At 31.7% G+C, this 72,089-nt stretch overlaps 3 pseudogenes; all 3 read left to right on the top strand.

Moving 5' to 3' along the window:
- The first annotated feature begins 39,773 nt into the window (after positions 1-39,773).
- LOC149556010 (cellulose synthase-like protein H1) lies at positions 39,774-43,343 on the top strand (annotated as a pseudogene).
- Positions 43,344-46,769: 3,426 nt separating this feature from the next.
- LOC149556009 (putative cellulose synthase-like protein H3) lies at positions 46,770-59,678 on the top strand (annotated as a pseudogene).
- A 4,775-nt stretch (positions 59,679-64,453) lies between these two features.
- Positions 64,454-66,911, top strand: LOC149556008 (UDP-glycosyltransferase 86A1-like; annotated as a pseudogene).
- Positions 66,912-72,089: the final 5,178 nt, after the last annotated feature.

Here is a 72,089-nt window from a genome sequence, read left to right as displayed (position 1 = left end):
GGGATTTACTAATTATAGCAAGTCAGGGGTAGATAGAGATGGACCCCCATTATTTTTTGTAAGGTAGTTAGATGCATAGTGGATAAAAATGTTAACTCTCAAGCTTAGTAAAAAATGTAAAATAATGATTAATGATTGAGTTTTAACATTATCAAAATTATAAAATGAAGAAGGATACTCATCTGGTAGAGATATCACATGAGATACAATAGAATTGTGGAGGAAAGAATGAGTCATGACTAATTGCAAATAATCAACTATGTAGGTGGCATCCATAGATGGGATTAAGAAAATGTTATTGACTTGAAAATCATTTGAACAAACCTTGAAAGCTTGCTTTGGGAAAGTGGAGTAGAAGACAAGAGCACATCTAGTATAGTCCAAGTGTATTCTCTCCTTGAATCCTTATGTAGAAGTACTAGTTTAAATTCACAAGTTCAAGTTCCATTTTGTAAGTTGGAAGTTAATGCACATATGAAGCCATGTTAATCAAAGTTAAGTAAAAATATACCAATAAATCTTACCTATTTCCTTTTCAATGTCCCTTATATGTCCCATCAATCATGGAAGGTGATCTCGATTTAATCTAATAGGTAACTGCAACAATGACCATAATACCAATAAAGAGAACCATAGTATAATTAAAGAAAAAATCTCTAATATTTCTTGATGTCATTATTTTCATATACAAAGGATCTAATCTCAATGTCAAACTACAAACTTGATCTCTGTAAGAGGAAGTGTGCAGTTTTGACACATTGAAGAAGAGAATACTTACACAAAATGAAGCCAAATCATTCTAGACAAGTTAAGTATTTACCCTTCTAGTTTTTTATTTGATATTTTCCTAAAAATGATACATTCAAAATGCACTTATGAGAAAAGACCTAGAATGAATGAAATTGATTAACTAATGAAGGTATGTTAGTTTGAGCTTCACTTGGTTTTGAGAATATTTTAATATTCCCTACTTAACAAGGCCAACCACATGAAGGTGGAATCTCATATTTCCTCACCCCCGCCCCCTAGAATCAATCTAAATTCCTCATTAATATCTAATTACATACTTCATTCATTCATTCATCCATTTATGAACTACAACATTCAATCAATACAATCACATAACATTCATTAATTTATGATATAAAATTAATTAATATGCAACACTAATCAAGAATTCATTAACACATTAAAATATTCATTAAATTCACATAAAATTTAATATAAATGCACATCATTCATATATAATTACTTTAAAAAATGCTCTTTCATTATCCAACAAAGTTTATCGAACAAGGTTTATCAAAGAACATTTTTTTAAAATCATATTTTTTTGGTTTTCTTAGATTTCTTAAGGGAAAGGTTGAGAGGAGTTCATCGATATCTTCCTCATTCTCCTCCTCTTATGGCTGTAATGTCAAATTATGATGCTTCCTCCTATTTTGAGGAGCACAAGGTTGCTGCACTAAAGGGGGTTCTACTACAATAGCAAGTAAATGGGTTAAATTCACATACTCTTTTTTTCTTATTGTTACAAGTATTTCATTAACTAGTAGAACATAAGATGCATTTTTTTTTTACCTATAAATGCCACATCATGTACAATAAAATTTTGATTGGCTACCACCTCAACATGTTGAACACCTTGAACATGTTCCACTTGTTCACCATGATGTTTAACATGCTCTAAGATATTCAAGAAAGAATTGCACAACCAATTGGAATTATAGATGTTAAATTATATTAATAATTACATAATTTATTTCCAATAGAAAACTAATAACTCCAACACTATGATGCATATCATGGTCTTTGCCATGCGCAAGTTCTCTGATAGGATTTGAAGGCTAGAGTGAAATGTCATGTGCATTGTTATAATTGTTTGATATATAAAACATAAATAGTCAATTTATGTTCAAAATTAATGACAAACATGAAATTTCTCAACTATACAATTTGATTTACTTTTCATTTGACCAATTTACCTGTGTCTCATCTTGTGCACTAGATTATTTGGTATGGCTTTCAGATTTTTGGCATAGGCGTGCAACCACAACTTTACAGTCTTTCTTCAAGGAATTTTTTTTGTCTTCATCTATGGGCTCTACATTGAATTCCATGCCTTATAGTTTTTTTTTAATATCATAAATTTTACATGTATGATTTGATTAATCAAATTTTTTTACAACCTTATATAAAAAAAAAATGATATAAAATTCCATTGTGGCTACTAAGAAGTCAAGAGTGAAGTTTCATATAGCCACCAGAGTCAAGTTTGTGTTGGCCAAAATTTTATACTCTTGCTTCTGTAGCTTTTGATGTCTCCTATAGTCTATGAAATTTTTTGAACAATTTAGATTATATAAATACAAAGATCACTAACTAGTGCGTGATTACATTCTACTTAATACTATCATGACATACCTTCTTTTGTTGTCTTCTAGTTGAATTCCTCTACCCTTAAGCCTTTTCTCTTTTACATCTTCCATTATTTCATTCCACTCCATTGGTGGAATCATAGAAGGATGCTCATACTTTGTGTTATCCTTTAGAGCCATTCTATATTGGTCCCTCACTATCTTTATATGTTTGGATTCTCTTTTAAGAATTAGGACACTATCAAAAATGTTATTTCCAAAGAGGTCCTCTAAAGATTTAATGGAGTAAGTGCACCAAGTTGTGGTGCCAAAAGGGGGATATAAGTGGACACCTTTTTTCTGAAATCAACAATTTTTGAACTTCAAAAAGAATTTGAAGACAGTTATGCTAAAAATTTTAAAAGATGACAAAAAAAAAGTAGTAGTCATTTGAATCTAGTTTCTGAACTACTATTTAAAAAAAAAATGGTTTAGTTTTACGTCCTCAAAAATGGGGGCCACAGAAAGTGGTACTGTTTATTCCAAAAAAAGCGTAACACAGTACAAAGTGTGGCCCCCCTAAAATTAAATTTTTTTTTTTGAAATTCTTTAATTGCTCTAGTCAAAGGTTACTTAACACTATGTAGTTTATCCCAAATTTTTTGGGTAATTTTATAATTTGTATTTTTTAATGAATTTTTTAATAAGACACATCCCAAAAATGTGAAATATCTATGTGCTCCCCCTAGAAATGATTGAAAACTAATCTAAAATCAATTTTTTTTTTTAAAAAGTGTGTAGAATGGAGTCTAGTTTCTAAAAAACTAAGTTGTTACAAAATTTGATGAACGAACTAAAATCTATAGCCCACTTAGTACATGTTGGTTTTTGACAAAAAATTGACATACATTCAAAAGAAATTATAGATGAAAGGCTTGAAATAGTTCAAATAAAAAATAAATTATATGGTTATATAGCTAAAACAGAGACCTACAATGTCATGTAACCTGATTTTATTGATGCTCAACCATGAGGAAACTTGAAGGAGAGCACAAAAGAAAAATCAATCATTTTTGGTATGTTTTTAGCAAAACACATCTCAGACCAGTTTATAGACTCCAAACCTTTGGGTTGGATCCCCAAGGCAAAACCAAGGCTTAGGCTTGGTAGATTGTAAAGCTTTGAATAGTGCGGACACGCTATAGCACACACGTGCTATTTAAAGCCTTTTAAATTTGAGCCTTAATAGTGTGTGTGCACTTTAGTGTGCACGCACTATTGAGACCTAAATAGTGCATATAGAGGGGAGGAGAGAGGCAAAGTGTGTGTGTGTGTGTGTGTGTGAGAGAGAGAGAGAGAGAGAGAGAGAGAGAGAGAGAGAGAGAGAGAGGAGAGGGGGGATGGATGTGAGAGAGAGAGAGAGAAAGTAGGGGATGGGAGAGGGGGGAGAGAGAGAGTAGGGGATGGGAGAGAGAGAAAGTGAGACAGAGTAGGGGTGGCAAAGAGAGTATGGGATGGGAGAGAGAGAGAGAGAGAGAGGAAGTGTGAGAGAGAGTAGGGGTGGTTGAGAGAGTACGGGATGGGAGAAAGTGTCAACGTGTGAGAGAGTAGAGGTGGTAGATAGAGAAAGTAGGGGATGGGAGAGGGGAGAGAGAGAGAGAGTAAGGGATGGGAGAGAGAGGAAGTGTGTGAGAGAGAGTAGGGGTGGTAGAGAGAGAGTATGAGATGGGAGAGAGAGATTGAGAGGAGGGGATAGAGGAGAGAGAGAGTAGGCGGTGGGAGACAGAGTGGGAGAGGGATAGCGAGAGAGAGAGAGAGAGAGAGAGAGAGAGAGAGAGAGAGAGAGTAGGGGATGGGAGAGGGGAGAGAGAGGGGATGTGAAAGTGTGTGTGTGTGTGTGTGAAAGAGAGAGTATAGGGGATGGGAGATGGGAGAGAGAGAGTAGCTTGAGAGAGAGTGGCCTAAGGGGGTGAGAGAGAGAGAGAGAGAGATAGAGAGTAGGTAGAGGGAGAGGAAGTTAGAGAGGGAGAGTATGAGAGAGAATAGGGGTGTTAGAGAGAGAGTAGGGGATGGGGGAGAGAGAGTAGAGGGGGGGAGAGTAGGTGGTGGGAGAGGGAGTGGGAGAGGGGGAGAGAGGGGGGATGGGAGTGTGTGTGAGAGATCTAGAGAGTAGGGGATGGGAGAGAGAGAGAGGAGGGGGGATGGGAGTGTGTGTCTGTGAAAGAGAGAGTAGGGGATGGGAGAGGGGAGAGAGAGAGAGAGAAGGGGATGGGAGAGAGAGAGGGGGGATGGGAGTGTGTGTGAGAGATCTAGAGAGTAGGGGATGGGAGAGGGGGGGGGATGGAATTGTGTGTAAGAGAGATTAGGGGATGAGAGAGAGTAGTGGGTGGCAGTGAGAGAGTATAGTATGGGAGAGAGGGAGAGTGAGAGTAGGGGATGTGAGAGAGTGTAAGAGTGACAGAGAGAGTAGGGGGTGGTAGAGAGAGAGTAGGGGATGGGAGAGAGAGAGTGAGAGTAGGGGATGGGGGAGAGAGAGAGAGAGAGAGAGAGAGAGAGAGAGAGAGAGAGAGAGAGTAGGAAATGGGTGAGGGAGTGGGAGAGGGAGAGGGAGAGTGAGAGAGAGAGGAGGATGAGAGTGTGTGAGTGAGAGAGAGATAGTAGGGGATGGGAGAGGGGAGAGAGAGTAGGGTATGGGAGAGGAGAGAGGGGGGATGGGAGTGTGTGTGTGTGTGTGTGTGTGTGTGTGAAAGAGAGAGTAGGGGATGGAAGAGGGGAGAGATAGAGTAGCCCAAGAGAGAGAGTAGGGGATGGGAGAGAGAGAGTAGGCAATGGGAGAGAGAGTGGGAGAGGGAGAGAGAAGGGGGATGGGAATGTGTAAGAGAGAGAGTAGGGGATGGGAGAGAGTGTGAGAATGTGAGAGAGAGTAGGGGGTGGTAGAGAGAGAGAGAGAGAGAGAGAGAGAGAGAGAGAGAGAGAGAGATATGGGTGTGTGTGTGTGAAAGAGAGGGAATAGGGAATGAGAAAGGGTATAGAGAGATAGAGAGAGAGTAGGGGATGGGAGAGAGGGTAGGCAGTGGGAGAGGGAGTGGGAGAGGGAGAGAGAAAGGGGGCATGGGAGTGTGTGTAAGAGAGAGTAGGGGATGGGAGAGAGTGTGAGAGTGTGAGAGAGTAGGGATGGCAAAGAGAGAGTAGGGGATGGGAGAGAGAGAGTGAGAGTAGGGGATGGGAGAGAGAGAGAGAGTAGAGAGGGAGAGAGTGAGAGAGAGAGTAGGTGGTGGGAGAGGGAGTGGGAGAGGGAGAGAGAGGGGGGATGGGAGTGTGTGTGTGAGAGATATAGAGAGTAGGGGGTGAGAGAGGAGAGAGAGGGGAGATGGGAGTGTGTGGGTGTGTGAAAGAGAGAGAGTAGCCCAAGAGAGAGAGAGAATAGGGTATGGGAGAGAGAGAGTAGGCCATGGGAGAGGGAGTGGGAGAGGGAGAGAGAGAGGGGGGATGGGAATGTGTGTAAGAAAGAGAGTAGGGGATGGGAAAGAGTGTGAGAGAGAGTAGGGGATGGGAGAGAGAGTGAGAGTAGGGGAAGGGAAAGAGAGAGAGTAGAGAGGGGGAGAGAGAGAGTGAGAGAGAGAGAGATAGTAGGCGATGGGAGAGGGAGTGGGAGAGGGAGAGAGGGGGGGGATGAGAGAGGAGATAGAGGGGGATGGGAGTGTGTCTGTGTGTGTGTGAAAGAGAGAAAGTAGGGGATGGGAGAGGGGAGAGAGAGAGAGTAACCTGAGAGAGAGAGAGTAACCTGAGAGAGAGAGAGTACCGGATGGGAGAGAGAGAGAGTAGGTGGTGGAAGAGGGAGTGGGAGAGGGAGGAGAGAGGAAGAGGATTTATAATATATTTTTCTTTTACAAATCACGTACATGCTATAGCGCATATGTACTATGGCTTGGGCAGGATGATCCATAGTGTGTGCACGCTATAGCATGTACGTGCTTTGTAAAACTAGAAAAAAAAAGTGTCATCTTTTTGGCACCACAACTTGGTGCACTTACCCAATGAGCTGATTTTTTAAGTCAAGAAAGGTAAGGTAAGGTAAGGTAAGGTAAGGTAAGGTAAGAGTCCACTATTCTATGGGCCCCAACTATTATAAGGGTAGGCTCCTACCCTCATGCCTGTCTAATGAATATATGGGCTCAGGTTGGGCAATTGGCCCCATTATTATATGGTGGGGGTTCCCTACCATGCCTAAGTTGGGTGGAGCTCGATAGTTAGCAATAGTGGGACATCTTGTCCATTCCACCTTTTTTGAAAAAAATGAAATTGTTAGATACATGTAATTTTAATATAGTACAATAAATGGAAGAAAATAAAAATATTGTACCAATGATACGAAACTACGTACATTTTATGTATGGTGGGCCCAAAAAACTTCAATGCCATTTCAAAAAGAGTATCATAAAAAACATCATTTCGTACAAAAATATCATGGTATTATCAGTCTAAAATGAGTTATGTATAAGTAAACTACAATTACACTGTAAACAATAACAATTTTAAAGAACCTGGAAGCTTGGTACTTTTAATACAAACATATTTTTCTTGTTCAACAACAATGACCCTGTAAATGAACAAGTACTAGTAACACAAGCTAATCCAGGAAATGCTTGATCTTCACTAGTACTAGTCTATGTTCTTGTATCAGATGTATGTCTATCTATTAGAGCACAAAATAGGTCCATGAGTGAAAATTCCACCCAAGAAAAATAAATCAATGCATGATTATCATATAACAAAATATAGAAAAGCAAGGTTTTACTAGTTGTAGTTGGTACATGCGAAGATGCCTGCAAGCTCCTTCTTGCCGACAATACATTTGACAATATCAAAGTGGTGATCAAAGGAGGCACCCGCACTTCATCATGAGCTTAAGAGTACATTGTTAGCAAACAAATTTGCAATAAATAAAGATCAAATGGGGTACTAGAAGCATCCAAACATAAGTTGAGTCAATATATAAAACTTTCCCTTAGTTTACTTTTCATATTATATTGCCAAATTCTTTTGGGCCAGCTTTATGGTTATGTTTTATGATTAGCGGTACTTGGCTATCGGATTTTAGTGATGTTATTTCGTACTTAGTTTATATATTTGATGAGCTACTTAATACTCAATTATTTCATGTGTACATGTTTATTCTATCATTGATGATGATACATGTATGTTCATATAGTGATTTCAGCTATCTCATGATGATAGATAGATGGGTGATTTAAATGCAGTTTCTATGGATACTTACCCTATACTTGCATGTGTATGTTTTACTTTATGTTTGACATTTCTGATATGGTTGAGGGAGAGAGTCATAGTTACCTGCTAGTCGAGATCTACACAATGCACCACTCTCTACCATTGCATATTTAGTTTAGATTTATATGTATATATACATGCTCAAATTTTATGTAGATTGTAGGCATCAGATATCGACTTCTCTAAATTGCCAGGATGAGTGTGTGCTATCAAAATATCTAGATGGTAAAGAGGGAAGATAGTTCTTCAGTCCAAATCCTAACCCTAAGCCAATTATCCTAGTAAATAAGACATGTATCAGAGTTTTTCACCCTTTCAAATTTGTGAAAGTGATGCGAATTCAAGATTTTGACCCTTGAGTTTGAATCTATACATTGTCTTTAAAATGAGTTTTCTTATTTAGATTTGAGGGCCTGTTGTGATTATAAATTAGAATTAAATCAAATTTAAAAATATTAAATGATATAATTTAACAAAAAAATTTATAAAGAAAAATCAATTTTAAATTTTATTTAATTAATTGAGAAATTAATTAAATAGAAGAATTTAATTTAAAAGATTTATTTTAAGTTCTAATTTGGCGTAATAAGATTTACTTAATTTAAAAATAATTAATTTAGGAGTTTCATTTTAATTAATGAACTCTAAATATTATTATTTAAATTAATAAATGTAATATTAAATTCGTCTTTTGATTTATTAAAAGAGAGATAAACTAAATTAAATAACATTTTTTTAAATTAAAACACAAAAAGTTTGCACATGAAATTAAAATAAAATAAAATAATAAAGAAAAAGGTTTGTGTGTTTCTAAAACCAAAACCCTAAAGGAGAAAGCTCTTTGTTAAGAAATTAGAGTTTATTTCTCCACACATACTTTTGTAGGAGCAAATTTTTAAAAAGAGGGTTTTCGAGAAGATGAGAATTTTGCCAACTTCTAAGCATTAGTCTAATTAGCATCAAACCAAGGTAGGATCATATTGAGCTTTTTATAGTAATTTCTCTTCGAATTTCCATTATCTTCTTTGCGGTTGTTATGGATCTATTTTTGGAAATAATTCTAGTTGAAACCCTTGTTTGAGAAACTCTTATTGGAAAACTGTATTGTTTTAGAAAATTATGAATCGAGATATGGTTTGGAAAGGAAAACCAAAATTTAATTTAACAAATTTGATAGTTTGCAATGGTTTCCCTATTATATCTAAACTAGGATTTGTTTTAAAATATATATATATATATATATCTTTATATAAAATAACCAAAGCAAATAAATTATAGTAATAATATTTATATTGAATAGGTAATTGCAATTTTAAATTATATCAATTTTGATTTTTTTTTTTGGGGGAGGGGGGTGTGCTTTGATTTCCATAATTAGGAAGCAAGGGTCATTACCTCCCCCATCCCCTTGCTTCTCTCACAACCTTGCTTTGAAGGCAGCCAAGGCTATTGATAGTAGTTGTAGCTGCTATGATAGCTGAGGCTATGGGACTACTTACGTAGTTGGCCTATAGACCTAAATAAATATTTTATTTTATTTTTTATTATTAAATTAATATGTTATTATAATTTTAAATTAGTTTAATTAATATATAATATTTTATTATTAATATTAATAATGATTATTATAATATTAGATTTAGTAATTATTATTATTAATAAATAAATAAATATTATTTTATTAATCTAATAGTTATTATTAATAATAATTTAATTTTAACAATACTTTATTAAAATTTTTGGATAGACAGTTATCATTTAATTTTTATATATTAAAAAAATGGTAATGGTAATTCAATCTAAATTGGGGAAACTTTTATGATATTCTAATTTTGTTTTAATGTGATTTCATTTTTTATGAAAATGTGTTTTTTAAACTAAGATGAATTTTGATGATTTGTTAAATATTTGGAATACTCGTAAACCCAAAAATTGTATCAAATGTGACTTTATGAGAATAGAAAACTTGAACCCATTATAATAAAATCTTGATGTTTTCAAACAAATAAATTATGAAACTACAATTACTGTGATGTATGTTCTATTTTACTGGGATTTGGTTTGACTTGGTATGTTTACCTTTTTTGGATCTTTATTAGAGGCTTGGGAGTTATTGTTTTATGATGTTGTATGAGATATTGTTCTTATGTGTTTTGATCTTTGAGTTATGGATAAGTGGTTATATTGTGTTTTCCAATTGCTTGTATCTAAAGGACTAATGTGATCATTGTGACTTTATGAGATTTTCTACTCTGAGCTTAGGGTAGGTTATCTTTATGCATGTTGGAAAGTGACTTCTAATGGAGTCTAGAGCACTAAAGATTGGGTAAACCATTGTAGGTTGTTTTAATAAGTGATAATATTTCATTAAATGGGTTTAAAATGAATTAATGAGAGTTAGTTTTTTACCTCACTCATGCCTCAAGTACTAGTACAAGCTAGGATGGGAGTAAAGAGAATGCTTGGTTGCAACCTTGCCTCATTAGTATGCCTTTTCTATACAAAAGGATACTAATGCCACATAGAATCACTAGGGGGCTGAAGTCTAGAGACATTGCCAAGGTAACCTTAGAGTTATCTCATGTGATGACACTTTCCCACTTACATATTAGATTTCCTATGTTTATTTATTGCCTCTGGGATTAGATGTTACTTGTGTCTCGGTACCTTTGGGATAGATTGCTATCAAATTTTCCTTGACCTAGATGTTGGTTATGATTTTTGGATTGATATCTATATTGGACTTGATATTATCTCCTCAGCATAGTGAGAGTGGGCCATTTAGGTTCCATGAGGTAGGGTGTTAGTGTTTTTTATACCATTAAGATCTAATAGCTAGATGTCATTGTTGGATGTACTAGTGTAGTTGTTCCTTTCATCCCAATCTTGTATTTTTATTGGATGGTTATATTATATTGTGTTGTACTTGATTATCTAGAGATTTTATGAGATAATGTATTTATTCACGATGTATATTCTTTGATATTTTCATACCATGCGACTTGTACAATAGATGATTATGCATTCTAATTATCACATGTGGCATCTTATGTAATTTGATATTATATCATTGGACTCATAGTTGTGGTTGTTCTATGATGTGGATTTTATTATGTATCAAATTTAGTATTAATAAAACTTATGTATGTGATTCAATGTCATGGAACCCTTAAGAGATGTAATGTGTTTATGGTTTGTTTGTATGTACATGTGAGTTATTGTTTCTACTATATTAAATCTCTTGTTTTTTTAATCTTTTAACAAAAAAATTATTTGGAAAAATTACTGACATATTTGGTTAATTTCTTTTAGGTTCCCTAGTGGGGTGTTACACAACAATACATGCAAAGGTTAAATGAATGGTTAAAGGTTTAAGGATTATTTACATGAAGGTTGTGTGCTACAACCCTCACCATGTTGACCATGTTTCACAGGTGTCAAAAAATCTTGTAAGAAGAACACATCATATTTAAGATCATGAACCATAAGATAGTATAAAATATAAACATCTATTGAACTTTTATTATTGGTTAAGATTAACTATTTCTTACCTTCATACAACTGACTCTACATATCAATTTATATTTCAGTGCCTCGGTCTCCTTAGTTTTGTTTTATTCTAGGACAAGGGTAAGAATTTATTTACTATATTTATTTATCATTTGAGTATCCATGAAGTAGGGGTTAGAACTACATGTGATGCCATCTAAAAATTCCACCTCAATTTTAGATCGCATTTGATCTACTGTCATTTTTGTTTTCCCCAATCAATAAGTACCTTAACGGAACCTTCCTATCACCTTCTATTTCATTATAATAAGAACATGACCCCCCTTATAAAGAAAAAATTGCACTCACTTATTGAATTTTTTTCTAATCTTTTGACCTCTAGTTGATCTCCCTATTTTAAACATACTAGAAGTCTCACTTTTGTCTTCTATTCCCATGTTTTCGTCACTTGAGGAAGATAGATCACACAAATACATATTTGGTGATACCTGCAATCCATCAAATGAGAGACATAGTAGGACTTAAAATTGATGTGTATAGTAAAGAGAAGACATACAAATAATAAATTTTATCTATAGGGTCTATTGACTTATACCTATTGATCCATGTCACTATGTATGATCCTAGTCAAAGGTGTCAAATTTCCTGCATACGTAAATCATTTATCTTAATTTAGCCAAAAATTACATGATATTTATCTTGCAAATTACATAGAAGAAAAAAATTATATGACACAATCATTGAAATCATTGTATATTTTTTAATTCCTCGCATCTACTTTATGTATGGTACCCATGCAAAATCATTATATATATTGCATGACATTAGATTTCAATACATAATAACATAATTATTAAAACATACAAGTCAAATAATTTTATATGAATAAATCAATACCTCTTACATGAAATTAATCATACCTTGACATAAATTTCATTTATTATGTCATTGATCATCCTCTTCATCCATGTCATCATCGTGACTATCATCGTATTTGTCTAGTTGATCATCGCCATCATCTTTTCCATCATCATAACCAACACCACCACCATCTTCATCATCATAATAATCATCTTCATCTCCATGATCATGATCATCATGATCATCACAATCATCATCACCATCACCAAAATCCTCTTCTTCTTAATCTTATAAATCATCATTGTGTAATAGTTGTTTGTGATCATTTACTTTGTCTTTTGATTCTTTAATATCTTCTTCTTCCATCACATTATACTTTATCGAACTTCCTCTTGGATTATGTCTAACAAAAATTGACCAACACAATTTATATCGAATGCCAAAGTAAAATACTTACTCACATTGGCTTGGAAGAAGCTCATCTCCAATTGGCTCAAATGACCTTATATTAACCATTATAAATCGACTATCATGTTCAATAAAAATTCTATCAAGATCATTTTGATTCACCCATGGCTATATCATTTGGTGATAAATAGAACTAATTTGAATGAATTAAAGTCACACTCAAGTATATCATCCAAAATTCCATAGTATCTATTTTCATATTGGTGAGGATCTATGTCATTTCTAGATGAAATATTAGTGACCTTGAAGACTACACTTATCCTAAAATCAAAAGTTTTCTTCATTTTGTCTAACTTTTTAAAGAAAAATTTATGGCCATGGTAGTACATAGCTTTGTGGTGTTTGCTCTGCAATAATTCAAATATGTAAATATTATTTGCATCGGTCTATGAGTTGATATTAAACTTATGGGTCATGATTGGTAATCTTATATTTAGCATTCTACCTCTTAAACCATATGCCTAATCAAGTACCATTGCTGTAATATTGAGGTCTCCATTACTATGAGCTTCCTTAACCAATGATGCAACACCATCCCATGTTAATGAGTGACCATTTTCTTGACATTGTTGAATCCATACCGTCATCCAATCAAGATTTTTACAATATATAAATGTAGTGCATACCACTCAGAATCAACTATAAAGAAAACAACTAGACCACCTCGAAGAAACTTATATTGATGATTTATAAAAATTAATAAACTACGATAACATCTTATAATTACCTCTCACTTTTCTCAATCTACCTTTTCCCATCAAGTATGCTCCTTTGAATTTGTTAATAGAGTTGGGATCCCAAATGTGATCTACATGGATATTTGTTGCAAACTTGGAAATATATTCACTAATTTACACCATGGTTTTGTATACCATATATCCCTCCACTGTAGAATCCTCAAAACATGTTCTTTGTTGAACCAATCTCTTCATAAATTTCAAGTCCTTCTCAACCATCCACATTGACCTAGTTTGTATAAGCCTACACAATTCAATCCCCTTAGCTTGACGTATGAGGTAGTGTTCTTGAGCATTGAAAAAAGTTGAAAGTAGAAAGTTTTATATTTCACACATAAGCTAGGGAATTTTTTTCTTTCAATATTTTATATATTTTTATCATTTTCTTTAGATGATAATCACCTAAAAGAGATTCAACATGCAAGAACATATAATCGAGATCATAAATATAATTAAAAGTAAAGCATTGTAAATATAATATATATACAAAAAATCTAAGAAATAACACTTCTAACCTCATGCATTTTCCAAGATCATATATAACTTTTTTAAAACTCTTGTCAAATTGGTGTGGGAGGGATAGAGGTAGGTCATATTGTAATAATTAAAAAAAATATTTTTAGTATATTATAAAATAATACAATAAAAAATACATGCAATTTTATAAATATATTATAAATAGAGAGCATGACTCACCTTGACGAAGGTATACCAATCATGTGTTCTTAACCCTGGTCCAAAATCACCCTTCTTTGATACAAGACTACTTATTTTTGCAGCAAATCCTATAAGAAATTTTTCTTTTTTATGACTTCTTTTAATGCACCACTTTGTTGCTCTAGTAATAACCAAGGAAGGGCACTCATATTTATGTGGTCTCTGTTGCTATTTGATTCAATAAAAAATTTTAGTGCATGATTGGATTCATGAATGTCATTACAAATTTTGGCAATTTTTTCTTTGTCAGGTCTTCCATCCAATATTTTCCATAGTGTCTTTGTTACATTCTTCCCAATATGCATAACATCAAACAAATACATGATTAGGAGATCATTGTATTACAACAACTTACTAAATTGACTAGGATAACTTTTTATTCCTTTAGAAAGTTGGTCATTGATGCCTTGACAACTTTCATGAGCATCAATTACATCATTACTAAATTAAAAAAAATATCAAAATATAAATTTCAAACAAAAATCATCAAATGGAATGAAATTACCTCAACAATTTAATCTATTGTATTTCAACTTCTATAGATGAAGTGTCATTCTTTGTGGCCTTGATGATGTCTCTTATTTCCCATTAAAAACGTGTTTTTCAATATTTTGATTCTTATGACTATTGTGGAGAAAGTTTCTAAACTCATCGAACACATGCTTTCCTAAACTTCTTGAATGCCAAAATTTCATCTTCAGACCACAAACTAGATATGTGGATTTACCCTTTATTTGAAGACCTAAGAGATCATGTAAATTTAGCATGCATAACCTAAACATACAATAAGAATGTGTAAGTACTATAACATACTGCAAAAATGAGTTAGCCTAGGGGCATCATATATTTTCTTTACAAGAATTGGGTGGAATTAAAATTGTCTTTGTCCTATTGATCTAGAGATGACATGCATAGTGACCCCATTCCATAACTTCAACAACTCGTCAATAAGAGGCTCAATATACATGTTCATATCTTTAACTTGGTACTTACCTACTTGAACGAACATAATTATTACATAATTATTATGAGCATTTTGATGCATTATTTATAAATTAATTTATGTAAGATATAAAAATATAGATGAATAGGGTTTAGAATAATAAACATGAAAGAGATGCTAAATCCATATTTTACACATACATATGAATTGTAAGAGGATAGAATGTAAATCTAGATGACTAATATTGAAATGAAGAAATAAAAGGTACTTGCCTTTGAAAAAGAATCGATTGAAAACCCTATCAAACAGTCTCAAAAACTATTGATTTCCATGAACTTCAACTAAAACTATGAGATCAAAAATACCTAGAAATGTTTTTTATCTCTAAGGGTAGGATGGCATTGTCCTAGATAGCAGGACACAATCTTACCTTGGGGTACAATCCTACCCCAAAAAGTTGAGCTTGACATGCACTGCTTCAACAAAAATTCTATTCATGGACCTTAGAAGTTCAGCAAAAAGGGTACTCAAAAAATGCACTGGTATTTGTTGTCAAGTACCTGTACCTACAATAAAAATGGTTTTTTTTTATGAGGGGCCTGCCTTGGTGAAACCTTGGTTTGGAATCAACCTTAATAGTGAGATTGAAATAAAGAATACTAGCAAGTAGTAGAAATAGATCTAACAATGAAGCTATTATAGTCAATAGATAAGCAATTGTATTTCAAATGTAAACAAGTATGTTGATATGAAAGATTGAACTCAATAAAGTAAATCAAAACCATAAATGTAAATCAAAGCCTCCATGATTGTATGTTTGAAATTCACCTTAAGGGAAGAATGAATGAATCTTGAAGACGAACAAATGATTTTAAGGAAGATCACACCATCATGATGGATAGATCTAGGGTTTTGAATGATGAATCTTGAATGCTTGAATCCTTGATCTTTAATTGAGAGCTTGAATGGAGACAATGGATTGGGTTCTTCCTTGAAAATGCTTGTAGAATGCTTGCTTGATTGTGGAAATAATGGATCATCTAACATATCATGTTAGAGAAAATGAGAGGAGGAAACTTCCTTATATAGAGATATAGGGTAGTTGACTTCTAGGGAAGGCCAACATTGGAGAAATTTATCCCAATTAACCTTAACCCCTAGAAATGGACCTAGATTAAATCCAATTTAAGAGTTTACCATTTCAAAACCTAAAACAATTGACCCAGAAGCGGGAAAATGAAACTTTCCAAAGCTTGATATCCCAAAACTCCTAGAACTTGAAAATTGGACCTAGGGTTAGGGATGAGGTCAACCATACCCTAGGTTAGGGTTGAGGTTGTCCTTGACCTAGGTGAAGGTTGAGGTTGACCTTGAACCTTTAGGTCATCCTTGACCCAAAAAGTCAATGTCTTCAATTTCATAGAGAAATTTGTTAGAAAGAGGCTGGAGATAGGGAGAGAGAAGAAAAATAGGGGGAAATAGTTAGATCTATGCAAAAACCCATTCAAGGTGCTTTACATGACCCCATAAAACTTACTTTGAGGGCTAAATGCTCTTAAGATTTAAATGCTTCCATTTTAAGATGATACAATTTATATATCTATTAAATGGAAAAACAACTACTACAATCATTGACAACAATATGGAAATCCAAGGAGGAATGTTTTTGTTAATAACAAAAATAGGCCACATTGAGTAAACATATCTCATATCTCCAAGTGAATTGACAATGTCTATGCCAATGAAAGCTTAAGATTACAAGCTTCTTGTTTAAAGTGTGACCAATTTTCTTTATCTTTAAATGCATAACCATCCATAGGCATTCACATAATGTCATATTGATTTCTACTACATGCATGGTAATCCATAAATTGTGCCAAGCTAGTGCACCTAAATAATCGTTCAAGACATGGAATAATGGGAATGTATTGAATAACCTTATGAGGCACTTTTTTTTTTTGATCTGACCGATATCTACTAATATGAAAATTAGGGAATTTTGTTGCAAATTCATGTTGTTTATGATATAGAATGTGATCATTGGGACATGCATGTATTGTCTAATACTTCAGTTCAATTTGATTCATAATAGTAGATAATTCTCATATGAACGGGGCAGAATGTTTGATGGTGGTAAGAAATCAACTCACCTATCAACCTACAACAAGAAGTATTATTTGTTAATATAATGAATAGTAATGGTATGCTAACATTGAAGATGACAAAAATGGCATACCTTAGCATATGTGACATCGCTACATTGGATAAACCATTCATAACCTTCAAGTTCACCAACAAAACTATAGCAGAGAGAAGAGTTGTTTGGGAGACTTGGTATAGGGGCTTGTATACCTTCTCAAGTATAGGTATATCAGGACCATCTTCATCCTCATTATCAAATGTGCTAGTACCATCATCATGATCATCTTTATCAGCTACACCAATAACATCTTCTTCAATCATGTCCTCTAGCACATTATCAACTATGCTAATACTATTGTCTTCAATTGTGTTCTCTATCATAGGATCATCATCTTCCATGGGAGCATTATCCTCATCTTGGATATTCACACCTCTAGTTTCCTCCGATTGGAAATCCACATTCACCAATTGACAAAAATCGTGCCCCCTTTAACATGACCATGTTGCCTACAATGAATCTAGGCTATTGTGATTAGAATTATTCAATTCTTTAATCCCTTACACTTTTTGCAAGGACAATTACATTTATCAACTTTTATTTAGAACTATTCTGGGTTCATATTGCTAGGCGTGGTCTTTCTTCATAGGCATATAGTTGGGCTATAAATATACAAAATGTAGATATGCAAGCATTAGTAGTATCTCAAATATATAATAAAAAACAATAAAATATTATAAGAAATAAGAATTTCATGAAAGAAAAGTGGCTTCAAGTGTATGATTACAAGTAGGAGAAAGATTTTTGTTCACTTACTAAGTAGGATACATGATACAAGAAAATTGAAAAGATGGATGCTTGTAAAAACTTGTGTTGTAGGTTAAGCAAAATATCATCTTTAATAGTGAAACTAACTTGAATTCATAGTTTTAGGCTTTTTTTTTTTGAAAAATGAAACTTTATACAATAGAATGAGTCTTTAAATAGGACAGTTAAAATAGGGGACCCATATGTATATAATAGAATGGGTCTTTGAATATGACTAGAAGACTGGGTGATTTCACATGGTCACTCCAAATACCAGTCTTCAACTAAAAAGCTATCGAGCCACCTTTGCTACTATTCAATCGTAAGTGCCATCCACTTTTAATCTTTCAAAATAACCCTCAAAGCCATAAACATCAGATAAACATTAACAAGTATTGCTTGGTCAAGCTAACTATACTTTTTGAACTGTTCCTTTTCTGATTCCTTTAGGATGCTATTTTTTTAAAGGTTTCAATCTATTAGAAAATTTGTTCATATGATTCTATAGAGTAGGATATATGAACCACACTTTGTCCAAACTGGGACTTTTTGATTTAGGAGTTAGTGTATAAAGTCTCCCTAAGTGGTTACATGTTTGATACAAGGTAATATAAATGTTTGAGCACTTGGATTACATCCTGTTTACTCCTATGAATAGGGTTGCATTTGTGAATAGATTGTTAAAGTTAAAGTTGATGAATTGGATGAAGCCATCACTTTGGAAATTGGTATGCTAAACAATCAATGTCTTGTATTCATTTCACATATAAGAGGCAAATCATGGGTGAAAATAAAGGTAATTGGCTCAAGTGAAGCCAATGTATTTTAGACAAAAGAGCCACCAGGTGTTGGCAAGATTCCATTTGTTATAAGAGTCCAAGACAAGATTAAAAAAGAGTACCATTTAACCTCCAAGAAGAATAGAAAAGATCAGTCATTTGCAACACTGTGAAGATGAAGAAGAAAAAGGAAAATGGATGGACAAAGTGTCTAAAGGTGAAATAGAAGGTGACATAAACATCAAACAAAGTCCCTACAACAAACTCAAGGTGTTGGAAATATAAGAGGAGTAACTAAGATGGGAGAGGTGAATCAACTACCACAAAAATAAATCCTAGATCCCTTAGATGTTAGTACAAAATAAACTCTAAGAACTGAATACTATTGATGCTCAGTAAACAAGAAATGTTGTAATTTGGTAAATACTGAATATGCTCGGTAAGTACTTAAGATGAAAATCTTAGATGTTATTTGTGATTACCATTACTTTAACTTAGTTGCAAACAATGTACATTAAATAAAAAAGCACGAACACATATGACACCAGGATTTAACATGGAAACCCAATTTTTGGGAAAAATCACCAATTGCAACTAGTTACTATTTTCACTCTTCTAAAGTGAGCCCTGTTAGGAGCCAACCCTATTAAAGGTTACAAGACATACTATTAGATGTGATTCTATTAGAGGATTTAATCACCCTATTAGGAGTGGACTTGTTAGAGGTCTTTAGAAAATTCAATAGAACATCCACCTTCCTAGAGGATTTATAAATAGCTATTAAGACAACTCTGTTAAGAGATTTAGATCACTGCTACAATGTTTAGAGAGTAATAATGAGATGATCTAATTTCTGATGCAACTAAATTGCTAATTATAGATCTCTATTTTGGATTGTACTTGATCCTTCCTAATCAAATATATATTTTTAGCTCCACAAGAATATCCTACTTATCATTCTAATTCACTTCCTTATTGCATCATTAGATCTTCAAAATCTTCCATGCATTCACACTCTTACACTCTTCCAAATTCTCAAATTGACCTTATATCTTTCATTTTGTCAAGTTGGCTTATATACAATTTAGAATAGCTAATATTCATCTTCTTTGTTGGCTAGAACCAATAAATAAATCAATTAAACTCAATATGTCAAAACAAGAAAATCCTTTGTTAGACAACTTTACTCAGTAGACACTAACTCAGAAATGATTTTCTTATGTTAACCAGGTGAACTTGGCTAACACTACATATTTGCAAAATTCCTTTGGTAACTGAGTGACCTTGGTTAACACTGGTTGCATCCAACATTTCCTTCATTAACTAAGTGATCTTGGTTAACACTCATCTTCTATAAACTTTCATTTGGTGCCCTAGTGAACTCAGTAGACACTGCCTTCTAAACTAGGCAAACATAGGAACACTTGGTAGACACAAAAAATTGTCTTCACTACCCAAGTGAGCTTGGCATGCACTAAGTGATAGTGATATGAAATTTGTGTAAGATCAAAGACAATACACAATTAATCAATTGTATCCAACAATCTCCCTCTTTGGAATTGATGGCAACACAACATGTCATAAAAAAATGGAAGTTTTGGATCAAGAATAAAATAAGTAACATATCATTAGTTTCTTTTTTATTCATGTCTATGAGAACTTTCTCTATCAATATGAACTCTTTTTGCCTTTAGTTTCTCCCTCTGTCAGAAAACTTCTTTCTGCAACAACTTCTGCCAAGTTCATTTTCTCTTTTTGATATCTCTATGATAGCATACTTATCCCTCTTATAGAAAAATTCTCCTTATTTATAATTAAAATTTCTTATAAAATATGATAGTAAACTTCTCCCTCTTTGACAACAAATGCCAAAGACAACAACTCTGTTAATATGAATGTACCTCAAGTACTAATTCATTTGCAATATGCCCTTGTTAATACTAAACCAACTGATCAATCTTCAACATGTGATTGATGCATCACTAAACTTCATTTAGTGAGTTTCAAATAAGGGAATGATCCATAGATTTCCTCTTGGATACAGAAATACATCCTTAGGTATGGCTTGGTGAATATGTCTGCAATCTATTCTTTTGTGTTTACATATTACAATTTGACTTTTTTTTAATCTTGCACCAATTCTCTTAAGAAGTGATATTTATATTTTATAGTGATGTGCTTTGTTTTGGTATGCATCACTAGATTCTTTGATATATTGATTGCACTAGTGTTATCACAGCATATGACTCTTGGATCTTTGATCTCTATCTTCATTCTTTCCAACAGTTGTTTGAACCAAAAAATGCTAGAAAAATTAACTATTGTCGCCACATATAATGCCTTTGATATGGATTGAGAGATATAATTTTGTTTCTTGCTTGTTCAATACACTATTCTTTTACCAAGAAAGAATGTTCCTCCACTAGTACTCTTCTTGCGATCAGTACTTCTTGCCCAATCAACATCAGTGAATACGTTTAAGTCCAAATTGCCTCCAATTTTGTACCACAAGCCATAGTCTTAAATACCTTTCAGATATCTAATGATTCTCTTGATTTCCATCATGTGATTTTCTTTGAGATTTGCTAAGATCTTGCCACCATACCAACTGCTAATGCAATATTGGGCCTTGTATGCACTACATACTACAATTTTCCAATCATTTATTTGTATGTGGTGTGATCTACTTTTTGGAATCATCATTCTTGGAAAGATTATGTCCAAGAGACATAGGTGTTACAACTGTTCTTGAATCTTTCATTCCAAATTTCTTTAGTATCTCCTTGATGTACTTAGATTGAGTAATGTATATATCATTTTTGTTCTATTGAATCTACAGTCCAACAAAGAATTTTATCTCACCAAACATAGACATCTCAAATTCTCTACTCATTTCTTTTGAAAATACTTTGCACAAGTCATCATTTCATGTGAATAAGGTATCATCAACAAATATTTCTACCACTACAATCTTCTTGTCTAGTCGTTCTTTGATATATAGACTACTGTTATCATTTGTTCTTTGAAAACCAATCAATATCAAGTAATTATGAAGTCTTTCATACCAAGCTCTAAGAGCTTTCTTGAGACCATGTAATTCTTTTTGTAATTTGTAGACCATGTCTCTTTTGGTAGGATCTACATAACCTTTTGGTTGTTCAATGAAGACTTCCTCATCAAGAATTCCATTGAAGAATGCAGATTTAACATACATTTGATACACTTTAAATTCTTTGTGTGCTACATATGCTAGTAGAGTTCTAACACCTTCTAATCTTGCAATAGGAGCAAAAGTTTTACCATAATCAATACCTTCTTCTTGAGAATAGCCTTACGTACCAATCTAGCTATGTTTCTTGAAACTTCTCCATCTTCATTCAGCTTGTTTATGAACACCCACTTTGTGCCAATTACATTTTTATCCTTGGGTCTAGGAACAAGCATCCAAGTTTTTTTCTTCTTTATCTATTCTATTTCTAAATTCATTTTCATCTGATTCAAATGACCTTTAAGACTTTTAGCCTCAGCTCTTCTTACATTGTGATCTCCTCCATAAATGTCTTTTAGTTTAGTCCATAACTCATGAGAAGTTTTACAATCTTTTATTTCATCAAATTCAACATAACTAAGAGCAAATGTAATATCAATCATCATGATGTTATGATTTCAACAATATCTTCAACTAATAATGTTCTATTGGGACTCTTGTATTTAGCACCAAGATATTTACAACCTAAATTACAGATGGTAGCCAAATGTAACCTCATAATAAGTCCTTGCCATGCTATAAAATTGTCTTTTTTTGACTTGGGAATCTCTCTTTTGTAAGACAACTTGATCTTTAGCCTAGGTCCTTGAAACCTTCTCTACAAGCACCAAAAGCTCTGATACCAATTGTTGGAAATATAAGAGGAGTAACTAAGAGGGTAGGGGTGAATCAATTCCTGAAAGACTAAATCCTAGATTCCTTAGATGTCAATATAAAATAAACTCTATGAACATAATATTTCTAATGCTCAGTAAACAAGAAATGTTGTAACTTGGGAATATTGCTAGTGCTCGGTAAATAATAAATGTTGTAACTTGGTAAATACTAAATATACACAATAAGTACTTAACATGCAAATCTTAGATGTTATCTGTGATTAACATTACTTCAACTTAGTTACAAACACATGAAAGAAAATAACATGAACACATATGACACTAGGATTTAACATGGAAACTCAATTTACGAAAAACCACCAGTTGTAACTAGTTACTATTTTCACTCTTTTAAAGTGGGTCCTATTAGGAGCCAACCCTATTAAAGGTTATAGAACACACTATTAGGTGTATCCCTATTAGATGATTTAATCACCCTATTAGGAGTGGCCTTATTAGAGGTCTTTAGAAAATTCAATAGAAATGCCACCGTGCTAGAGGATTTACAAATAGCTATTAAGACAACTTTGTTAAGAGATTTAGATCACTACTACAATGGTTAGAGAGTAAAAATTAGATCATCTAATTTTTGATGCAATTAAGTCGCTAATTACAAATATTTGTTCTAGATTTTACTTGATCCTTCTTGATCAAGTATATCTTTTCAGCTCCACAAGGATATTCTGCTTATCCTTTTGATTCGATTCCTTACTGCATTATTGAATCTTCAAAATCTTCCATCCATTCACACTCTTACACTCTTTCGAATTCCTAACTTGACCTTATACTTATATATTTCATTTTTTCAAGTTGACTCATATACAATTTTGAATAACTAATGTTAATTTGCTTAATCGGCTAGAACCAATAGATAAATAAATTAAACTCAATATGCCAAAACAAGAAAATCCTTCATTAGCAAACCCTACTTAGTAGACACTAACTTAGAAATGATTTTCCTATGTTAGCCAAGTGAACTCAATTAACATTGCATATTTACAAAATTCCTTTGGCAACCAAGTGAGCTCAGCTAACATTGGTTCCATCCAACATTTCCTTCATTAATTGAGTGAGCTCAGTTAACACTCATCTTCTATAAACATTCTTTAGGTGTCTGAGTGAACTTGATAGACATTGCCTTATGAGCAAGGCAAACACAAGAATACTTGGTAGACATAGAAAAATTTCTTTGCTACTTGAGTGAGCTTGACATGCACTGACTGATAGTGATATGAAATTTGTGTAACATCAAAGATAATACATAATTAATCAATTATATCCAACACAAGGGATTTGAGTTTTTCAACAAAGTGAGTATGGTGCAAGAGCACCCTGGCCATCTACATTGAATTTTGGATCATATTTAGTATGTTTTTAAGTCTTGATGGATTAGAGAAATGGGTATTTTCAATTCATGTAATTATGTGTTCAATCAAGGTCATGTAGACCAAGGTTATGTTCCAGTCAATATTGGTCAAAGTAGTCAAAGACCCTAAGGGCACAAATACCATGCAAGGCTACAAATGTTTTAAATTTGTATTGGGTATTGGGTATATTTATTGGTAAGATTTAGGACCTATTTTAGGTTTTAAGTAGGTATTTGAAAGCATAAAGGGTCAAAATGCATAAATTTGCAAAATATTGCAAAGTTGTCAAAATATGTGCTAAGAACATTGTCTTGCAAAATGACAATTTTGGAATATGACAGGTCATCATGCTTGTAGGCATGAATGCGAGTCATTTGGGAGTTGAAAAGTTATTTTTTCCATTGCATATATTATGCAATCCATTGTAAAAAACTAGGAAGAAGAGGAGAAGACTTGTAATTGTGAATGAATGGGATTTGAAAGCAAGTTGACAGTTTTGGGTATGAAGTAAATTAGTGTTTTCCTTACTATAGAAGTGTACTTTCCTCTTGATATGGTGAATGTGATTGGTTTAAATATTTTATCATAGTGTGTACATACCTTTTGGTCTTATGTTGATGTTAATCTAGGTATTTAAGCATTGTTATAGCTACTAGCCTATGATTAGAGAGTAAACTAGTCAATGCATATTTTCATTTTCTATCTACCTTGACTATACATCTTGTTAGTATGAGTTTAGAGTAGGATTATATAGATTCTTTATTTAGTTTTTTAAGAAGAAGAAATATGGAATAGTGATGCTAAAGCATGACAAGGCCTATGAAAGGTCTCAATGGGTATTTGGGACCTTGCTTATGGTATTGTAAAGTTAAGGAAGCCAATTTGTGAAGTGGGTTTGTGAGAGGTTAAGAATTTTGAGACATTTACTGTTAATGGCTATGAAACCCTCATGGAAACAAGGGTTTGTTAGTTCAAAGATCTCCACAGTAGCAAAGAGGCCAAGATCAATAAGTTTCAAGGAATTTGATAATGTAAATATATTTTCAGGTCATTTTTTCAAGTTCTTTGAATTTTTTGTGAGTTTGAAGTTTGAGTGTGCCAAGTCTAAGTTTGAAGAGAGTGCAAGAGATTTGAATTTGAAGGGGAGTTAGTGATTGATATTTTTATAAGATTGGAGGCAACCTTCTCAAAATACACATAATAAATCAAGATCAAATGGGTGTATGGGATCATGCTCATGACAAAAAATAAAGGAAATGATTGAACATCTCGAACAAATTTCAAGGCTCACATATATTGAGATCTACTTTAGTAATAGTGCTTCCATTGAAATAGTTATCTAAAATCATTCTCATAGGTAATGTGTTGTAAACTCTTCATTAATTAGATGGAATCCAAAGTCAAAGGGATAGTTTTACATTTATTTTCTTTATAATTATAACCAAATGTTAAAGGCCTATATTATTGAAATATTTTCCCAACTTTCCTTAATCTTCTCATGCACACAAGAAAAAAAATTCATTCTCCCAACTCTGTGAACACCAACATACCACTCACCAAATGGGATGCCAATCATTTAGAAAGCCTGGGTATGACTTGGACACATAGTAGAACTTTATTTTGGGGTCTTGTAATTTTGGGGGAATCTATCTCAATGAGATTGATACCCTTTCAACCATTTGTAATTTCTAATATGCAAGTTATGGTTTTGAGCGTGCAAGCAATAGCTTGAGGCAACACAAAAGATAGATGCATATTGATGCATGATTGTAATTATATATTTCACACACATCTTCTTAGACTAAGTAGAAGAAATTACCAAAGTTCTATTTTTATCTCATGCAATGACCAATAAGTTGCGGTTTAGGCTAAATTGCTTGTATGCAAGGAAACTACAATGCCAAGACATAATTCACTTGCTATTGAAATTGATTTATGAATTTTCCATTTTCAATAATATATTTCTCTATTTTTATTTTTATCTATATATTTTCCCATTTAACATTCAATGTGAGGAATACACGAAAGTCTCCTCCTTTTTTCTAGGTTATTTGGTACACCACATGTGAATTTCATTTGTATTAAGAGTCATTGATACATGCCATAAATTTTGAGCACCATATTAGCACAAAATCATCTCCATATATAAATTTCTTATTATTGTTGCTTACCAATATGTAGCATGATTAAAAAAACCTGAGAATCACTCTAAAGTTTGGGAAATTAAGTGGTTATAGTAAATACTACCTCAATACAAGTTCAACTCAAAAATGTGGGTCATTAAGCTTAAGAAAAAACAATTACATTTTCTATACAATGTGATATATTCACAAGAAAAGTGAGATAATTAATAATAGAAATAAAACCAGGCCTTGGGCGGAGATAACCTAACTCTCCAAAGGCAGACAAACAATAAATTTCAAATGTGATAATTCATTCATCCACGAAATTTGTTTGACAAGGAAAACACACAAAATCTTTAAATCACAACAATATTAGTGGAGAAATATAAATATATGTCTATCAAATTTATTGTGGTGAAACAAAAATATGATAATTGTTTGAATGTTCATAACAGTTGATAGTGGAAGCCATATAACGAGCCCATAGCATCAACCTTTTTTTCATTTCTTCACCATTTTCACTATTTGGTGATGGTAACCTCAAGAAACCTATAAAAAAATACCACAAGATTCTCCCACGTGTGTAGACCTCCAAATATCCTGCACCTCTTTCTTTTGTTGTTTTTTTTATAAGTCTACATTGGTCAAAATTTTGACCAAATCAAACACATCAAATTTGGTTTGACCAAATCGGGCTCATAAAAAAAATAAAAAATTAAATCTAACAAATCAAAAAGCCATGGTCAAAATTAATGGTTGAAAATTGACCACAAATGTATTAGTGCATGAAATGTAAAAATCTAATAGGTTTAAACATTACCTTCAATTATGTAATTCCACTCCTAAACTAACACTAGTAGATTTGGTGTTAATTTTTGACCTTAATTTTCAACCTTATGCCATTTTCCAATTTTTTTTAGCTTTTTTTTTCATTAAGATCCCTAGTTGGTCAAAAATTTGACTAGCATGAGTTTGTTTGGTCAAAATTTCAACCAACATGGATTAACAACCAAAAAAAAGAGAGAAAAGTGCGCAGAATGAGGGATAATGCAAAAGATAATGAGGTGAAATAAAAGATCCTTGATTTTACCAATAACTACAAGAATGATTTCATTGAGAACTAGCATAGTGATAATCTAAAAGCTGAGTTCAATTATTTACTTAGTCTTTGTACTACTGTACTTCCCTTTTTCAAAGTGATACAATTTATGACTATCCATGGTATCATTGATGCTGTGAAGAATGGGAAGTGCATTCATGTGATTGATCTGGGAATTTGAACTAGGTGTCAATAGACAATTTTTATTCAATCCCTATATGTGAGATCTTCTTCTTCTATAGTTAAGCATCTCAAGACAATAGTTATTGGTGTGAAATTTGATAATCTAGAAGACAACGAAAGAAAATATATAAAGTTTTCTAAATCTCTGGAAGTCCCATTTTGGTATAATGCAATAAAGATCTCAAAGATAGAGGATATTAATGAAGGTTTATTCAATTTGAATGCATGTGAGTTCATGGTTGTGATTTTTCTAACTTTTTTTAAAACTCTTTTATATGAACTTGACAAACAAAGCTCATTCCTCTACTAATTCATTCATTTGGTAGGAGCATTCCCAAAAAAATCTCAGAGACATTATTTGAAATGAATGAAAAATCATCAATTTCTAAGTCATTTAATCGGCTATTTGGATGCCAAAAACTCATTCTATTGACATACCAGTAAATTTTGTTATTAGTGACATACACTTATTCAAATTGTAAATACCTACTGAGCTTATTGTATAGATAAAAGTGGTTGCCAAGCATTTTAGTTGATGCCAAGTTCTACAGTTGCTACTAAGTCCTTTGGAAAAATTCTAGTGTTTACTGATCAATTACAATTACTGTGAACATCATCAGTGTAAACCATGCATCTTAATGTATGTCGGGTTTACCAGTGCAAATTGAGTTGTGCAGTGCTTACCGAGTTTACAATTTATGTGATACAAGTCCAGTGTTAACCGAGCTACTCAGTGTTAATCAAGTGACTCATTTTATACTGAGCTCGAGGTGATAGTGTTTATCAAGTCATACGATGTAAACCAAGAGACTTAGTTTATATGAAAAGTTTTGTAGTATTCACCGAGTCACTAATGTAGATTGAGTTCAAGACTACTTGGAAGTGATTAGTATGGACTAAGCTTCTATGTCTACTAAGTGCATGACAATGTTGAGAATTGATAGTGGATGCTAAGCATTAGAAGCTCATTGAGTTAATCTTCAAAACCTAAGTGTGTATATTTGAGCCGACTTTGTAATATTTGTGTAAAATTGTATAGTGGCAAACTTTTTAATTTGTATAATTGGATTGGTATATATATAGTGTATTGTATCACATCCAATGTGTGTAGTGATGCATATGTAATCTTTAGAAAAGAGACAAAAGTGTGAATTACAAAGGCTACAATAGTATAAGGAGAAGCAAAGATTCATCTATCATAGCAAGGTGATTTGTACACCTAAAGGAATCTCATTAAGAAAACCAAGTTGTAGATCAAAGATCAACTACTATTTCATCTTAACAAGTGGATTAGTCAAATCCTTTAACAAGGTAGACCTAACTGTCTTTTGTAAATCTCTTTTTTGAGTGGATACTTCATTGTATGTTTGTAAATCCTTTCACAAGGTGGATCTAGTAGTCCTTATTGCTCCTAATAGGGCAGATCATCAAAAGTGATCAATGTAAGCCTTAATAGGCCAACTTTATACCATAGTACTAAAGCTTATGGATATCATCTCTACCCTAGTTTTACTTTCTATTTGAAAGGTTTATTGGTCACCATAACTTTTTGTCAAAGTGTTATGAATGCTTTCATATTTTTAGTTTCTTACGCATACAATTAGATGAGATTATATGTGAAGGATTAAATGCTAATTGGACTATTGGATTAAGAGTTAAAATTGTAGAATTTCTAGAAGTTATTGATTCACCCCTTCCCTTTCAATAACTTAGCCTAGTTAAGAATATTTACAACAATCTGTATCAGAGCATTGTGGTTCTCAGGAGAAAGTTTAACAATTGGAGCAAATATCAAAGCCATGGAGATATTCAGACTTGACAAAGCTATTGACAATGAAAAGATAGATTTGGAAATAGCTAATGCCCAACTCAAGAAAGTAAAGGAACAACTCTCTCAATTATTGAAAAGAAGAAAAGAACTTGCAATTCAAATGAATGATCATCTCTACATTGAAGAAAAGGTTGAAGATCTTCATTCAAGTAATCAAGATGAAGCCAATGAAGTAATCAAATAAATCCTAGAAAATAATAATTCCCTACAAGAAGAAGTAAGAAAAATAAGAGCATAATAATAAATGCAGTTAGTAAAGCTATGTGAAGTCATGAAGTAGAAAAACAAGATAAAAGAAGAGATAGAAGGAAAGAACAATGAAATCAAGCACCAATCCCTTTAGCAAGTAGACCTCATTAATCATCTTTCTAATGAAAATGAAGAAATCATGAGCCTAAGATATGAAAATGATCTAAACTCTGAAAGACAAATCAATGAAAGAATAATGAAATCCCAAGCAAACATGAATCAATTGAATGGGCAAAATTTCTATAGAAAAAAAGGAAAAGTAGGAGTTGGATATACAAAAAAAGGAGAATCATCCATGCAATGAGCTCAAAATAATCAAAGACCTACTTACATTCATTGTGGTAAGATAGGTCATACATCAAATAAATGTTGGAGCAATGGAAAAGAAAAATTCAATAGTAAATGCTATATTTTCTATCACCATGGTCATAAGGCTAATGAATGCAAAGAGAAACCAATATTTGAAGGAAAATGTCACTAATGTAAGAAACATGGGCACAAGTCATTAAATGCAAAACTAGGATATTGAATCTAGCAAAGCAAATTCTGAAAGTAATATTTTGTTGGGACTACAACACCTAGTGTAGATGTCATTATTGTGGAGAATTCAGACACTGGAATAAATTGTGTAAAACATCATATGAGGAAATGAGATACCACTAAAAGATGTTTCACTTGTATAGAACTTGGTCATCTTGCCAAGAACTGTATGAATACTAGTAGAATAAAAGATGAAAAGAAGGCAAAGGTTGATAACATCTAAAAATAGATGAGACAACAATGGGTTCCAAAGTCTATCGAGAATACAAGTCCAAGAAATGGTGATCAAGTCACTCAAGAATTGGGTGACTCTACCATTTCTACTTAAGTTCCCAAGGGAGAATTGGAACTAAGCTATCAAAGAAGATATCCAAATCAGTTCCAATTGAAAAGTCAAAAAGATCCATACCTATATTCAAGATACAAAGGGGTCACTGAGTAAAAAGGGGTACCAGGTACTACTGAGTTACTATCAATTGAGGTCACATGTAACTAAATTTTATATGTTTACCGAGTATTGGAAGACTCTATTGAGTGATCAATACAAGTGAAGTGGATGATAGTCTATCAATGTGATGTCAATCAATCTACCTTTCATACTGAGTATTTATGGTAAAATTTGATAAAAGGAATGGAATTGAAGTCATTTTTACCATGAAATTTTTGAAAGCTATTGCAAAGTGCGATCTTCAGAGTATCCAAGTAATTTGAGTGAATTGTCAGCAAAATTTTTTGAATTCTCCCAAACCCTATTGAGTGAAGATGGCATCTAGTAGTAGTAAGGAAAAGCAAGGTTTAGACATGTTAGTTCATGGTGAATGGAAGGAACTGGACTTCAAGCTCACCCTTGCAATCATGGAAAACCTAGATTTGAGTGGAGTATAATAACAAATCCATCCAAAGGTACTATTGATCAATGATATCTGAACTCACTTTAAATGTATTATTCAAGAGATTGGCACTTTAGAAATAAATGATGCCCTAGAAAAACTATGTGTAAATGCAGTTTTCAAACCCGAGCACCAACCCCTAGAAACTAAAGGGTTAACTCACATCCCTCACATGCCCTGTGAATTTCAAGTAAAATGGATTAGGTTTTTCCTTAGTTGGGTGCATAATGGGTAGTTGTGGTTGGAGAAACCAATATTGATCACAAAAAAAATGATTCATCAAATTATTGGTCTCTCAATGTTGGTCAAAACTAAGACGACCAAAACCCTAGGTTGGGCTAAACTTGAAAAGAAAACCCTAGCAAAATGGGATGGTAGAGGCATGAAAATAAGCAGTGTCACTGATGTGGAATTGAATTTTGGAATACATATCATTGCACGCAAGATTTATAGCTTGAGCAAGTTAAATAACGTGTCATGTAAAGTAGTTGACCTTGCATACAAGGTAGTGAAGAACAACCTATCTTTTGACCTTGTCAAGCTACTATTGGAACAATTCAACAAGAACATGGAAAGCATCAGGACATCAAAGAATAACTCATGTAAGTTTGGCTCCCTATTAACATGTTTATTCTTTTATGTTCAAAAAAATTTCCCTTCAAAAGGCTCTATTGTATGGAGAAAAGATGTGCTAGTGCTATATCAAATCAATGAGTTTATTGCTAAGATGGGTGAGAAATATAATAGTATTATGGACAACTATTTTGATACATTTAAGGAGAAAATGAATAATAGATACTGAATTCCCAAGAAACTTGTTGAAGATTATAAGGATGATATGTGTTTCATGGTAGATACTAATAAAGTATACATTCAAGCAGTTAGACCTTGAATAGCATGGGTGCAACCTCTTGGATATGAGGTTAATATTGATGACACTAAAGACATCATTAAGGCACTTATTAATGAACCAATTGATCCTAAGGTTGCATATTTTGGCACCTATGATGAAGCTAAAGCCAGGATAGAATTGGAGATCAAGCTCCCTCAAGTGGTTAACAAAGGAAAGAAAAGAATTGCTAAACTGAAAATAATTTCTACTCTCTTGTTGATAGAGGGAAAAGGTGAGGATGAAGAAGGATCAGAGGAAGAGAAACCATTGAAGAAAAAGGGCAAGGTAATTATTACCAAGCCAACCAAGCCATCCATTGTTGTGTTTACTAGGAGATCAAGGAAGAAAGCTAAAAAGGAAGGAGGGGACATTATATTTAGTAGACCTCTAGCCACCTTCCAGGATAGGTTGAATGAACTAGAAGTAGGAGCAAGTATAAATTTTTTTAAAGCATTAAAATATGAGATTAGTGTTGATGAAGAAAAGAACCAAATAGAAGACCTGGTCACTCACCTGACCAATTTACATCTCAAGTTCCTAATGTTTTAATGGAGAAGATCAAGCCAAGATGGTAATTTTCCATGCAAATTGTGAAAGACATCTGTGGAAAAACCCTAAGGAATCTTTTATTGAGCTTAATAGACAAAGAGATTGTAGAATCTCTAAAGAAAAATGAGGAAAAATTAACTCTCAAATTCAACACTTGTCTGGTTCTCATGAAAGACATTGAGCATGTTGTAAGGAATGCAACAAACACATGGGAAAATGTTTATCTTTTACATAAACCAAGTGGTGTTCCTATTGATGTAAATGATGATGATGATGATGATGATAGAGATAAGTATGAAGAAAGGGGATGGTGAAGAGTCAAACCATTTTGTTACTATTGATTATGAAGAGTATAAAGAGTAAGATGCTACCAAGAAAGCAACACAAGAAGATGAGGAAATTGATCTAGTCAAGATTGCCATATTAGTTATTGCCTCACTTCCTCACTCTCCAAGCAAGTTATTGACAACATCAAGTGTAGAGATAGCCTTGGGAGGATTGATTGTGACTACCAGTATGAATACAAACATCCAATCACTCCTTGCTCCAATTAAACTTAGCACATCATTGAATAAAGTAACCTCCACTTCATCTATCGAGCTGTAGACTCTTTCCTCTTCTACCATGTTGGCTACATCAATTTTGAGCACAATAGTTTTGGACACATTTGTGATTGCCATCCCAATTTTGGATTCTTAAAGTATCTATGTTAGTATTCCTTCAATAAGTGCAATATCAATTTTTATAGCTAGTCCTATTATGTCTATAATTATTTCTATTCTAGGCACACAAACAATAAGTGCAATGATAATTGAGACCAAGCCTCAATCGAGCACAAATTTTTTGAGAAAAGGAAAAGAGATGGAGGAAAAAATAGACCTAGATGAGGAAATTATAACCCCTAATTGGGACATCTCAAAGCTTAATCTAGAATAAATGTAGACATTTGGTAAACGCCTCTAGAAGAAAGCCAAATAATAGAGATTAAGAGAGGAAAGGGATAAGGAATTTAAAATTATTGAGGATACAAAGAATATTTTGGCAGATGCTATAGGTGTCGACATTAATTCTTCATAGCCAATTTTGTATCAATTAGCAGAGGTAGTTCTATAGTTCAATGATGGTACTAATGGGCAAGATAAGTTATTATAGAAGACAGAGAAGAAATTTGAGAATGAAGTGTTGGAGCACATTGCTCAATAAATAGCTATCTATCAAGTGGAACTTTCTACAATTTTGGGCTCTTTGGAAACATCTTGTACAAATGTAACATCACTTTTTGGTAAGCTATGTGATGTTTCTAATTTTACCAAGGAAATAAAGGAAAAATTGTCCAAGATAGATGAAGACCTTAAGGCAAGTGCTCAATAGTTGTAGCTTGACCCTAGTTCAAGTTCTGCACACTTCAAGAAGATAAGGCTTTTTATAGATATGCAAGTAGAACTACTTAGAGAAGAAGCAAGGATCATATCTACATCAGTAGATATACAGAATATGATTCTTTCCAACATGGATGCACTGCAAAAACACATTGCACATTCTAAAACTCTCATCCATGACAACAACTTCTCCATAGTAGACCATATGATAGAGTTGTCTGCAGAAGTGCAAATTGCACTACATAAAAGTAATGTCTTGCAAGAGGATTGGGACAAGACGTTGGAAATCATACTCAAGATACATTTAGAATTTTTATCTCATTTTGGCATTAACATATAAATAAATAAAATAAATCTTTGGCATTAATTTCACAAAAGGGGAGAAAAGATATATGTATAGGGGGAGTATATACTATGAATAAGAAGATATGAGAAAGATGTATAGGAGGAGATAGATTGACAAAGATGTAAAAAGTTATGGGGGAGAAAATGTAATAAGTTATAAAAACAATGGGGGAGAAAGATATGTACAGTAAGTATATGTTGTATATAGCAAGAAGATGTATAGTACACTGTATGAAAGAACCTTACCACATGTATAGATATATATTTTACAAAATCAATTTAAAAAAATTTCAAAAACAATATACTTTATCGAGCTAGTATCATAAGGTGATGGTATACAAGAAAATTTTTGGCTGATAAGTGTTTTTGTCACTAATGCCAAAGGGGGAGATTGTTGACATATCAATCAAATTTTTTATTAGTGACATACACTTATTCAGATTGTAAATACCTACCAAGTTTACAGTACAAATAACAATGTTTTTCAAGCATTTTAGTTGTTTTTGAGTTCTACAATTGCTACCGAGTTCTTTGGACAAATTCCAATGTTTACCAAGCAGTTATAGTTAATGTAAAGATTAGCAGTGTAAACCATGCATCTCACTATATGCCGAGTTTACCAGTGCAAACTGAACTATGTAGTGCTTATTGAGTTCACAGTTTATGTGATGCAAGTCCAGTGTCAATCAAGTGACTTAGTTTATATGAAGTTTGAGATGATAGTGTTTACCGAGTCATACAATGTAAACCAAGACACTCAATTTATATGATGAGTTTCATAGTATTCATTGAGTCACTAGTGCAAATTGAGTTCAAGACTAATTGGCAGTGATCAATATGGATTAAGTTTCTACATCTACCAAGTGCATGATGATACTGAGCATTGAGAGTTGATTCCGAGTATCAGAACCTCATTCAGTCAATCTTTAGAACCTGAGTGTGTACATTTGAGCGGCCTTTGTAATATTTTTGTAAACTTGTATAGTGGCCAACTTTTTAATTTTTATAATTAGATTGGTATACATATAGTGTATTGTATCACATCCAATGTGTGTAATGATGCATATGTAATATTAAGAAAAGAGCATAAAGTAAAAATTACAAAGGTTACAATAGTATAAGGAGTAGCAAAGATTCATCTATCACAGCAAGGTGATTTGTACACTTATGGAAATCTCATTCAACAAACCAAGTTGAAGATTAAAGATTAGCTATTGTTTCATCCTAACAAGTGGATCAATCAAATCCTTTAATAAGGTAGACCTAATAGTCTTTTATAAATCTCTTAACTGAGTGCATACTTCATTATATGTTTGTAAATCATTTCACAAGGTTGACCTAGTAGTCTTTATTGCTCCTAATATGGTAGATCATCAGAAGTGATCAATGTAAGCCTTAACAAGCCAACTTTATACTGTAGTACTAAAGCTTGTGGGTATCATCCCCACCCTAGTTTTACTTTCTATTTGGAAAGTTTCTAGGTCACCAAATCTTTGTGTCAAAGTGTTATGAATGCTTTCATGTTTTTAGTTTCTTATGCATGCAATTAGATTAGATTATATGTGAAGGATTAAATGCTAATTGGACTGTTGGATTGAGAGTTAAAATTATAGAAGTTTTAGAAGTTGCTGATTCACCCCTCCCTTCTTAGTAACTTAGTGTAGTTAAGAATATTTCCAACATATTCATCATCTGCTTGATGTAGGAAAATGTAAGAAGAAATATTTTTCTGAAGCCCTATTGTTAACATTTTGAGAAATGGTGTGCTTTTATAGTGGGAAGTCTTATTGTTTTGCAATTTAGAAACAAAGGACCCAAGTTAATCTAGATTTTTCGATTTTTTTTTTTTTGTAGATCATAAAATTTAAACCTTTTTTTTTTACAATAGTGCAAAATAAAGGTTTTCATATAGTTGTAAAAAATTGCTCATTGCTCTTTTGAAATAGGGGCAGGGGCAAGGGCATTTGTTGTCCCAAACAATAAAATTGAAATTTTCATTAAGCTATTTTTCCTCAATGTTTGGTTTTGTATACACCTTTTGATGTCTTATTATGGAGAAACAAACAAATTTCTTTGAGCATTCTTGCTAGTGTCACATTCATATGGCTTCTTTTAGAGTGACTAGAGTACCACTTGTTGGTGCTAATTTGTATTGGCCTTTTATTTTGTATGAAAATCTTGTTTCTCTGGTTGAATGTTGCATTTTTCTTTAACACGTTAGACTTGTTTTCATATTGTATTATAGGTTAGGCTAATTTTTCTATGTAGTGGGTCACAATGTAGTCTATCTTTAATGAGTTTTCTACTTTAAAATTTATTTTAGCTTCATGTGTGTTTCTTTTTAGGTCTACTCCAAGTGTTCTTGAATTTCTATTTTGGAGAATATCTTTATTGATGCTGATGTTACTATCAAAAATGAAATTAATTGGTTCTTAAGCTTTCTACAAGATGTTGTAGTAGGGAAAGATGTCAAGATATTCCTTGTGGTATTTTTCTTTTCTTATATGATGTTCTTTCATACAATCTTATATCATATTCATCCATTAAAATTTGAGTCATGTGGATTCTAAAATACAATATTTGAACTCTGCAGGTTGTAGGTTTGTTTATTAATGCTATAATTAGCAATTATTACAACATTTAACAATATTTTACATAGGCAAGTTATTAAGAGTTTTCCATGAGTTTTCTTTGACATCATTATGAATAGTTTAGTTCATTTTATTTGAGTTGGATTGGTAGTTGGTCTATCTAGAAATAGAGAAACAACATAATTTTAAAATATAGAAATATGCCAATGGTGTTTTTAAGGCTCTTATCCATAGAGTCAAGGAAAATATGATGATTTTGAATCCTTGTAGTCATGGTTGTCCTCTCAAGTCCTTAGATTCACTATTGATCATATGATTGTCAATGATGTGGTGGTATCTCATATTTGTGGAGTGCAGTATAGTGATTTAGTTTTAGATTTTGAGAAATAATTATTACAATATGACATTTATTAGTGTGTTGAGAAGGAAATGGATAAGTATAACATTGTATCATAGGTATGGTCCCTTGCTATCAGTCAAATCAAAACACGTATGGATGAAATAAATATCTTCTACAAATATTGTCTATAGTGGCTTGCCATGTAGTCTAATTTCCAAGTACAATGTGAGTAGATCAAGAATTATCTTAGTGATATCGATAAAACCTAGATAATTATCAAGGATTTGAATGGTGTGTACAAGAAAAGAGTTAGTGAGCTATAGATTGAGTTTGTGCCTCAACAACAACAAAGGGAAGACTTAATCAAGATATTTTAGCTTACAATGGATATGACTAAAGTCGAGATGAAGCAAGTTGCCAATCTATTGGCTCAAACAAAACCACCTGCTCAACACTATGCTATCAATATAAAACAACAATAAAAACTTCCCAAACTTATCCAAGTGATTTGTTTCACAAGATCTCATGCACTTTCTCGTACACAAAGTAGAGTCAAATATCAAAAAAGGAATCAGCTAGCCATAACAAAAGAAAAGAGTTTTCCTACCACACCACAATGGTGAATATAGATGTATGAGAATTAAATTACTTTTTTCTCAAAAGCAATGGACACTTAATACTATAAGGAAATTAACCCTTCCCTAATGATGACAAGGAAATGCCTACTTATATCCTCTCTGCAGATTCAATGAAAGTCTTCCCCTTAACATAGGATAATGGATGCATAAATATTTTTATAATAAACTATAAATTTATAGTTCTTTTTCAAGTAGTGTGTCAATCAGCACTAAATACGTAACTCCATTAGAAAAATAAGTAATAATTACTTACTAAAATCATAATTTGACAAACCTTACATTTATGAAAAGATAAGAATATTCTTAAGAAACCCTTTTCATTTCATAAAATTTTGGTAAAAAAAGGTCGTTAGCTACATGTTTGAAGTAAAAATCACATAAAAATAGGCCAAAAGCACATTTTTAGGATGTTTCTAAAGTTGACCATATAGGTTTGGTATCAAAAAATATAGTAGACCTTATAAAGATATTAATTTTTTTCATTTAGTATCAAGGTGGGTGGTAAAAAATTTGGAATAAATTTTGAAATGGTTTGAGATATTTCAGAACTACAGATTTTTCAGATCATTACTTTTTGGCACACCATGATGCTACACATACCCTAGATTAAAAAAAAACATGAGATTACCATTCTATACACCTCCAAATGTTCTTGATTCCGCCAACTCATGGGATATTTCAGCTACCCAACATGTCTAGCACAAGAGCACATTGGCGAATGGGCAATCAACATCACTAAATAAGAGAATCATGTGCTCTGATAGATCTAACTTAAGTTGCTAAACCTTTTCAAAGGAACCTACACTAATACCAACTATAAGGGAGACAAGGTGGTGAACCAATATATGCAATTTTAAACTTAATTTAACTTGAATATAGCTATTATTCATAAACTATAACAAAATTACACAATATGGAATCTTTCACAAGTACACAAGAGCAGTAAACTTATGTGAAAACCCAAGATAGGAAAAATCATGGCACAATTAGCCTCACAATAATAATGAATCACTTACGATAAGTAGACAACAACCAACAAGAGACGCCAATCTTAGATTGAATAAATGACCACCAACCAATGGATTACATTTACATCTTTTGCCTAACGATTAAGTGACAACTTAGTGACAAGGACATCAATCTTGTAATATCCCCTTATATTAATTTTTAGGAATTAGGGACAATTAACTCCCAAAAGTCGACGAGAAACTTCCTCCCAAGAAGACTCTAAAAGTCCTTTACAAGACTTGAATGATGGTAAGTGACACCAATTAATATAAGAATGAAAGATTATGATTTACAATTGATACTGCTTATAATATGATGCTATAAGATATATTACTTATCAATAAAATAGAGTATCACATCTATCTCAGATATATTGATGAGATTTATGCTAGGATGATCTCTACTATATATCAAATCTACACTTCTATTATAACAATATGAATTGTGTGAAGTCTCTTTCCAATTGCTTCTATTTGTTTCTAATATATCAATATAAGATATACTAGAAGCCTTCTCAATGTTTTGACAGCTGACTCTGATATGGCACTAATATGCTGAAGTCTACTTTTATCACTTATAGAAATGATGTATCTTTTTGTTCTTGATCTATCTTATAAGTACACAAATATCTCAATATCACTTATAGAAAATTGATATAGTTTTTTCTTATTTGTACTTATCAACATCACTTATAGTGATGATATTGGTAATTTTGATATGTACCTTATACGTATGCAATTGTCATCAATATTTCTTACAATAATTATATTTCTATGTCTACCTTATCTTTGGAAATATACAAGATAGTGAGCTCCACAAGATTACTTTCCTTTAGTATTTTCAAACTAATTTTTGAAAGGCAAGTACTCCCTTTAGCAATCCAATAAGGAAAAATAGATGATAAGAAATACTCGATGATGTCTTTGAGAATGGGATTGATTCTTATAATAGATCTCATTGTTATTGGATACTTTTACCCATAGGTTGGGATAGTACCTTTCATTTTTAGAAATGGCCATATAATGGTTACTCATTGTCTTTTCATAGTTATGAATAATTGCTATTAATTAGTTTGTTCACTTCACTTATCACTATTTGATTAATCTTTCATAGGTGGTGATAAAGAGAACATCATGCCAATTGTTGATAATGTGACTATCTATTTGCTGATAGGAAACTACATACATATGTAAACACACACACACACATAGACAACTATGGCTGCAATTATGTTGTTTGATGTGAACATGGGAATACTTGAATGGTATGACAAAATTTATCCTTTGATGTTCAATCTTCCTAATCAATACCTCTTGTAATAGTTATAAATGATGGGTGATTATGATGATCATTTCAGCAATACATAAGGTGATAATCTTGACATGGTTGCTAACTAATATTTCATGGTTAACATTACCATTTACTGCAGATTGGTTTGGTAATTGATGCTCTATTTGGTTATCTCCTTAGTGATAATAATTGTCAGATGATCATGCTGCTTGATAAACTTTGTTGGATAATGAAAGAATGTTGTTTTAAGTAATTATCTATGAATGTTGTGTATTAATATTTATTTTTATATCATTTTAATGGATATTATTATGTGTTAATGAAGTTTTGATTAGTATTGCATATTAATGAATGTTATGTGATTGTATTGATTAAATGTTATAGTTCATAAAGTGATGAATGAATGACTAACGTATGTAATTAGATGTTAATGGGGAATTTAGATTGTTGTTAGGGGTGAGACCAAATGAGTTTCCACCTTCATGTGGTTAGCCTTATTAGGTAGAGAATATTAAAGTATTCTTGAAACCAAGTGGATCTCAAACTAACATACCTTAATTAATTAATTAATTTCATTCATTGTAGGTCTAGAATGATGGGATGATACTCTATGGTATAGGTATGAATCTCTAGAGAAAGATTAGGTACTCAATCTTCCAGCTTCAACAACTTTACCACTTGTATCATTTTGGGTCTTGTAGCTAGATCTAGATGGGAGCACCACAACCCTATCCATACCAATTGTTCCATTTCAGCCTTCTCAAACTCCACATTTAACTTTGTATCTGTAGTGTCAAAAACTTTGTCATGACCATAGGACTACTTCTCTCTTTCCAAATGCTTAAGTGAATCATAATTCTATGTATAACTTCCTAGCTTTCCTTCTTTAAGATGGACTAAGTAGTTTCCAAAAGAAAACTAGAACTCAAAATGAAACCTATTCTAGTGATCCCATATTTGGCTCTTGCAAATTTTGAAAAAAAAATTTGCTAAATTTGAAAAACCAATGAATTCTACAATATAACATACCTATATTTTCATTTTATTTCCCTCCTTATCTTTGATTTTTTAAGAGACCTACTTGTTGTTGTCTAAATTATCCCTTTCCTAAAAAATCTCCCCTCCCCCTTGCTCTTTAGATATTTCACTTCATCTTATGATATATTATTTCTCTTTTAGGATGACTTTTCTACACTTTTGGGAGGAAAATGTTGCCTTAGATGAAGAGAAATCACTGCTAACAAGAGAAGTTGCTACTAATTAATAGAGTTAAAACATCTATTTTTTATGTTAAAATGAATTCATGTGTCCTTAATATAGGCAATGGATACCTTGATGATGTGTGTCCCTATGAAGGCCGACTTCACCTATTTAAGTCAGTAAAAATATTTTATTTAATCATTTTATTCTTCCTACAACAAGATCAACTTGTATTTATAGTGAACTGAAGGCATGTTTTTATATTTGATCTCTCAAAAAATCTCCCTTTTCTTCCTTGGTCCTCTTCTTCATGGGGTGAAATTTGACCATGAGGGAGGATTGATTCATCCCACCATCCCTCAAGGAATTATCTTGATTCATCTCTAAACTTCAATTCCATTCTACAAATGTTTTTCATCTTCCTTGTTGTTCTATGTGAATTATGAGATCATTGATTATCTCCTTCCATTTCCTTGCAACTTTGAGAGCCAAATCATTTTCTACATTTTCTTAGAATTTCGGATGATAGCTTTTTCATGTGAGCTTTGGTTTTCTTTCATGTGGATTTTCTATCACAACATGGCATGTAAGTTTATTGTGTATAATACATACCCAGAGAGGTTTGCAGAGAAGTAGAAATAAATGTTGTTCATTTACACATTTTTTTTATTATAATAAAAAGTGGAGGTCTTATATGTTTATTTCTCTGAGTTAAGGTCTTATATATTTATTGCTCTTTGAAACACTACCAAAACTTGGGTATTATGTCATGTTTTTATCTTATAGCTATAGTGGAGAATCTATTTCAAAGCTTCCTCCTATGGATGTTTTCATCACTACAATAGATCCATTCAAGGAGCCCTCATTGATAACTATTAATGCAGTTCTTTTTGTTCTTGCATTGGATTATCTAGTAGAAAAATTTGCTTATTATTTCTCAGATGATGGTGCATCTCCCATCACTTACTACTCTCTTGTAGAAACTTTGAGCTTTGTTAAAAGATGGGTACTATTCTGCAGAAAGTTCAAAATAAAGAACATGATACTCTTTATGTATTTCTCCAAAGAAAATGAGTCATATGATCTTGATTTTGTCTAAGAATGACAAGATATGAAGGTGATTATGATATGATTAAAGTATAGAAATCAATAGTTCTTGTGTTATTAAATCACCATGCCTCCTTAACATTGTTAAATGATATTTCGTAGGGTGAGTATGAAGGTTTCAAGGAAAGGACAAGTAGAACATTGGAAGAAAAATAAGTTCAACTTGATTTTACTTCTCATCACAGTGTTGATGGTTTTGTGTATAGAAGTTCGGATGTTAGAAACCATACAAGTATAGTATAGGTAATAGGGAGTGTGTATGAAGTTAAAATGAATTTTTATTATGTTTTTGTAGTATAAATTTTAAATAAGATTGTAAGAGATTTTCTAGAGGATGAAAATCTCACACTATCAATTCTTTATATATACAAGTTATTCATGAAATCAAAATGGTTCATGACAATAAAGTTGATGCTCTACCCTACCTGATATATGTTGCTAGAGAGAAATGCCCCTAGGTCAGCCATCATTATAAGGATGGTGCTATGAATGTCATGGTTAGTATATTATTGTTATTTATCTTTCTAGAACTTATTTACAAAGTTTCTGGTGTAAATTGTGATTGAAATAGTATTTGAATAATTGTTTGGAAATTTTAATAGTAATGTCAACTATGACAAATAACATGAAATATATGATATTTTACTATCAACTATGATAGGTTTTGATGTTATTGGAAATATATATTGTTTCTTAACATGTTTATGATCATCTAATGTGGTGTTGGGTTTTCAAGAAAGAGTCACAGTGTTGATGACAAATGCTCCTTTCACACTAAATCTAGATAGTGATATGCATGTCAGTCATTGTAGAGGTATACAAAATGCTATGTGTTTTTTCCTTGAATATAAATCAGAGAATGAATGTGGTTTTTTTCAATTTCCTCAAGTGTTCCATGGAAGTCTCAAGGATGATCCTTTTGGAAACTAGTTGAAAATACTCATAGAAGTAAGAAATAATTTACTATCTTTTTTGAACTGATTATTCAAGAGCTCTATATCATTTTTGGTCGAGTTATTACATGATAAAATGCACTCCAAGGCTCTCTTTATGGAGGAACTAGTTTCTTTCATAGAAGAAAAGGCTTGTATGGGTTGCCACATGAGATTTATCAACACCACATGAAAGGAAGTGAAAGGAAAAGACAAGGTAATATAAAATCTTTGGCATTAAATTGGTTTAGAGATTGAAGTTCAGTATATGGCATGTTGTTTTACCAAATTCAAATATTTCCCATGAAACAATGATATATATTACTAAATTTTTTTTAATATTTTAATATTCATAATAGTATTGTATATTAATAGTAAATGTTTAATTGTTTTTATATTTAGGTATAATCTTGATATCTTTGCTGATTTATTTATTTTTATTGACTATTTGTTGTGTACTAATAGCATTATAAAACTATGGTAGTCCTTTGGAAAACTCCCCAGACCTAATTTTAAAACAATAAATTATAATTTCAATCCTATTTGAAGCAAGCTTTCTACAAGTTACTTTTATAGTTGTACATCACTTTGTTTTCAGGTGCACAACAAATATAGTGTGTGGTAGATGTTTGAGCCAATTATGATAAGGACTCTTCTTTTTTAATTTTATTTACTAAGATTTTATTACACTTGATAATTTATTATTTTTTAAGAATCTTCATCTAATAATGCATTATTATATTTTATTAAATAAAATCTATTTATAGAAAATGAAATGTGAGGAATAGTCATGTTGAGATGTGGTTGGAATAGTGATTCATAAAGGGTTTGTAATTTATTTTTTATAAACCCTTTAAATATTCAATCAATAACACAAGTATGATGTTTCCTAAGAAAAGATTCTACACTTTTCATCATCTTTTTCATCTAAGGCATTGAGGAAAGCATTTGGACAATCCCATGCCCTAGCTGAAGTAGCTCGAGCTATACTGAGTGACATTCCATGCAATAGCCATACCCTTCCTTCCTTGTTTATAGCGAAAGCTTTGGAGGTTGCTAGTTGTAGTTATGAAACCAAAATTGCTTGGGACAAAGTGGTAGAAGATGCATAACCTTTTTTTTTCCTTTAAAATAATTCCTACTAATCAAGTGTCCATTATACATTTGAAATGTAAATTTTTGTTTTTGGATTTGATTGTGTACATATTTTTAGCATCAATTTTTTGGATCACACTCTGCAATCCATCATTAGGATAAGAGAAAGAAAGAATGGAAAGGTGAAATATGTAGACCAATCCTCTTTTTCTTTTTATTTCCCTTTGGTTGGGCTTGGTCTGTATATTTCACTTTTCAATGCATTCTCTCATCCTGATGGTGGATCATGAAGCATGATCCAAAATACTAATGCTGAAAAAAATACACAATCAAATCCAAACAAAATTATTTACAAATCACCTTATATATTAGATATTTGACACAACCTACAAAAATCTTCCATAGCATAGATGCCAACTCACTTTCGACTAGTTGTAGTTGTGATGGATATATGGATTTACAATTGAGGATGTTATGACAAGAATGAAGATTCATATGTTGGAATGTTCAAAATGGGAAAAGTACTTTTGAGAAGGGGGGCTAAATCAGAAGTAACACACTTTCTATCCTTTTTCAATCCTTTAAACTTATAACTGAAAAATAAACTACATGCATGCAAACATATAAATGAACATAAAGTAAACACATGCAATAACACTTAACACCAGATTTGGTAACCCAGAAACCCTCCAAGAATAAGAAGGTAAAATTGGGGTGGGGATGATACCCACTAAAATTACTGCAACAATAATCGTTTGACCACTTCTAATGGTCTACCCTATGAAAGCCCTATCCTATTAAAGGCTTTACACTGTATCAATAGTGACCTGATTAGAGGATTTACAAACACTTTACATGAAGTGTCACCCTATTAAAGGATTTACTATAGGTTGTTAAACCCACCTAATACAATAGGATTTTAACCACCTTCTCTAAAGGCTCTACCACTTAGCTATTAAGCTAACCTATCAATATAGGATTTCCAACTTCTAATACAATGGCAAGAAAGTATTAGAACAATGAAATTGATAGTATGCAACCTTTAATTTCAAGATTTAGGTACTTGATCTGCTCTCTTTGATCTGATCTTTTCTTGATCTGATCTCTATTCTTATCCCTTGTGTTGTTCTGACCAACTAGATGTATAATTGCTACTTTGTTCCTTTAAGCCTTACTAAATTTCACTATATTCTCCCCATACACTGTTATCATCCTTGGACCAAATGGAGTTTTTGACCTCCTTTTAAAGATTGTGAAGACTTAGGGTTAGGTATGGATCTACGATCCATATTGAATCTCAAATTCCCACTCATTTCTTACATTTTTATCATTGGTTGCATGCCTTATCCATTTTTCTGATTGGCTGCATGCTGATCATATAGGGAATGTAAAAGATTCATTTTTATCTCTTTTTTTCTTCAAAATCTCTCTATGTTGACTCCAAAAATGGTTTAAATCTGGGTTTGTGAAGGCACAAACTCTTATGCAAATTTTATGTTACTCAGCACATACTAGACTACTGGTGCTCAACACATACTATCCTGGACTGCTTGACACCTATTACGCTCTGTCTTGATTGGCACATATATGATTTTGACTCCCTCGACATATGAAGCATTTTTTACTTGCTCAGCATCAACTGTGACTTGACACCTATATGTCACTCATCATTTATATACTACTCGGCACTTGAAGTTACTTGACACCTGTTAGAATTCTGACTTGGCACACATTGTGGCTTGGTATGCATAGTGTACTCGGCTTCAATGTAGAAAGTGGTTAAGTGTATTGACACTCAAATGTCAAAACCATCTAAGGACTAACATCATAGTCTAGTTCTACATTCCATTAGTCTCCAACTAGAGGAACCAATTTTCATGGGATGTGCAAAAACCATTAGTCCAAATACCCTTGTTCAGTAAAAGAGACGAGCAACAAGATTGCTTGAAATATTTGTAAGAAAACTCTATCCTTTCATTAGAATCAGAAGAGGCATTAGCCTAAGGTAGAGGATGCTTTATGCTTGTTTATGTCTATGGGTTGTTTGGTTAGTACCAGTCATCTACTATGCCTTACTTCCTACCGTGAGTTTTCTATATCATAAATCATTCCTTCCCAAGGTTAGTTAAATTTCATTTTATATTAATATCATCTTATTTTTCTAAATTGAAACACACTATTAACCTATTAGCCATTGGTCTCATCATATGGTTGTGGCATGAACAATATATTATGTGTTTTCATTCAAGTCATCTTTAGGACAAGATAAGTTTTGAAAAAGGAAGACAATTTTGACTATTTAACAATTAGACCTTAGTGTGTGATGTTTGAGCCATCCATTTGATTCATTGAGTTGGTGCATTTTAATTATATTAGTAAATGAGTTTATGTGATTTCAGATGAACAACCCAAACAAGTCAAATCATAGAATGTGCTTCTTAAATTATATCGTAAAGATGGGAAATGAACCACTTGAACAAGTCAAATCTTAGAAAGTGTTGTTTAAAATATATCAGAATGATGTACTCATTTTTATTTACATATTTGTATACCATAATTTTCATTTTTTAAATACTAGCTTTATTGCTAATGCAGATTACAAAGGTTTCTTTTCCGATTGCACTAGCACTATTCCTTTTAGTCTATGGATATCAACTCATGTAGTGCATTATTCTTGGGTGTTCTATGAGAGAGTGGTGGAATAACCAATTCTTGTGGCTCATTGTGTGCACATCTTCATGGTTCATTGCACTATTTGATGTTGTAGTGAAGTTGTTGGGATTGTTAGAGAAAGTATTTGTTGTGACTCCAAATGGGTTAGAGGAAGTAGAGAATAGTGATAAGGGTGAGTTTACATTTGATTCCTCTATATTTTTCATCATACCAACTATAATATTATTATTAAACTTAGCATGCCTTTCTTGGAAACTATTTCAATTGTGGGTAGTGTTGGTGAGATAAAAAAAAGGTTGTTTTCAGAGTATTTGTGCACTGTTTGATTAGTCATAAATTTTTGGCCATTTGTGAAAGGATTGGTTAGAAAGGGAAAGAGAGACATTCCTTGAAGTGTTATCATGAAATCTTGTACTTTTGTTGTTTTCATATACGAGCTACACTGGCTTAATTTAGTGAAGGGTATGTTTCCTATCTACCAGTCTCACTTATTTAAATTGTATGAATCATCCTAGAAATATTATTCTATTATAGAATGATTTATCTTTCATCCTTTCTAGTAAGTAACTCTTCTTCTGTTAACAATATGTCTATAGTTTCGTACCATTTTTGAATATATATTTATGATCCACTAAATTCTTTGAATAAGAACAATTAGAAAATGGTAATCTTTATAATTCAAATATAAGTTGGAGAGGTTCTAGGTACTTGATAAGTATGTTGTGTGTGGCAAATTACAATTGATTGTCATTTTACTACTCGTGAAATTTTTTGCAGTTCCTTTTTCAACAATAGACATGCAATATTATTTTCTATGTTACTTGTGTAGGTCTCTTGTAGGAATTTCTTGATATGCTTAGCATGATTTTTCATTTTAAAATATAAATAGCTTCTCTTCTTTTTTTGTATCCATGCTAAAATATCTTTCTACTTTCAATATATAAAATGTCAATAGTTTAAAATATAAATTTGAGATGATAGGTTGTTTTCTTTGAGTATTTTGCTAATTGTGAAGTAATGTCATATCTAGCTTTTAAGGATATTTTTATAACTAAGTAACAATCTTCATTTTTATATTTGATTATAAGGAGGTGACTTCTCAAAGAGAGATGGTAAACACTTGCACTTTACTATTGTTTGCTTACTTAATAGCTGGTGTATCTCTAAAGTCTCATGTTAAAGTATACTCCCTATAAAGTACAATATGATCTAAATCCAAAAGCCTTCCCCTTTCCTTATTCTAGATTGGGATGGTTGCAGAGATGTTGAGTGCAAAGATAATACTCCTATGACTTTATATTTGAGTGCCATATTCTATGAAGTGCATGTACATGTAATAACTATAGACACTTTACCTAGAGTTCTGTTAAACTTTTCTAATATCTCTCTTGAGTATATGAAGATACCCATGGAGCCCAATTCTTTGTGAAGTACAAATATACATGAACTCTTGAGATAACTACCTAATATAAACTATAGCTATCTTATTATTCTCGAGAATACTATAGGTATTCAGTCTATTGGGAATTCAATGTCTAGTTAAAAGCTAAAACTATATGCATGGGTCATTGTAGGTGCATTGTATCCTTAATACTATATTATTAATATAAATTATAAATTTGGATTCATACCAAGCCATTCTTTATTTTCCTTTTGTTTCCTACAATAGTATGACATTAATTCCTTTTGATCAAGAACTTTTTATAAAAGCTAGACAAGTCAATGTATAGATTAATCATGTTATTTAGGAATCATGTCAAAAAAAGATAGCAATAGAAGAAATAATGAAAAAAACAAGTGAAGAGGCATCATAGAGTATTATACTCTAGTCTCCATCAAAGTGAGGAACACATTGAATAACTTGGGTATAGCAAAATACTTCTCATAGTTTTGTTCCTACGATATAAGTCTGATCATCCTCACATGCAAAAAGAAATTGGTAACATGCATATGTTGTAATGTCCCCTATAGAATAACTTAAATTCTACCCTCAATCTAAAAGATCTAAAGGGATCCAAGGTTGTGAGAAACCAATAATTTCTAAGGTTATATAAAATTATATATCTGGTTATAGAAATTTTCTAGTTCACCCTTGGTTTTATTCAAATTTGAACTCCTTTAAACTAAATTTTTTTAATGAACACCTTATACATTGATAGAGGAAGGTAATAGATAATGTTATCCACACTCAAGTCTACACCCTTGGTTTTATTGGAATTTGAACTCCTTTACACAAGAATTTATTAGTGAACACCTTATACATTGATAGAAGATGTTAATAGATAATACTATCCACACCCAAGTCTAATATGATTAAAGGGAATCTATTTTGAGCACTAGTTCGATATTAAGAGTTGACAAGAGTATGAAGTTGTTGTCCTAGATATATTTTGATGAGTATAAGATTGTCCTTATCCAATTGTTGTTTTGTAGTTATACCTCTATATTTTGTAGTAGCATACTGATGATTTCTCTAATATAAGATCACAATACTAGTGCATTCTTATTCTAGTCATAGATACCTTTCCTATTTGAGTTCTTCAAATATATTTAATTGATAATTCTCCTCCAATTTGCTAGCTTATATATATATATATATATATATATATATATATATATATATATATATATATATATATATATATATATATATATATATATATATATATATATATGATTTCTTTTTCTTTCCTCCTCAATATGTTTCAATGGACTCTTGCTTGATAACATTAAGTGAGCGGTAAACATGCGAGTAGCTATATTTTGCACCATCATTGCCTTGTACAAGTCAGGTTTTGTTGCCTTGTATAGGTCATGTTAACTGAAGTGTTGAAGGTGTGAACATTATAACCCTCATTAGAAAAGAAAATTGGTGAGTTCCTATGGAATGTTGGGTTTAGCTTTATTGTTATATCTTTAGGGGTGGATGGCATAACTCACCTAGACATTGTGGTTAGAAATTGTGTAAGCATTGGCCACACTAATTCCACCAAACATTTAGTGGATCCTGCAAAACCCTTCCTTGACTTGTCTGTATATTTCTTCTATGCCCCACGTCACTCAAGACATTGAATAAGAATTGGAATCCATCATTCAATATTTTGTTTAACCAATAATGAGATTTATTTTGCATAGGCATGTGGAAAATATCAATCAATAGAAATGTTTGATGTACTTCTATAGTTACAATGATTAGGCTTCATGAGTCAGGAAACACTATAGCGATCACAGTATGCTCAAAAGAGATTTTGGGTACCACATCGCTATACAAAGAAGGCATAATCTTGACATAGCAATGAGAAATGATGAAAGTATATCACTATGACATATAGAAATCCCTTTTATTACTATGTGAAGAAATTGCAAAAATAATATAGCGATGAGTGATAAAGGAGGCTTATCTCTATAACATGTAGTGATCATCAAAAAATGGAAAAATAATATAATCATTACAATGATGAGTGATAGAGATGTTATATCACTATAAGTCATGGTGATGTTAGAAACCTCAATCAATAGAAATGTTGTGTCTTCATTTGATGATCCATATACTACTATAGTTATAGTGATTAGGCTTCATGAGTCAGGATACACTATAGCAATTGCAGTATAGTCAAAAGAGATTTTGGGTACTACATCGCTATAGAATATAACGAACTCTTCTATCACTATATAGAGAAGGCCTAATCTTGACATAAAAATGAGCTATGAGGAAAGTATATCACTATGACATATAGCAATCCCTTTCATCGCTATGCAAAGAAACTATATAAACAATATAGCAATGAGCAATAGAGGGTTATCGCTATAACATATAGTGATCATCGGCAAACAGAAAACAAATATAATCATTACAACAATGAGTGATAGAGATGTTGTATCTCTATAAGTCATGGCGATGTTAGAGACCTCAATCCATAGAAATTTTGTTTCTTCATTTGATGTTTCATATAATCCTATAGTAAAAGCAATTAGGCTTCATAAGTCAAGATAAACTATAGTGATCGCAGTATCGTCAAAAGATATTTTGGGTACTACATTGCTATAGAATATAGTGAACTTTTCTATCACTATATAGAGAAGGCCTAATCTTGACATAGTGACAGCTGATGAGGAAAGTATATTGCTTGATCCCTTTTATCACTATGCTAAGAAACTACAAAAACAATATAGTGATTAGCGATAAAGGAGGCTTATCACTATGACATATAGAGATCATTAGCAAATGAAAAACAAATATAATCATTACAATGATGAGCGATAGAGATGTCGTATCACTATAAGTCATGGTGATGTCTAAAAACTCAATTAATAGAAATATTTTTTCTTCACTCAATATTTCATATAATGCTATAGTTACAGTGATTAGGCTTCATGAGTTGGGATACACTATAGCGATCGCAATATGATCGAAAAATATTTTGGGTACTATATGGCTATAGAATATAGTGAACTCTTCTATCACTAAATAGAGAAGGCCTAATCTTGACATAGTGATGAGCAATGAGGAAATTATATCGCTATGACATATAGCGATCCCTTTTATCACTATGCAAATAAATTGCAAAAGCAATATAGCAATGAGTGATAAAGGAGTTATCACTATAACATATAGCATTCATTAGAAAATGGAAAAAAAATATAATCATTACAACGATGAGCAATAGAGATGTTGTATTGCTATAATTCATGGTGATGAGTGTTTGCAATGGTAAAAATAGTGATCAAAGCATAAACCAGAATGTCATTGTGAGTTTGGCATCTAGGTTGATGCTTTGATCAAAATTTCGATGAAACTTGATCAAAATTTTGACCAATGGTCTCATTAACAAGGAAGGCCATTTTCGACCAAATGTATCGTCAAAATTTTGACATTGACAAGAATTGGTTAAATTTTTTATGATAAAAATAGTGACAAAAAAGCTTGTTGAAAATTCAAACATGAGTCAAAAAATTGACCAATTTTCATCAAAAAATAAATCAAAATGTACTAGTTGCTAAATTTCACTATTTAAATTGATTTAATTGAACCAAAATATAAAGAAAAAGAAATCACTCTTTTGTTGTATTGACATACCTAGGCAGGACCTAAGAATCCATAGCAAGAATTTTGAGGTGATCTAGAACTTAGAATCATAGGGGAAGACACACACAATTCGATGGTGAGTGGACTTAGCTAGAGATAAGACATTTTGGTTAGTTTTTTAGAATATTAAAAGAGAAAGTTAGGAAAAGTTAGTAAACTACATTTGTAAATAGAAAAAAAAGGAGAATTCTAGAGTATCAAATAGGCTCTTTTAGTGAGGATTTTATCTTTGTTAAATGTTAAGTTGTTGGGTAATCAAATTCATCATTGCAATTATTTTAATAGTATAGTTCCAACAAAGCCAATTATTTTTCTACTGCACTAAAGAAATAGTATAGGTTGTTTAAACTCTTTTAGATGTCACATTTAAAAGCAACGATAATTTATTTTCTCTATATAGTATATATATGCCCCCATCTAAAGAAGGTCAAGTGCAAAATATTCAAAATGATTGATTTGTACAGTATCCACTAGGACTCTATTCCAAAAAAGGAATTCAATAAAAGGATTGTTAGACTAGATAATAGTAAAATCAACAAGTATAGAGAGTGAATTTTTTTAGAAGCATTTAAAAACCAAAGAAACAAAATATTCATGGAATCTACAATTGAGAGTATAAAGCTCAAGAGATGGAGAAATTGAGATATCCTCTAATAGCAAGCTACAAAGAACTCTTGTCTAAAACCATTGACTTTGATCAATGATAAGACTAAAGATCCTTCAATTCTAAAAGTGGGTTTCTCATCCTATGAAGTAAATGCCCATAGTTTTGGCAAGAGGACCTTCACAATTTAGGTATAAACAACAAGACATGACACATCTCAATCTCTAGAGAAATATGAAGAGATTTCTTGCTTTTAGATCTTTTGGTATTCAAGCCATACATTCATACTACACCACACATTGCTTTTCATAACTCTTAATACTAGTGTCCTTTGAAGGGTAATGGCCATTACATGTAGGAAAAAAGAAGTTATGAAAAATTGAGTAGACAACCATAGGTTGTGTCCAAAAGGAAATCCAAGGAATTCCAAATCTTTGGGTGACATCTAGTGACTAGGAAAGGTGTGTATCAACAATAACATAGAATATGGGGGGCTCTTTCTTGTTAAAATCATTCAAAATATCTTCTAGAGCTTCACCCATGTTATCAATAGATTTTCATAAAATCATAGAATTTGGAAGACCTGTCAAAATCAAGGGGCAACACATCTAAGATTTGAATAGAATGAATATCAAGGCCCAATTTATGAGCTTATAATAGAAGAGGGTTACTTGAAGAGGAACAAATTGTAATAGGCCTAAAGAATGTGAAATGAAAATGCACGTATGTGCGCACGCGCGCGCGCGCACACACACACACACACACACACATTTATTATAATAACAAGTGAATATATACAACCTAAAATTTGTTCTAGTAATTGAGAAAAACTATATTAATCGTTACATAATTAAATTGTTGGAAAACTACTTCTTAAATAAATTAACCTAAAGATATCCTGAAGGATTAGTTAGCATTCTCCCCTTAATCTAAAGGGATATTTGTCATGCCAAGTAGCATTCAAAATTGTTCAAATTTAACATGTCCTAGTACTTTAGTAAAAATATCACTAATCTATTCTTTAGTGGCACAATGTTTCAACTGTATAGTTTTTGCCTCTTCATGATATCAAATCAAGTGATATTTGGTATTGATATGCATGGTTCGGTCATGAAATTTAGGATTCTTTGCCAATTTTATTGTAGAATTATTATCAATAAAGAAAGTTATTGAAGTTATTCATTTCTCCTGCAATTCATTAAGAATTTTCCTAGGCCACACAATTTCTTCCATAGCTTGAGCTACTACTACATATTCTGCTCCAGTTGTAGAGTTAGCAGAAATTGTTTGTTTCTTTGATCTCTAAGTAATAACAATTGATTCTAGGGTCATTAAATAACCAAAAGTAGAGAACCCATTCTCTTTGTCACCATCAAAATCTGAGTCAGAATAGCTAGTAAGATGGAATTTTGAAACTTTTGAATATTTTATGCCAAGAGTTTGAGTTCCTTTTAAATATGTTAAAACTCGTTGTGCTACAATCCAATTCCCTTCAGATGGTTTATGCATAAATCTGGATAAAATTCTTACTACAAAAGTAATTCTAGGGTGAGTAGTGGTGAGATAAATCAAACTTCCAACAAGCTGCATGTACTTGGTTGCATCTTCAAAAATGTTTCCTTCATTGGGTGAAAACTTCATATTTTGCTCCATTGGAGTGGAAACAAAATTACAATCTTTCATGCCAAATCTGTATAATAATTCTCCAATATATTTTTTTTGATAAATAAAAATGAATTTAGGATTTTGAATGATTTCAATACCTAGGTAATAATGAAGTAATCCCAAGTTAGTCGTATCAAAATATTTTTTCAACTCTCTCTTAATGGATTCTATATAATCATCATTATTGCCTATGATGAGAAGATCATCAATGTATACAACTAGATACACAATTGATCTACCAATTTTCTTGACAAAAAGAATTGCATCATCTAGACTAAAATGCTTGTAGTCTAATTTGAGGAGGTTCTTAGTTAATTTTTCATACCAAGCACATGGTGCTTTCTTCAAACCATACAAAGATTTTACCAATTTACATACCTTTTTTTCCTGGCCTTTGATAAAAAAAACCTTCAGGTTGTAGCATATATACATCTTCCTTCAAATCTCCATTGAAAAATGTTGTTTTAACATCCATATGATGTATATTCCATCCTTTTTGTGCTACCAAAGTAAACAATGCTTGAATAGTTCCCCACTTGACTGTAGGAGCAAAAGTTTTGGTGTAGTCAACACCTTCTCTTTGAGCATATCCTTTTGCTACAAGTCTTGCTTTGTGTTTGTGAAGTGAACCATCAACTTTATATTTGTTCTTACATACACACTTGCAACCAATAGGTTTGGTTCCAATTGGAGGATCCACTAACCTTCAAGTTCCATTTTTTATGAGAGCATCATACTCTCTTTGCATTGCACTTCTCCATGCATCACTTGTTGTTGCTTCTTGAAATGAAGAAGGTTCATCAACAATAGAAAAATTTAATTCAAAATATTTTTACCTCTTAGAAATTTTCTTGGTCCACATTGATCTATGGATTGAGAGCTCTGATGTTTTATCAATCTCCTGAGCCTTTGAATTAGATTATTCACAAGCTAGTTCATATTCTTTTTCAAAAGGTTCTTTAGAAACAACTTCTAATCTTTTACAACTATTGTCTTCTCTTTCAATAGGTTCTTCACAAACTATTTCATATTCTTCAAAAATTTTAGAACTATTGTCTTCTCTTTCAATAGGTTCTTCATACTTTGTAACTTCCAAAGATTGACCTAGAAAGGGAATCCCCCCTTCAAGAGTTGGAAGTTAATCATCCCATTCATGATAGAATTTTTTTTTTATTGAAATCTATCAAGATGAGAAAATTGTTTGTCAATGTTGTGTGCATCTTTTTCAAATTCAAGAAATATAACATCTCTAGAAATAATAAAAAAATTATTCTCCTCATCATATAGACGATAAGCTTTGGAAGTAGTAGAATATCCCAAAAAAATGCATTTTCTACTCTTAGCTTCCAATTTAATTCTCAGTTTAGCAAGAATTAAAGCATAACATGTGCAACCAAAAACCCTAAAATGCTTGACACTTGGAAGATGGACATGCACATTTCATAGGGAGTTTTACTTTCTAGTGCAGCAGAAGGACTTCTGTTCTTTATGTAGATAGCACAAAGAACTGCTTCTCCCTAAAACTTTAATTTAACAGTTTTTAAAAACCTCATAGATCTTACCATATTCAGGAGTGTTTGATTTGTATGTTCTTCTACACCATTTTTTTGTGGGTTATTAGGAATGATTATTTGATGCTTAATACCATTTTCCTAAAAATATTTTTAAAAATCTTTAGAAGTGTACTGACCGCCATTATCACTTCTTAGGGTTCCAATATTGAGTTGAGTCTCATTTTTAATCCACAAATGGAGATTTTTGAAAGTATCAAAAGCTTGAGATTTCTCTTTTATTAAATAAACCCAACACATCTTGGTATAGTCATCAATAAAAGTCATTATGTATTTGTTTCCATTTGCTAATGGGAAATGCATAGGCCGACACAAATCAGAGTGAATGAGATCTAGCTTTCTAGAATCTCTAAACATAGAATCATGAAAAGGTTGTTTACTGTGTTTGCCTAAAATTCAAGCATCACATTGAGAAATTCATTTTGGGATAGTGGGAAGTCCTTGAATTCCATTTTGTTTCTTAATTCTGAGACTATCATAGTTAATGTGCCAAATCTTGCATGCCATAACAAGCTGGTAGAAATATTACCGCCATGCTATGAGAAATTTGCATAATTCTAAAAACTTGATGAAGTACATTTCAAATATAATAGTTTTTCATCTTCAACTCTAGTCATTACAATCACATGATCATCATCTCTTCTAATCTCAATAATATAATCTCAATAATACCATCAAACATATGCATTGAATGACCTTGATGTCTAATATGCACAAGTGATATTAAAATTCTCTTCAATTGTGGAAGATATAGAACATTAGAAAGTATGTAATCAGCAAGACCTAGTAATTTAAGTCTAATAGATCCAATGCCTGAAGGTTTTATCTCAAATTTGTCAAAAAAATATACTAGCCCATCCACTTGATCATTGAATGTCTCAAAAAAATCTCTTCTAAATGTCATATGAAAAGTGGCTTTAGTATCTAACAACCAAGTATCATTCAAACTAGAATTTGAAGTAGTAAAAACTTCTTCAATCCCAATATTACAATGTACTATAACATAATGTGTAGATTCAAGAGGGTTACCTCTATCTAGTGGCTTCTCCTTCTTGTCAAAAATCTTCTCCCATGGAGTTCGAAAAAGATTGGCACTATGACCTATTTTTCCACATCTATACCATTGTATAGATTGCCTCTCTTTTTGTTGATAATCCCTATGCTGGTGTTGTGGCTGAAAATATTGTCTATCACCTTGATAATTTTTATTCCCTCTACCTCTAAACTATCTTCTTCCATGACCTCTATTGCTACTGTCATGTCTTGAAGGCTCATCTTCAGATGGTTGTGCAAAACACAAAGTCTCAGCATTTGAAACTGATTCTTTCTTCCCAAATTTTATTTTCCCTCTTTGCAATTTTCTCAACAAGTTTTTCAAATGTTATATCTTTCATCTTTTCACTAGCTTGAAGAGATTCAAGATAGTGTGAATAGGTAGGATAAAGAGCTTTAATAAAAGTAGTGAGTTGTAGATCTACTTTTACACCCATGGCTTCAATATCATGAAATAAAGCCCTAGTTTTAGAGGCTAACTTCATTGGATCATTTTCTTTCATTTCTATGTTGAATAACTTCATTAATAATTGAATGATTTCAAGTTCAGAATGAGAATCATATAGATCTTTGAGTTTCTTTAATGCTGCAAATGTACTCTTACAAGAGATTATATGTCTACTTACCTCTTTAGTAATGGAGGCAACAATGAGAGCATAAGCATTTTTATCTTTACTCTTCTAGATGACAAGTTCCTTTTCATCTATAGGTTGCACCGACTCTTCATTTTCATCTTTGCTTTCACAAACATCATCCCAAAAATCATTAAAAATAAGAGTATTTTTAACTTTTCAAAACCATTCATGATAATTCTCTTTTCCAGAAAGAACTATTCCAACAATTGAAATTAAAGAATGCATTGTAATCACAATTCAATCTATATTTGTTTTCTCCAACAACTTGGCTTTGATACCACTGTAACAAGCCCAAAGAATGTGAAATGAAAATGCACACACACACACACACACACACACACACACACACACACAAACATTTATTATAATAACAAGTGAATATATATAACCTAAAAAAAGGTGGGGCAATTGGGAAAAACTATATTAATCATTAATAATCAAACTGTCAAAAAACTACTTCTTAATTAAATTAACCTAAAGATATCTCGAAGGATTAGTTAGCACAAATGTGACAATGATGCCTTTTGTGGCCAGAGTTTTTGAAAATTGCATCATGGGAGTTGCATGGTCCTGAGTTTGATATGGAATAACTAGAGCATGAAGGGGCTTTCCATTGCCACCCATTTCTACTAGCAGCAACTGTCATGTCAATACAAGATATGTCAGTAATTTATTTTCATGATTTATGGTGAGATTTGTATATGTATTCCAATTACTATTTGGCTTGTTTTGTTTGAACAATTGTATATTGACAAGTGACAATTCTTATGTTCATTTCACTCGTTCTCATTCCCTTTTCCATTTGTATTCATTTATATTTATATTTATATTCTATATTATCTTAATCTCATTTGTATTCGTATGGCGTCTAAAAAAAATCAATTTCAATAGTACCTTCTAATTAAATTTCATTTTCCATTTCGAAACAAATTTAAATTTAATCATCTTCAATCAATTTAGTCAATTTGTAAAATTCATTGATTTAAAATATAAAAATTTAAGATTCAAATTCATGACTATCATTTTTAATTAGTTAATAAGCATTGACTTAATACAGGTACATATGAATGTTGACATATCCTAATATTTTAAATACAATTCTTTTATCAAATATTTAAAAAATATTGAAAATTAAAATTAAAAGAAATCTATTGTATCAGAATTTACTTATAAGCTTCATAAATTCACTTATAAGCTTCATAAATTCACTCAAGATTCTAAAGTTGGTCTACCAATAAGATTGGGTTAAAGTTAAAAATCTATCTACCAAGGAGGTTGACTTAGACTTCAAATTTATCCTTAAAGTGAAATAAGTTATACAAAGGAATTTCTATACGTTGTCATTCTTATGATACTAGAGATCATTGCAAACCTGATTATAAGAAATTGTTGCATGCAAGATCATATGTGCACATTAGAGAATGAATTTACCCCACTTCAGATTATTACTCAGTCATTAAAACTAAGCTACAAGTAACTGTTAGTTTGTTCTAGTTCTAAAACAACGAGCATGCCAAGGACATTACTATTTAGAAATTGGTAAATTAATTGTAATAATCTTCAAATTCTATACTATATATCTTATGCTCAAATTTATAGTTAAATATACCTATTTTCTTTATTTGATTTCAAAATATCAATTATAATTATCAAGATGTTTATATCTTTCTACTTATTTATATCTAATTATGTTATTATATGTCCCCATTTGGAATTTATTTCAATCTTGGTCAATATTGTATTCCAACTCATTATTCCATTGCATTTGGAAATGTATTCGTAGTTTGGGCAATTTGATGGGAGAGGAATAAGCAAATTTTCTAGAGTGAGTTGTCAACAGAGGCACAAGTGACAAATAGAAGAAAAGTCAATAATGGAGGTGGTGAATGCTAACCCTGCTAACATTAGATGTAATTACTACTTCTTGACATGGGATAGAACCATAATTAAAGACAATAGGAAGGTCTCATGATCCCAATGGGATCTATCCCAAATAGAAATGGAAGACTGTTCATCGATAATGTGGTGTCCTCCAAAACAAAGTTTTAAAAAATAAAATTTTGATGTCTCTTCATATAGGAATTTTTATCAGGGACCAAGTTGGACATCTTCAAGCTGTCCAAGTTAGCCCATTCCCCCAGAACAAATAACATGGCCGAGGCCCAAGAACTTTTAGATGGATTGGTTTTGGCAAAAGAAGTCGGTGCTTGAAAAGTGGATATAGAAGGGGATTCTTTGAAACTAAATTCTGGCTTGCATTTTTACATCTGCCATAAATTGGAGAATTTCTTATGTCATGAGTCATATTTGGCATCACATGGATTTGTTGGAAGAATGTGTAGTTTCTCATGCTCTAGTGAAGGGAACAAATTGGTATAACATTTAGCCAATATTATTTGTTATGGGTTTTATGTGATGTATGCAAAACCAGGCACCTTTGGTCATATATTTCCATTTATAAATGAAATGCTGTTGTAGGAAATGATAATAGCTTCTCAATAGTCTGATCTACCTTTTGACGATTTATATCTATATTTTAATGGGGCAAGGATATAGGATTTTCTTTACTAGTTCTTTTCTTATTGGGTTCTTGAATCTGTTATTTTATTTTTAAAATATCTAGTGCATTGCAACTTTTGCCAAAAAAAAGGTATACACTTGATAATTTCATTTATTAGATCACCTATGAGATTTTATTTCTACAATTTCTAATAGAACACCTTGTTTCTAATTGGTCGCAATCATTAAGAGAATCTATGACAATATAGTCCAATTATTAAAAGTAACTAGACTTCTAAATTTATTTGTATTATCATGTTGTCATTACTTTTAATCTTATTAAAGGTCAAATAAGTTATTTTGTTGCTACATTGAAATCCAAATTTATAAGGATTTGTTATTAATTTATGTACATTCTTTCCAATTTATATATTATAATCAACTCTATTGAATAACATACAAATTTATGTTTCTATATATATTTCTTCTTTGTGTTAAAAGTACCATACTTCAAATATTTATTATGGAGACTCATGTCTCATGCAAGATTCACATCCCTTTTGATCCATATGTAGTTGCATTACAATTCTAATAGTTAGCGTCAACACCTAGATGTTGAAGAATAGATTGGGAAAAGAACACTAGCAACTATAAACCATTGATTGTGCAAAAGTATACAAAAAAAGGGGAAAGGAACAATAGAAGCTATAAACAATTGATCATGCAAAAGAATGAAAAATAAGTATTCCAAATCATGCAAACTACAAAACTCTGAAGGGCATTTACATAATACCATTAAAAATGAAACAAAAATCTAAGTAGATTAAAAGGTGTAATACAAATATTATTTGAATATTTAATGTTCATCTTGGCACACTTGACACAATATTTAAACAATAATTAAAACCATAACTTTTAGAAAAATATGTACAACTTGTATATAAGACTAAAGAGAAGTTTTCCAAGGCTAATGGGGGTTACCTCCCAACCTTCGGATTTCAATGTGGTACACCCTCAAACATGGGGAGTTGACATGGTGACTAAGTAGTAAATGACACATAGGTAAAAAAAAAAAAACAAAAGAACATTTCCACAAATGCAATAGTAATGTGACAACTAGGATTTTTACACAAAGGCTCTATGTAGAGCCATAGAGAAGTGATGAACATGATTGGGGGTATTAAAGAGGTGAACTTATCTAAGATAATGCTATCATATAAGCATATAATTAGTACTAAGTTCATGAACACTCTTAAAAAGGAAGAGCTATTTGAGTACCCTAAAGAGACCACAGTTCTCAACCAATAATTTACTCATTACTTCCTTTGTTTCCTAAACAAACTCATCCATTCCCCCACACATTATCATGTTAATTATTTTCTTTGTCAACCTCCCTCTTAGCTTCATCAAGAAATAATTTTAATTAATCATTATAAATAAGTAGACATCATTTGTAAAATAGTCATTCTCTAATCCTCTTGTCCTCTTCTAATGCTTTAAGTCTTCCTTCTGAAAAATCTTTTCAAATGCAAGGATCATCAAGGATCTCCCTTTTGATGTCAACAAGTGTCCTATTATACTTGTTAGATGAAAATAATCTATAATACCTTCCATTAATCTCCTATTTTCATCCTCATTGAATGTTTATGATAATGTTTGTTCAATTGAATCAAATTTCCATGCCCAACTAACTTCTTTAATATATCAGCAACAAAAAAATATGACTTGCCAAATACATTTTTCTCCTTACCATTCACAGATTTAGCTTCCAAGTTGTTCCTTTTGTTCTAAGCTTCTTCTTAGATTCATATGATTCTATAGATTTATCATGTATGGCTTTCTTCTATGGTCCTTTACTATTTTCCTTAGATCTTATGTTAGGTTTCTCATAATATGCCTTAGGTCTAACTAGTTTAGGCTTAGTAGCCTTCAATGCAGGTTTGCTAATGTCTTATTCAATTTTAGTCTTTCTTACTAAGCTTTGAGTTTTTTTGAGATAAATGGAATATATGAAGAAGGTGAGTGATTATCATCTACATTGAATTACTTTTTTCTTTTTCTTTCCTCTTTTCTTCTTACTTGTACTTTCATCTAGCATCAATCATCTACTCTTTTGTAAAACTCATATTGTCTCCTATAGCCTAAACTTCCTTCCTCGCTTTTCTCTTAATGTTAGCCTTTTGAAGCTCCAACAACACCTTTATTCTTTCTCATCATAACTACTAAACCTTTCTTTCTCTAGGCTTAATTGACTTCTTTAACATGTCATTGATATATAATTCAAGTAAAAAATTAGATTCCACTTCACATCTCACAAATTTGATCTTAGGAAGCTCTTGGCTCAACTACATCAACATAACATGCATTAATCTTAATCATGAAACAAGTAGTGTTTTCCTATCTTTCCACTATTTCCTTAAGAATCTCGCATCTATTTTGTATTTCTCTCTGAAAGTTTTAAAGAATTCCCATGGCTCCTTTTCTTTTTTCTTTTTGTTTCTCCATGCAGTAATATAGGCACTAGTTTGTAAAGCTGTTGGAATGTCTTTTCGCTATGTAACATTACCGAACCCTAGGAGGGTAAAAGCACAAACCTATGTCACCCTTTTATAAAGGAAAAGGCTAACAAAGGTATAATTGTTCACCTTGAATGACATAAAAATGGTAGTATTATTTAGAATTTGAAAAGTAAACTAATAAAATGTGTAGAAATGGATAAATTTTAGGACTATAATTTTTAATAATTATTTGGAATAAGAATAGATATATTTTCTTAAATTTTGAAGACAATTTTTTACTTGCTAAATTTTTTTGAAATTAGGGGTCTAGTTCCCACTACAAAAAAATGTGGAAATAAACCAATTTCCGTTCAATATTAGATTATTTTATAGATAACATATATAGCTAGAACAATCAAATATAGAAATTAGCTTTAGACTTATAATTTGTCTTTTATAACGATTCAAATTTGACTCATCTGAAATTGATAGTTTTCATCTCCTACCACATTTTGAAAATAAATCTTTTCTAACCAAAAGAAAAATTACACATTCTTGAAGATGACTCTCTCCTCTAGAAAATCATGTGATTTTTAATTTTTTTGATATTATTTAATATTTTTTCCTTTCTCAAACTTGACATCTTCTCGAGTGTTAAAATACGTACTTGTAAAATTTTTTAAATACAATATATTATATCTAATTAAAACACTATAAACTCTATATGAGAATATTCTTGACTTTGAACTCTATAAAATACTATTTCTATGTTATTAACAAAATATCATAAAAAATAGTAAGAGTTATTGAAACATCAATTTTCTGAAATAATTTTATTTATTTAGTAATTGGATATAAACCAGTATAAAACATGCATTTAGTAGACATTTTCGATTGAAAAAGTGTGAGGCGATATATAACTTAGCTAGAGTGAATTTGTCTAAGATCATATATTTGAATAAAATTGATTTTTAGATAGAAATACTCAAATTTAGTCATTTTGATAAGTCATCCTGAAAGGTGACACAACTTTGTACTTATACCCAGGAAAACATTCATCAAATAGAAAAGTATGTGTATAATTAGTGAATCATACTTAATATTTGTGACCTAATATTCTTTATCTTCTTCAAATTCTCTATGAGTTGTTCTCTCAAAATTTCACACACATCACTATATACATTCTCCTTAAGTATTTTGTTTGTAAGCTTGTTGGATGTTTTCGTTATCAAAATAATTCATGTTACTATTTAGAATTATAACAAATTCTCAATGTTAGAAACAAATAGTCAATCTAATAGATATGGTCAAATACTCCACATTTATATTTATGAAAGGATCTTAAATATTTGTGTACAAATCATCTGATGTCACTAATAAATGTTGTTTGAAGGAAAAAAGAATAAGTTAGAAGATATTTTATATCACTTCAACATAATCTATTGAAAATTAATATTAACATGACATCTTTGACTAAATAATCATTAACAATAAAATAATAATAATCAGTTAGAACTCTATAACATGTATAAAACAAAATACTAAAAATATATAACAATAAAACTAATAGAAAATGATTAAATTAATTTATGATTCTTACAATTAATCATATTAAAATACTATATCTATACACCAATTTTAATTTTATGTATTAGTATCCAATATTTGTATATCCATTTTGTATGAACATCAAAGTTTGTCTAGTTTAAATTAATTTCATATATGATTGAAGGTTTGTGGGATCTATAAAACACTAAACTCATTGGCGTTGCTAGATAAGCATTCATTCATGTCCAATCATGTAAAAAAAAGATTAAATTCAAGTAAATAATAGCATGGTATTATTTTAATCTCAGAGTTCTACCCAATCTGTAATATCAATTTTCTATATAATAACTCTCTTACATTCATGAAAATCTAAATTGAGATTTCCCTGCATTTTTTTGTTCTCAAAAAGAAATTCTTAAGACAGGAATTCAGAGAGCACCTATGGCACCCCATGTTGTAGTAATTCCATTTCCAGTTCAGGGACATATAAATCCTCTGATAAGACTCTCAGAGAAGCTTTCTTCTCAAGGCATTATTATAACCTTCGTCAATACAGAGCTCAATCACTTTAATATATTGAAAGCTCATCATGGAATTCTAGAGAGCCCCTGTTTTAATATTCGTTTCTTACAAATTTCAGATGGTTTGCCGCTTGATTTTGATCGTATGGCCATGCAAGTGGAAGCCTTTAATGCGCTCATGACCACTTTGAGAGCTTCTGCAGAAGATCTTCTTAACAATCTCTTAACTCAAAGTTGTGAACCTCCAGTTTCGTGTGTTATAGGCAGCTCATTTCTTCCATGGACTTTTGATGTTGCCAAGAAATTTGAGCTACCATTTGTGTGCTTCTGGTCACAGTCAGTTAGCGTTCATGTCATCTACAGACATTTGTCAATGATTATTGACAATGGCGACTTTCCTCCCAAAGGTGCACTTTTTCTTTTTCTACGTAGCAACAGAATTCACATACAAAAGATGTACTTTTCTGTTCTATTTAGTAGTAGAATTCACGTATAAAAGGTGCACTTTTTTTGGGTTCTATCTAATAGTAGAATTCATCGATAGACTCCATAGCTGTAGTATGTTCTACGCCAAATTGTTTCTTTCTAGGTGATCAATTGCAGATGAAATTTAGTTCTTGCCCGAGATATAAATATTTTCTGCTGAACCCATCTTTCAATTTTAATTGTTGTAATTGCATGATTGCATTAACAGGAATGATAGATTAGATCCCAGGTCTCCCCGCAATGCACCCGCAAGATCTCCCAGCAGATATTAAATCAGGGGACCCATCAAATCCTATGCATCAGCTTATTATGCAACAATTCCCTTCTCTAGAAAATGCTGCCTGGATTATTAGCAACACAGTCTATGAACTAGAAAGCCAAGAAAACGATATCATCAAAGAAAAATCTCCTCTTTTTCGCTCGATTGGTCCCTTACTACCCTCAATTTACTTTGAAGGCGAAGGTAAACAAGAGGATTTATCCATAGAAAGTTGGAGATCATTAAGCCTAAGGACAGAATCTAATTGCCTACCATGGCTGGATTCAAAACCCAAAAGTTCTGTTTTGTATGTTTCATTTGGAAGCTTAGCTCAGATCTCAAGAGTTCAAGTGCAAGAGATAGCAAGAGGACTGATGGAAAGCGAACAGGTATTCTCCAGCCTCTATAAACTACAAAGGCATTATTCACTTTGAACGTATGCTTTTTAATTTTTGACATTTGTTTCCTTAGAAAATGTTAAGGTTGATTCTTTTTTTCAGGTGTTTGGTTATTATGAGCCTCAGTAGATAAGTGGTAGAGCATTCATGAAAAGTCTAACATAGTACTAAAGTTCATGTCGGAGTTTGACAATTGGAACAGAGATGGATTGGTCATGAAAAGGGTCAATAACTCAGTGCTAGAACACCCCAGCAGCAAATGGGGAGATAAATTTTATCTATAGAAATTTCTAATGAATCACACAGAAATCGAGTGTCATTGATCACCAAGAGTACTTATAGTTCAATGATAGAACAAACTGATAACAAATGGGAAATTCTATCTTTGACTCATAACTGATTAATGAAAAGTCTAAAATGGTGATAAAGTCTAGGTCAGAAAAATTAGACTATGGAAAACCAAACCAGAGATAGATTGATCATCAAGAGGGCCAATTGAATGTAGAATACCTTGCCACCAACTTTAAAGTCCTAGATTTGACTTCTTACTATTCATGACAAAAAAATTCTTACTATTCATGACAAAATTTAACGAGTACAAATTGTTTTAATGTCAATGTTCATAGCCCTCTTTATTTTTAAAGTTAACTACCTCCATTATTTATATTTCAATACCTTTTTAACAGGCATTTCTATGGGTAATCCGTCCAGACTTAGTGAGATCAGAAGCAGAAACAACATCAGCAACAGACTATTATAATGACATTATTCCTGAAGGGTTTTTGGAGAAAACAAATGATAGAGGACTTTTGGTTCCATGGTCTCCTCAGCTTCTTGTTTTATCCCATCCTTCCGTTGGAGGCTTCTTCACTCATGGAGGGTGGAATTCTACAATGGAGAGCTTAACTTTGGGTGTTCCGATGTTGGTTTTCCCACTTGGAATCGAGCAAAGCACAAATAGAATGCTGGTTGTAAACCAGTGGAAAATTGGGTTGAGGTTTGACAGTTGCAAAGATGACTCGATAATTGAGGGAACTGAGATTGCAAGGCGTGTGAGAGAATTGTTGAAAGACGAAGAGATGAGGAAGAGGAGTAATGAAGTCAAAGATACAGTAATGAGAGCAGTGGATGAGGGAGGATCATCTTGGAAAAATATGGGTGACTTTGTGGACTATTTGGTGTCCCTGCCAACAAAGAAAATGGACTTAACCTTTCAAAATGGCTTTAAAGGGTAATCATGAAAGCAGTGATTGGGAGATGGATTGTGTAAGACAAAATATGAAAGATTTTGGTTTTTGTTATCTTATTGTTAAGAATCGTTTTCCTTTTGAAAGTGGTTTCAGACAATAATTATGTTTGATGAGGTGGGTTGATAAGTTTTAAGATGGTTTTACTATTTTTTAATTTTATTTTTGTCTTTTATTATTTGTTTTGTTATTTTTTTTACTATTATCAAATATATAATTTTTAATAATTAAGTATTCAAAATATGATTTAAAAAAAAATGGTGAGTAGTTATTCTATTTCTACCAGTCTAATTTGACTTTGATAAGTGAATTAGACATAGTTTAAGAATAGTCATTTCATTTTGATGGATACTCTTATGATTATACATTTTAATATATTTATAATGATGGGTATTGCTTATAGCATTTCAATACCAAATAGTAATGTCTATAAGCTTGTTGGGTTATTTTTTAATCAAAATACCTACAAGTAGAGATATAGACAAACACTCTAGATTTGCAATTTTTCATAAGATCTTTAAATATTTATGTCTTACTCATTGCATATAAATATTAAGTTGTTTTTATAAGAAACAAACAATCTTCTATATATTATAGTTTACTTCACTATAGTTTAATCAATTAATTGCATCCCACTACCCATCTTGTTATAATATTACATTTATGCATCAATTCTAACTTCAAGTTTTTATGTATATAGTTAGATATTTCAAATTCAACGTACCATCCAATATAGCATGTGTCATTTACAAAACTTAAAAAATACATGAATTCATTGACATTATTAATATGATATTGGAAGGCATATAATTCTTCACTTTGGAAAATAGAAACAAATAACATGCCAAAGATCTCAAAATTAGACTATTGGCCATTTGCATAATTATCTAAAAGAACAATTGAACCCAAATATATAATATTTAATAGTTAAGTATTCAAAATTTCATAAAAATGGTGAGTAGTTATTATATTTCTACTAATCAAAGTTTGTCTTTGACTAGTAAACTAGATGTAGTTTACCAGTAGTCTTTTTATTTTGATGGAATATTAATATGATTATATATTCTAGTATATATATATTCTAGTATATATTTATAGTATTATATTACTAAATGCTAGTATGGATAAGCTTGTTGGTTTCTTTATTTTATCAAAATACTTACAAGTAGAGATATAGACAAACACTCCATGTTTCAATTTTTTCACAAGGTCTTAAACATTTGTGTATCACTCATTTCATATAATTATTAAGGGTTGGTTATATAAAATAAACAATCTTCTACATATTTTAGTTTACTTCGTTTTAATCTAATTAATAGTTGGATCTCATTATCAATCTTGTTATAATATTACATCTATCCATTAATTCTAACTTCAAGTTTTTTGTGTGTAGAGTTATGTATATCAAATTCAACCTATCATTCAATATTACATGATCTAGGAAGGCTTGTAATTCTTCACTTTGAGAAATTGAAACAAATAACATGTCCTAGAGTCACATAGATCTCAAAATTAAACTATTGACAATTTGCATAATTATCCAAAAAGAATAGTTTAACCCATTTTTTTCTAATTAATAGTTGACATGATGAATGTCATTACATTCATAGTTTCTTCTTTTGTATTTTAGAAGACTGTAGAAAAGAATAGCTACAATACAAAAAATAGACACATAATACTTGGCTTTTATATTGAAAGAATTTCTAAAATAGAATTGTATTGATAACATCAACATATATAAATCTTAAGAATCTCTCTTGTAGAAAACCATATTAAGATTTTATATAGAAGATTATCTAAGTGAACATCATATCTTATTAGTAATATTATTTTATAAACTATATTCACATGAAGAAAATTGAAAGATAAACATTAGTGAAAAGCTTAATGATTACAAATATAAGATTAATTATAATATTTGACATAATTTAAATTTATTTCAACTAACTACAAACAAGTTAAGCATATATTAGATGTATCACACAAGATCATAATTAATATTTATTTTTTCCATTGTCAGTATTGTTTGTATCACCTATTGACATACCCATTTCACATTAAGCATTTATTGTTGGTAGATATGGGTGGCAATGGAAAGCTTATTCATGCTTTAGTTATTCCATACCTAACTAAAGGCCATGCATGTAAGAATTATCCCTGGTAAATAAGAGTCACATCAGCAATCTCCATAAAAAGGAAAAAAGTCAACGAGAATCAAGATCACATATACACATTTCACTGGTAATCATTTATAATATCTAAATTTAATCTAAATATAGAAATATAAGCATGATAAAGAAGATAAACCAACATGTATAAATTTTAAAATATGACGATTTTATCAAGGATCAATCATTGACTAACCAATAGATCAAGACATTGTCTATCAGTTAGAAGAACACCAATATGTCCTAAACATGATGACCATTTTGATACAAGCTCCAAAATTTTCTCAAGATACACAAAGGGAGAGAATGTTATTGGAGTGCTTTACCACCCTACCATGAAGCTATTAAGCTTCCCCAAAATCTTTCCTAACATGAATGATACTCAATCTGAAAACAAGGAAGTCTAACCAAGTAAAACTAAGGTAATAATGGAATTGTGTAGAAAAAATAAATCCACTCTCAAGAAATGTGATAATATCATTTCATAAATATGAGTTTCTTAAAAGTATTTCAAAAGGAAAGCACATCATGTGATCTATTCATGAAGACATTTAATGACAATAGAGAGATCGTTCATTCACAATTCTAGGAGAATGTTCTCATTCATAGACAGTGGGTTTCTTGGAACTCTAGGTATAAAGTCCTTCATTACAAATTTCATCTTGGCCCACATGTAATTCTACATTGAACCTTGTCAATTACTAAACTTAGTCTACTGCTAAACTCACTTCTATACAAGGACACTTTAAATATAGATGTATGAAGACACATTAAAAATGACATTTTGAGACAAAGGAATGTGTTTTTATTTTTCTACAAATACTAAACTATAAAAAATCCACTAAGGCTGCAAATTTAAAGAGGGAAAACATTTGAAATGAAAAGAAATGCACATCAACAAATATGGAATCTCATTCTAGAATAGGAAAAAGAATCTAAAATTTCCATACCATTAAGGAAATGATTTCCCAAGGTAAATCTGTTTACAAGATAGAGTTAACACCATTCTACTCCAAACTCAAAGCCATAATTAAGACAACGTATTTGGCATAAACTACCCAAGGAATATATATACATTGTAATCCCATAAATGGAACCCTTCATATTTAGCAACTCTAGCACACGGTGCATAAACAAAAGACAATCTCCATAAGGGAAGAGGAAATAAAATTCAACAAAATCCTTCCTGCTCACCATTATAAAATGTAAAAGTTTTTAAGTTAACATACACTATTTAATTAAATCGTCTATGTACATTCAACAAGGGTTAAAATAAATAAATAATTTCCCTACAAAATTTTAGAGTTAGTAATAAAATTTAATAAGGGCTCTGTAGAGATCAAGTCCATGCATTGTGAAAGGAAAGAGAAGTAAAATGCTTTACACATATATAAACATTTAAAATTTAATAAAAATAGTTGTAGAGAAGTAATAATTATGAAATGATGAATTATGCTAAGAAGCTCAAGAAACAACCTAAGCATTGTATCTCTTATCCAATTTTGCAATCATGTGAAGAACTTCTACATGAAAAGGAGAGTTCTCTCCACCAAAGATGTCCTAAAATGAAACTTCTTCAATATATAAGCTCTAGCCATATCACCTGCAAGAGATAGTGATCTAGATATAATCATGTCAAAATCCCCCTTTAACTCCCCACAATCATCTAGAATCACATACAAATACTAGCAAAAATGTAATGGTGTTTTCATTTAGTGTGCTCATATCTAACAATACTTCATCCATCTTCTAGCTAGTTAGAAAAGTCATTACCCTATTTAAGTATCTACTCAGATTTAATACAAATGGGAATATACACTATCCATCTTTCAAAATAAGAAAGAATGGTACTATAAACAATAGAAACTTGGACATGAGAAAGAATGGTACTATAAACAATGAAAATTTTGAAGAATAGAATTTGACTTCAACTAGAATTGGGTTCTAAAATACCTTCCTCTTTAACACTTGAATCCATATTCATGAGCTACTTCAGCATAAAAGTACCACCTTTTCTGTCTACCTTACAATAGGGAACCAAATTCAATTATTCTACCTAGGTTTTCTTTCTTGGAATGTGATTTTACAGGCAATCCTCTACATCCTAGAACAAGAAGGAAGAAAAACATTTCCCATAACAAAATCTTTATCTAGCGATTATAATCAATGATCCTATAACAAAATCTGTATCCAACCATTATAATCAACATGATATTGAGCCTCAATTTTTAAATTGATTGCTTTATACAAATCCTATCACCTATAGCTCTACCAATTCAAGGAGATACTTCTAAAAAATACCCATAGATCTAAATCCATGTGATTCTTGGTTGAGAAACTCAACTAGACATTAGTTTACTAAAATAGATACTTTGTGCTTATAGATTTCAATGTCATAAAACCATTTATTTATTGATCATAAACCTAGAAATGATTTAGGAAACATTATTAGTGAATACATTTGCAAAATAAATATGTAGATATTTCTAATGATTAGAATAATTGCATGTATTTATATTTTTGCATTCATCTCATTAAAATGTCTTCTCAGGGCCTATATGTTTTATATACATTTCTAAATGAATTATTTAAAATCTCTAGAAATAGGTATTCTGAAGACCATAAGATCAAAAAGTGTGGCCTATTCTAATCAATTACTAATTCTATATACAGGATATTCAACAAGATATCTTACATTAGAGCAAGGTTTCTTTTCCCTAAATCATCTCCCAAAACACCATGTACATAGTACAAGCCCTTGGGTACTCTATATAACAAATATTTTTTTTCCCTCAAATAAATTGTCACATAACTCTATTTGAGTTTAAGTTGCTGAAATCTAGGAAGCACAATCACTTTCTAAAAATTATTCGAGTGCCCCTCTAGTCTCAAAACAACTACAATTATTTGCATCTCATTGTTAGCCATGTTTTTCTACTATTTACATGTAAAGTTATTTAAGAATAATAAATTCTCTTACCTATTCAAGTGCCCATAT

This window comes from Cupressus sempervirens, chromosome 5, assembly GCF_028749045.1.
Source record: "Cupressus sempervirens isolate cs-2001-9-10 chromosome 5, ASM2874904v1, whole genome shotgun sequence".
NCBI classification, from domain to species: Eukaryota; Viridiplantae; Streptophyta; class Pinopsida; order Cupressales; family Cupressaceae; genus Cupressus; species Cupressus sempervirens.
The sequence above is the reverse complement of the archived record's forward strand: the minus strand, read 5'-3'. Positions and strand labels throughout refer to the sequence as shown.